The sequence below is a fragment of the Macaca mulatta genome, chromosome 2 (genome assembly GCF_049350105.2).
Source record: "Macaca mulatta isolate MMU2019108-1 chromosome 2, T2T-MMU8v2.0, whole genome shotgun sequence".
NCBI lineage: Eukaryota > Metazoa > Chordata > Mammalia > Primates > Cercopithecidae > Macaca > Macaca mulatta.
Genome location: NC_133407.1, coordinates 102630058 through 102694736, shown reverse-complemented (window position 1 = coordinate 102694736; position 64679 = coordinate 102630058). Strand labels below are relative to the sequence as shown.

Here is a 64679-nt window from a genome sequence, read left to right as displayed (position 1 = left end):
GCAGGAGAATCGCTTGAACCTGGGAGTCAGAGGTTGCAGTGAGCTGAGACTGCGCCATTGTACTGCAGCCTGGCAACAGGGTGAGACTCTGTTTCAAAAAAAACTATATATATATATATATATATGTGTGTATATATATATATGTGTGTGTATATATATATATATACATTTAAAATTATCACATGTAGATAGCATTTGAAGTCATGGGACTGACTATAGTTAGAAACAAGAGAACGCAAGGAAAGTTTTTATATTTATATTTATATATAATTATATAAAATTAATATACATAATTATAATATGTAAATATATAGGCTGAGCACAGTGGCTTATACCTGTAATCCCAGCAATTTGGGAGGCCGAGGTGGGCAGATCACCTGAGGTCAGAAGTTCGAGACTAGCCTGACCAACATGGAGAAACCCCATCTCTACTAAAGATACAAAAATTAGCTAGGCATGGTGGTGCGTGCCTGTAATCCCAGGTACTCAGGAGACTGAGGCAGGAAAATCACTTGAACCCGGGAGATGGAGGTTGTGGTGAGCCCAGATTGTGTCATTGCACTCCAGCCTGGGCGGCAAGGGTTAAACTCCATCTCAAAATAAATAAATAAATAAATAAATAAAACAAGAAATATATATTTATATCTAAATATATAATTATAATACATAAATGTGTATATACATACATTTATTATAAATTTATTAATATATGAAATACATTTATTTCTGAGACAGGGTCTGGCTCTGTCACCCAGGCTGGAGTGCAGTGACACTATCATAGCTCATTGGAGCCTTGAACAGATGGCTCAAGCGATCCTCCCATCTCAGCCTCCTGAGTGGCTAGGATTGCATGCATACACCACCATGCCTAGCGAATTTTAAAATTTTTTGTAGAGACAGGGTCTTCCTTTTTTGCCTAAGCTGGTCTTGAACTCCTGGGCTCAAGTGATCTTCCTGCCTCAGGCTTCCAATGTGTTAGACGTGGGCCACTGCATCTGGTCTAATGCATTTTTTAATTTGCAAGTTTATATTATTTAATATTTTGAAGTACCGAATGTGTTGAACAACCAACTTGCAGAATTCCCGAACAATGGACGGTCAGCTGTCATGTCCTGGTTCAAATCGTCCTAGCACACCAAGGCTAGAAACCTTTCGGCCAACTTCCACTTATTTCTCCCGGGGCAGGACAATGTCACTTGGCCAATTCCCACTAAGAGGGACTCTGGAAAGGCAAGAAACTATTCTGTTCTCTATAATGGAACATGACCAGAGAGAAGGCAGCTGGGGGGGCCAGCTGGGCCCTCCAACCAGCAGCGTCCACCATCGACCAACTGCCCTAGAGCTACACGGTGCTGGGCATTTGGGGGCACTGTTATCAGCAAGAGTTTCCATTTTTCTTCTCATGGGACCTTCATGCTAGTGGCAAGAGACAATTTTTTTTTTTTTTTTTTTTTTTTTTTTTTGAGACAGAGTTTTGTTCTTGTCACTCAGTCTGGAGGGCAATGGTGTAATCTCGGCTCACTGCAACTTCTGCCTCCTGGATTTAAGCAATTCTCCTGCCTCAGCCTTCCGAGTAGCTGGGATTACAGGATTGCACCACCACATCTAGCTAATTTTTGTATTTTTAGTAGAGATGGGGTTTCACCATGTTGGCCAGGCTGGTCTGGAACTCCTGAGCCACTGCACCCAGTCAAGAGGGAGATTTTAAATCAATAAGTATAATTGTGATGAATGCCAGAAAGCAGAATGTGTGTGATGGGTAGGGGACCTAAGTTATTGTCTCATATTTTAACACTTTCATAGGCAATAACTAAACACTTAGAAGCTTAAAACAACACACACCTTTAAGCCAATTTTGGCAAGCTAGGAGTTGAGCACATTTTAGTGGGTCCTGTGCTGGGGATCTCACGCTAAGCAGCTGGGCTGCATCCTCATCTGAGGCTCCACCAGGGCAGAATCCATTTCCAGGTCTGCCGAGGTTACTGGCAGAATTCATTTCCTCGGACCCGCTTAGCAAGGGCCCAGCTTTTTGCTTCCTTGCCTACGGGGCCCCTCCAAAGGTCCTTTCTCAGCACAGCATCTCCCTCCTGTAGCGCCTGCAGACGGAACCTTTCTCTCTAGTGTGGGAAGGTGATGCACTGTGACAATGACATCCCATTGCTTTTGCCAGGCTCTATGGGTTAGAAGCCAGTCACCGGTTTTGCTCGTACCCAAGGTCAGGAAGACTATGCAAGGGCATAGGTCATTGGGGGGTCAGTCACTTTAGGGTGTGGCTGTCACCACTGAACTTGGTGAGACTTTAAGGGTTGGTAGGAGCTGGCCAAGTACAGGGGTGAGGGTGTGTCAGGCAGGGGTGAGGGCATGGAGGGGGATGCAGAGGCCTGCACCCTGGAATGTCCTTTCACCCCCTGAGGTTTTGTTCTCCTGATCCCTGAGTACATCCCAGAACACGGTGGGGCCCTAGCAGGGGAGAGGTAGGGAAGCATGTGTTGTTCATCCGGGGACCTTGTTAGGCAAATCAGATTAGGGGCCAGGTTTTCAGTGGTGGGTGCGAGCGTGGGAGTGATGAGTGTGCAGGTGTGTGTGGGAAGAGCGATGGGGATGGGGTCAGGCCCAACCACCATGAAGACCTGAACTGTGCATCCACCCATCCCAGCAGCCTCCCTGAGTGAGTGCCTTCAGGGTGCAGGTCCTGTTTTACACATGGAAGTGAATCAGAGTGGGACACTGCCTTGCCTTAGAGAGGTCACACTTCTTCTCTTTCTTCTTTTTTTTTTTTTTTTTTTTTTTTAATTTGTGACAGAGTCTCACTCTGTTGCCCAGGCTGGAGCACAGTGGTGTCACCTTGGCTCACTGCAACCTCTGCCTCCCAGGTTTGAGCAATTTTCCTGCCTCAGCCTCCTGGGTAGGGTAGCTGGGATGATAGGCACGCATTACCATGCCTGGCTAATTGTTGTATTTTAGTTTCACCGTATTGGCCAGGCTGGTCCCAGTCTCCTGGCCTCAAGCGATCTGCCCGCCTCAGCCTCCCAAAGTGCTGTGACTACGGGCATAAGCCACCACACCGGGCGAAAGGTCACACTTCATGCCACGTGGGTGGCAGCCACTCAGACAGCACCCCAGCTGGCGCTGGGAGTGAGGGGTGCTCAGCGTCCTAGGAAGGCAGAGGGCTGCATGAGAGGTTCGGGGAGGAAGGACTGGAGGAGGATTTGAGATTTTCACCTGAGCAGCTGGGTGGATGGAGGGGCTGTTTACAGAGAATCAGAAGAATGTGGATGAGCAGGTTAGGACACTAATAAAGCACTCTGTTTTGGCCCGCAGAAAATTTGAGATGCTTCCCTGTGTCCAGCTGGGGCTTTGGGAAAGGTCAGGGCTGGGCATCTGACTGGGATAGATGTCTCTGGCAGGCAGCAGAGCATGTGGATGGTTTGTGAAGCCCAGAAGGGCATGAGATTTCCTGTGGCAGTGCCCACTGCAAATGGAAGGGCATTTGGCCTGAGCCCAGACATATACAAGTTGGGCAGAGAAGGGGGTGGGTCCCCGGGACCCACCGAGGAGCAGCTATGGAAGTACAGGGAAACCAAGTGTGTGGGGGCACATGAAGCAGGAAGCTCAAATAAGATGAGGAAAGACGTTTTTAAAGACGATCAGGGCTGGGGACAGTGGTTCATGCCTGTAATCCCAACACTTTGGGAGGCTGAGACGAGAGGGTAGCTTGAGGCCAGGAGTTTGAGACCAGCCTGAGCAACATAGGGAGACCCCATTTCTATAAATAAATAAATACCATTGGAACTTGGCATTTCAGGCGGGGAACAGCAAACACATGAAAGCTTTGAGGCAGGAAAGGGAAGTGATTAGCGCTCGCTCCTGGTTCCTTTATCAGACCTTAAAGAGATGCAGAGACATTTCAGGTACTCCTTGGCCAAGCTCCTTCAGGGAAGCCCTAAGTTCGCTTCTACTTCCCATCTATTAATTTTTTTTTTTTCTTTGGAGACAGAGTCTCATTCTGTCGCCCAGGCAGGAGCGCATGCAGTGGCACCATCTCAGTTCACTACAACCTCCACCTCCCGGGTTCAAACGATTCTCCTGCCTCAGCCTTCCCAGTAGCTGGAACCACAGGTACGCGCCACCACGATCGGCTAAGTTTTTGTATTTTTAGCAGAGATTGGGTTTCATCTTGTTGGCCAGGCTGGTTTCGAACTCCTGGCCTCAAGTGATCCACCTGCCTGGGCCCCACAAAGTGCTGGGATTACAGGTGCTGAGCCACCGCGCCCGGCCCTACTTCACTCCTAACGCCCACCATACGTGCTTCCAAATGTTTGCTGAATGACAAGGTGAACGAGTGAATGGGACTACGTGACTTCGGGCAGCAGGCCATCCTATTCCTTGGACCTCAGTTTCCCTTTTTGTAAAGCAAGCCTGTCTCTCGCTCTCTGCCCTAAAAGCCTGAGTTCTGGGCTTGAGATGAGCGCGTCCTGTAGAGCAGACTCCAGGTGGACGTTGAGCTGGGTCTTCTAGGAGGCCAGGATCCGGCCAGCTCTTGCGTCCGGTCCTCCCCTAGGACCCCGCACGCCCAGTCCCAGCGCCGCCCCGCCCAACCTCCCTTTGTTCCCCCCAGGCCCCGCCCTCTCCGCGCAGCTCGCTCCCCATTGGTCGGGGGGCGGGCCCTGGGCGACCGGCACCGCTGGGGGCGGGGCGGCGGGCGGGACGGTGTGCACCTGCGCGGTGTGTTTCCCGGCCGGGGCCCCGCGCCAGGTGCAGCTCCTTGATCCGAGCCGGATCCTGAGCGGGGAACACGGGCTGAAGCGGCGGCGGCGGCCCCGCCCCGGGGCTCCATTGTTGAGGCTGCGGCGGCTCTGTCGGCTGCTCAGCTGCGCTCCAGTCGGCCCAGGCGCCGCGGCGAGGAGCTAGCGCTGCGAGGCGGCGGCTTGAGGTGAGACGGCGGGACGGGCGACGGGGTCTCCGGACCGGGCGGGGGTCTCTGCCCCGGGCGTGGCGGCTCCAAGCTGGGCTCCGCAGGGTCCGAGGTCGGGATCCGGGGTCCTTGCGCCTGGGCTTTGTCTCGGGCTCGGGTGGCACCGGGGGCTTCGCGCCTGCTGCGATACCGGGTGGGCCCGCGCGGGGGTCCTGGTCGCCCTGCGGGTGGGGGCCGGTCCCTACTGCTCCTCGGCTCCCCGCGTCTGTCGCGGAGGGGGCTGCATGGACCCGGGCGCTGGCTTCTGCCCGGTCCCCCGCGGCGTGGCTGGTCCCCGCGTACGGCAGAGGGGGCCCTGCGAGGTCCCACTCGTGGGGCGGGGCCGGGTCACCGCGAGTGGGAGACTCCGCCGCCCTCCCTGCCCTCCCTGGCAGCGAGACTGCTTCGCCAGACTCACCGAGGGGACTGCGCGAACCTTCGGACGAGGGAGTCCGTGACTCAGGGTGGGGGCTCTTTCCCGGCCCCGCATGACGGCTTCCTGAGTGTTTTGTCACCTATATAGGTGGCTGCGTGGACCCGCGCGCGTGGGTCCTGGCCGCCCTGCTAGTGGGGCTGCGCGCCGCTCCGTGGCTCGTCTGGGTCGACCCCGCCTGGGACGCGCGTGTAGTGGGGGTCCGTGCGCGGGGGGCGCGGTTGGTGGGGGCGCACTGCCCCCGCCCCATGGTTTATCCTCTCACTTGCCTGGCGGGAGGAAGCGAGAGGCGCGGGCCCAGAGCTGTCGCGCAGCGGCCACACAGACCGCACTGACCTCTGCCCTGGCTGGCGGGTCCCGGGGGGCGAGGGGCTGTCACCGCGCGTCCCACCGCCGCGCTTCCTGCTCTGGCCCCGGGCTAGGCTCTGATTGGAGGGAGCAGGGCCCTTCTGCCCCGCGCTTCTTGATTTCTTCCGTTAGTAATGGTAAGGAAAAAAAATCTGGAAAGCCAGATTGAACTTTGTAGCTCTCAGCGCTTGGAGAGTGGAAGAAACTCTCCCAAGAATTTGGCGGGCTGGAAAATGCGTTTCAAGCAGGAGCATCCACACCCACGGAATGAGGCCAAGGCAGTTACAGTTAGAGGTCAGATTTATGAGGGGAGAGCCAGGGTGAGGTCCGTGGGTGGGGAGACCTGATGCTGCCCCTCAGACGTGTATTTCTCAGACACCAAAGAAAGTGGAATCACTCCTTAGTGAATGCTTTCATCAAACTTTTGAAAAACCTGTAATGTCCCAGGAAGGAAAATCGAACTGGACAGTTTTCCCCTTTTAAGAGTGTTAAACGTCCCGGAGACAAACAGCAGAAGGCTCAAGGAGTCCAAATACTCAACCTGAAGTTCTTTCTGAACAAAAGATGGTGTATAAGTAACAGGCATAGGAGACAAAACTGAACTAATGACCGCAGCTGTGGCTCCTAGCCCTGTAGCATGTCATGCAGGCCCTTTTGCCTTCTCTGCCCTCCGCTGTCCCAGACCCCAAGGCTACCGCGCACCTCCAGTCATCAGCTCCTGCCGACCCATTGCTATGAACTCTGTTTCTGTGGCTCCCTTCTCTCTGAAGTTTTGCTTGTTCTCCTGAAGTCCTGGTCTTTAAGAGCTTATGATCTGCAGGGACAGATTGGCTTTGGGTAGTACAAGTTAACTGTAGCACAGCTTGAAAAATGCTCTGATAGAGGTGCGCAGGCAGTTTGTGCATGCTGGTAAATGCGAGGTCCTTTTTCAATACCATGAATCCAACTATTCATGCTCTTTTAAATCTGCAATTCTTTGACTCTCCAGAGGGTTTTTAGATTAATTTTTTTTCTATTACTTCCTAGTGTTTGTTGCATAGTTCAGAGTACTTGATTAAAACTTACCAGGTCGGCCGGGTGCGGTGGCTCACGCCTGTAATCCGAGGACTTTGGGAGGTCTAGGCAGGCGGATCACTTGAGGTCAGGAGTTCGAGACCAACCTGGCCAACATGGTGAAACCCTGTCTCTACTAAAAATACAAAAATTAGTTGGGCGTGGTGGTGGGCGCCTGTAATCGCAGCTCCTCAGGAGGCTGAGGCAGGAGAATAGCTTGAACCCAGGAGGCGGAGGTTGCAGTGAGTGAAATGGCTCCACTGCACTCCAGCCTGGGCCATAGAGTGAGACTTCCTCTCAAAACAAAAACAAAAACAATGTACTGGGTCTACCTCCGGCTCTGGAATTCTCCTGGAAGGCCTTCTCTTCTGGGCTTCATTTTTCTCACTTTTGAGGATCATAAACTACATAATTTCCAAGAATTTTTGCCCCACACCTTTAATTCTTTCAAGCAAATATAGCAGAGAAAAATTCTCTTCCCCGCAATGGTGTAAATAATGGAGGCCTTTGAAAATGCGGATTCTAAAGTGGAAGTTCTTTTTCTTCTTCCCCTTTGTTTCCTTTTAAACGAGTTTAGTTACATGAGTATATACTTTATCTCAGAGTTGAGGACAAGTATCTATGATGAAAGCTTAAGCAGCTTTTTGGCAATATCTTGCATATTCTTCACAATTGTGTTTTATGTGTAGCATCTTCCCTATATCCAGTTGGTTTGTTTTTTTTCTCATTAATGGAGTTGTTGAGCTCAGACCTTTTCAGGAGCAGTTTGTTGATCTTTTAAGTGTCATGTGAAATACGTTCCAATTTAACTTTTTTTTTTTTTGGTGAGTAAAATGGGAGTAAATGGAAATTTGAGAGTGCCTTGAGTAGATGTACTTGGCTTTGTGTAATGGTTTGAAGCATAGTTTAAAATTACCACTTGTGGCCGGGTGTGGTAGCTCACACCTGTAATCCCAACACTTTGGGAGGGCAAGGCAGGCAGATCACGAGGTTAGAAGATGGAGACCATCCTGGCTAACACGGTGAAACCCCGTCTCCACTAAAATAACAAAAAATTAGCTGAATGTGGTGGCACACACCTGTAGTCTCAGCTACTCGGGAGGCTGAGGCAGGAGAATCACTTGAACCCGGGAGGTGGAGCTTGCAGTGAGCCGAGGTTGCACCACTGCACTCCAGCCTGGGTGACAGAGTGAGACTCCATCTCAAAAAAAAAAAAAAAAAAAAAAAAAAAAAAAAAAAAAAAAAACCACTTATAAAAAATTGCATCACATGTTGAATGACCTATAAAGGAGTTACAATTCTAAGGAATATGGTAATTAATTCTTTAAAATAGTCAGGCCGGGTGCTGTGGTTTATACCTGTAATGCCAGCGCTTTAGGAGGCTAAGGTGCGAGGATCACTTGAGCCCAAGATTAGAAGCTGCAGTGAGCTGTAATCATACCACTGCACTCCTGTCTGTGTGACGGAGTGAAACCCTTTGTCTAAAAGATAAAAAGGTAAATAAATAATTTAAAAATAAAATACTAAGCTCCTTTCCAATTTATCTGTTTGGTAAGGTGGGAATTTGATGTGCTTGAGTTTCTTAAAACCATGTGTCTTTGTAGAAAGGAGACACAATTTTCTCTGCTATTCCTAGGTATTTGGATGATTATAGGGATTAAAAATAGCCATTTGGTCAAGTCTTGAGCTACTGAATTACAATTATTGCTTCACTCAGTAGGATTTTGCCTTTATTTTGATTTGCATTCTTATCTTAGTTTAGGAAAAGATCTTTGCTATATGCCCCATGCACTTTGTTCTTTTGGGGAATCTGATCTTAGGAGAGGGCTTCAAAACACGACCAGATTTTCTTTATGGTTTTCTAGATTTTATTAATGTCTTAATAAAACTTAACTAGTTAATGCTGCTTCTGTGTCAAAGTATTTTTCATTTAGAGTAGGCTTGATTTTTATATGCATTAAATGAAAGGAAGTCTCTCACGGAAGGGGACACAAGGGTATGGAGAAGACAGAGGGTGTGTGTGTGTATATATATATATATATATATATTTTTTTTTTTTTTTTTTTTGGAGACGGAGTTTTGCTCTGTTGCCCAGGCTGGAGTGCAGTGGCAGGATCTCGGCTCACTGTAAGCTCCGCCACCTGGGTTCACTCCATTCTCCTACCGCAGCCTGCCACCATGCCCGGCTAATTTTTTGTATTTTTAGTAGAAACAGGATTTCACTGTGCTAGGCAGGATGGTCTCCAACTCCTGACTTCGTGATCTGCCCGCCTCGGCCTTCCAGAGTGCTGGGGATTACAGGTGTGAGCCACTGCGCCTGGCCGACAGAGGATGTATTTTTGAGCTCTACATTTCAGAGTTCTTTTCTCTAGCCCTGGCCTGGGTCCCAAACAGGGAACTTAATTCACTCTATCACTGAAGTATACTCTTGCTTTGATGCCATTGGTATGTTGTCCTAGAGATTTGCTGTGGCTGCTAGGAGTGTTTCAGAGTTAAGAACTGATGCAACCTCTCTTTTGTCAGTTTGAGTCTATAAACCATCTTGTTTCCTTTAGCGTTATCTCCCTGGAACTGGAAGGTCAGAGATGAAGTTTTCTTAGATTATAAGTCTCAGTCTTTGCTATCTACCTTCGTCTGTCTCCCATGTCACCTGCTGTTTTTTTTTCCCCCTGTTTTTCATTTTAATGTTTTTATTGGATAGGTGTCTATTATTGCAGCCTACTTCAAAACATCTTTGGATATTGACAGGATATAAGTATGAATAATATGTAAAAGATAACTTATTCTAGTTCTTTTGAGCAGAGGATTTGGTTTCGATATGTGGCCCTATTAAAGCTTTTGTTAAGTCCAAGTACTTTCTGAACTTCAGTTCCCTTACCTGTAAAATGGAGTTAGTTGTTAGTAATACCTGTTCTGCCTAACTCAGGAGATTGTTTTGAGGATCAAACGAAATTATGAATGTAATGGAATTTTGTAAATTTTAAATGAAATATTGTATTACCTAAGTTTTTTTTTTTAAACGACGTATTAAGAATGGAATGAATCTGGGTTTTCCTTTGAAATCCCAAATGTTTAATGTACAGAGAAGTTTTAATGTGTCTGTTGGGGAGCTTCATTAGGATTGTTTTCTATCTTTAATTGGCCAGTATTGTTTTATATGTTAGCATTTTTGGGGAACATCAAAATTTGTGTTTCAGTTATCATTAATATTTTACAAAGTTATTGAATGTGCATGATTTAGCCTTTAACAATCTCTTCAATTATTTACATTCCCATGTAAAAAATGCAGTAATGAACGTCCATGTACATAACATTCCCATGGTTCAATGAAGCATAATTTCTTGACATCTCAGTTTCTAAGTGCCCTGTGTTGAGGTTGGGAAAGCTAAAGGGCAGTCAGAGGTCAAGGTCAGCAAAGCGTCACCTTTGACGTTTGAAATCCAGCAGCAGGTATCACAGTGAACCCCATTCCAGCATCCAGGAAGTTTCTCTGCCCTGCCTCTCCTCCAGCCACCTCAGAATCTGTGTCTGCGGTGTTGGTCCTGCTTTCCTGTCTCTCCTCTGCCTTTTCTTTCTCTTCACCAACTTCTACCGAGTGCCTCTGATGTCTCAGACAGTGGCAGTAGGAGTACAAAGGCTAATAAACCCGGCCCTGGTCCTCAAAGAATTTATGTTTTCTGTGCAGATATTAAGTGACACTGCCATATATAGTGTTGACAAACATTGATACAGATTTCCTGTGAAGTGCAGAAGCACCATCCTAGAAGCAGAGATGCAGAGGCAACACTGGTGACTCACATGGAGAGCTGGAGTTCTTGGTCTAGTGGGATAAACTGACCTGGACATCATTTCAGTGCAGCGGAGTGAGTGCTGGGATGGGCTCCCTTGGGGCATCTGGGGCTGGGTTTGTCTGGTGTTTAGTCTCCTGCCTGGTACTTAGAGTTTATCAGTAAGATGAGCGTTGGGAGGCTTCTAAGTGAAAAGAAAGGCAATCACTTACCTGAAACCTAAAATTTGTAGGTATTCTGGGCCATTTATAATTCACTGAATCTGTTTTGTCAGAACAAGTCTATCATTTATTGTTTTGGATGGAGTGTGGCCAGCCCTGCCTTGCGATGTAAGGAAATCAGGAAACGCTTGTCAGGTGTCAACACTGTGCCAGACACTCTTCTAGGGGTTTCCACGTGAATCACTGTATTCATTTCTGTTGCTGCTTTACCACATTTCCACAAATTTAGTGACTTAAAACAATTGAAATTGTATCATCTCACAGTTCTGTGGGGCAGAAGGCTGACGTGGATGTGACTGGGCAAAAATCACCATGTGGGCTGGGCTGCATTCCTCACTGGAGAATTGTTTCCAAGTGCTTTTGGCCAAATATAGTTCCCTGTGGTTGCAGGACTGAGGTGTCTGTTCCCTTGCTCTCCATCTGTTGGGAGCTGCCCTCAGCTCCTGAGGCCTCTATCTGGTCTTTGCACGTAATCCCATCAGCTCAAGACTAGGTAGGCCAGGGACCTGGTCAGGCTCTCCAGTTCCCCTGTGTGCATTTCTCTTCTTGCACTCGGAGAAAGTTCTATTCCCTATTTTAAAATATTTTTTTGAGATGGAATCTCGCACTGTTGCCCAGGCTGGAGTGCAGTAGCGTGATCTCAGCTCACTGCAACCTCTACCTCCTGAGTTCAAGTGATTCTCCTGCTTCAGCCTCCTGAGTAGCTGGGACTACAGTTGCCCGCGACGACACCCGACTAATTTTTGTATTTTTAGTAGAGATGGGTTTCACCATTTTAGCCAGGATGGTCTCCATCTCTTGATCTCGTGATCCGCCTGCCTTAGCCTTCCAAAGTGTGGAGATTACAGGTGTGAGCCACTGCGCCTGGCCAGTTCTATGCTCTTAGAGGCTCATGGGATTAGATTGGACCTCCCTGGATAGCCCAGGATACTCTTCCTAAGGCCTGTGGCAAAGCCCTTTTGCTGCACGACATAGTCACAGGTCTCGGGGGCTGGAATCTCCCACCACAGTTACTGATCCACTTACTACAGCAGCCTGGGAGGTGCTTTTTGTTGCCTCTGGTTAACAGATATCTTTTGTTTGTTTGTTTGTTTTGCAAATTGGCAGGAACATGAAGATCCTTTTTTTTTTTTTGAGACGGAGTCTCATTCTCTTGCCCGGGCTGAAGTGCAGTGGTGCAGTCTTGGCTCACCACAACTTCCACCTCCCAGGTTCAAGCAGTTCTCCTGCCTCAGCCTCCTGAGTAGCTGGAACCACAGGCATGTACCACCAAGCCTGGCTAATTTTTGTATTTTTAGTACAGACGGGGTTTCAGTATGTTGGCCAGGCTGGTCACAAACTCCTGACCTCGTGATCCGCCCGCCTTGGCCTCCCAAAGTGCTGGGATTACAGGCGTGAGCGACCACACCCAGCCATGAAGATCCTTCTTAAATGAAAAAACCGTTCCTCTGACGTGATGTGAGGTTGTTGGTGAGACTGATAGCAGTGGAGACAGGTCCATCAGAAATGAAGCTAAACTTTGTTTTCTGGAGTATTTTGATGGCCTGCCCTGATCATGTAAGTTTTGCTAAGAAGTCATTAGAGTAATTCCTCTACTGGAAGAAACACCATATGGGGAATTTGGGACCTTCCCTTTTCAAGTTTTACACAAAGGACTCTTCATGGGCGAAAAGTACATGATTCCAGGTCCATTTCTAGAATGGAAACAGCTGCATCAACCCAACAGCGATTCACATTCCTGAGTTTGAGAGAATCTGATTGTTTCAAGGCTGAAGCCAAAAGCCCAATAAACAATGTTTGTACCTTTATTCGTAGTTAGGAATTAGGTGCATCCTGTGGTCAAGCAAACAACTGATGGTGGTCACCAAGTAGTTTAAAACCAAGTAGGACCTCATTTTATCATGTGGGTGTTTTTGATTTTCTTAACTAAGTTTTTATTTTCCTGTGCAATAAATTACAAACTCTGACTTGAAATGCATTTCCTTTAATAAACCAGAATCTAGGGCCGGGCGCGGTGGCTCACGCCTGTAATCCCAGACTTTGGGAGACCAAGGAGGGTGGATCACGAGGTCAGGAGATTGAGACCATCCTGGCTATGGTGAAACCCTGCCTCTACTAAAAATACAAAAAATTAGCCAGGCATGGTGGCGGGCACCTGTAGTCCCAGGTACTCGGGAGGCTGAGGCAGGAGAATGGCGTGAACCTGGGACGCAGACCTTGCAGTGAGCGGAGATCACGCCACTGCACTCCAGCCTGAATGACAAAGCAAGACTGTCTCAAAAAAAAAAAAAAAAAAAAAAAAAAGAAAAGAAAAAAAAAAAAGAAACCAGAATGTATAATCCTAAGGTTTTTAACCTTGCTTTCAGGACTTTGTGAAGTCCCCAAAATCCTGTGCAACAATTTTGTGTATCTGCATCCATGTGTGTTTATGGGGAGATGATTTATAGTTCTCCATACTTTTTCAAAGTGGTTGGATTCCAAAAAATTTTAGAATACACCACTTTGGCCTAGTGTAGTGGCTCACACCTGTAATCCCAGAACTTAGGGAGGCTGAGGCAGTAGGATCCACTGAGGTCAGCAATTTAAGACCAGCAACATAGCGAGACCTCCACCTCTACCAAAAAAAAAAAAAAGAGAGAAAGAATGCTGGGCATGGTGGTGCACACCTGTGGTTCTAGCTGCTCGAGAGGTTGATCACCTGATCCCAATAATTTGAGGCTGTAGTAAGTTAGAATTATACCACCGCACTCCAGCCCGGGCAACAGAGCAAGACCCTCTCTCAAACAAAAACAAAAACAAAAAACCATATCTCTTAATATACTATTGTTGTTGGTCAAGTATCAGATTTTGTTTAAAAACTAAATACTCTTTTTTTTTTTTTGAGATGGAGTCTCGCTCTGTCGCCCAGGCTGGAGTGCAGTGGCATAGTCTCAGCTCACTGCAAGCTCCGCCTCCTGGGTTCACACCATTCTCCTGCCTCAACCTCCTGAGTAGCTGGGACTACAGGCGCCTGCCACCACGCCTGGCTAGTATTTTGTATTTTTAGTAGAGACGGGGTTTCACCGTGTTAGCCAGGATGGTCTCGATCTCCTGACCTCGTGATCCGCCCACCTTGGCTTCCCAAAGTGCTGGGATTACAGGTAAATACTCATTTTTAGCAAAGTTGTACAGGCCTACAGCTCTAAGAGTCAGAAATTAACAAGGCTTAGGACAAAACCCAGCAATCCCCCACCTTACCCTTCTCCACTCTGATCCCTGCTCCTTGGAGGTTACTGTGTTTATGTTTTAGCTCGTTCTTCTAGATTGTGTGAAAGACAGGGAGGTGTCCTACTATGGAAGACAAGGATTCAGGCTGCTTACCTTCCCCGCTCCTCCTGTTGCCCACGTTTTTCTCCCCCATCCTCTCAGTATAATTATTGTGATAGTGAGGCCAGGCACGGTGGCTCGTGACTTATCCCAGATTTTTGGGAGGCCGAGGTGGGCAGATCACTTGAGGCCAGGAGTTGAAGGCCAGCCTGGCCAACACAGTGAAACTCCGTCTCTACTAAAAAATACAAAAATTAGTCAGTTGTAGTGTTGCACACCTGTAGTTCCAGCTACTCAGGAGGATGAGGCACAAGAATTGCTTGAACCTGAGAGGTGGAGGTTGCAGTGAGCTGAGATCGCACCATAAGCTGAGATTGCACCACTGCACTCCAACCTGGGCAACAGAGGTAGATTCTGTCTCAAAAAAATTATTTTGATAGTGGGATACATAGTATAATAGTGTATATATTTAGTATTCTTCCTGGTTTTTGGCCCACAGCTTCTAAAACCCTTGTAATTTCCTGAGTGATAGGAACATCATTGGTTATAATATTTGGTCTTAGGTTTCAATCCCTGACACAAGAGCTTCTAAGACTTTGGGAATCTCTGGGGTGATAGGAGTGTCTTTTGTATGATAATGAGATGACAGGGGGCTTCGGCCCCTAGACAGGTTCAGGATCAGGGCTGGTTGCCAGAAAGATGAGTCATGATTATAGAGTTGGACATGTCAGCCCCACACCTACCTCTGGGAGGGGAGACGAGACAGGCTGGAGATTGAGCTAGTCATGGGTAGCCAGTGACTTAATCATGTTGATGTTATTAAAACTCCATAAAACCCTCTAAATACTGGGTTTGGGGAGCTTCTGGTTTGGTGAACTCATTTGGTGCTGGGGAGGTGGCACTTCCAGGGACGGCATGGGAGCCCCGACCTCTCTGCCCCGTGGTGTGCCCTGTGCCTCTCTTGCATTTGGCTGTTCCCGTGTTCTCTTCTTTGTAATAAACCAATAAGAGTAAGTAAGTGCCAAGCACTTTGCGTCTGTCACCTCTCTTACTTTTTCAGCAACACTGTGTGGCAGATAATGTCCTCATTTTGCCGGTGACAAAATGAGACTGATGCATTGAGTAACTTGCTCAAGGTCACATAATAAGCGGAATTCAAGCTCTGACTCCAAAGCCTGTGCTTTTTTTTTTTTTTTTTTTTTTTTGAGACAGAGTCTCGCTCTGTCGCCCAGGCTGGAGTGCAGTGGCTGGATCTCAGCTCACTGCAAGCTCCACCTCCCGGGTTTACACCATTCTCCTGCCTCAGCCTCCCAAGTAGCTGGGACTACAGGCATCCGCCACCTCGCCCGGCTAGATTTTTGTATTTTTTAGTAGAGACGGGGTTTCACCGTGTTAGCCAGGATGATCTCGATCTCCTGACCTCGTGATCCCGCCGTCTCGGCCTCCCAAAGTGCTGGGATTACAGGCTTGAGCCACCGCGCCCGGCCCGAAGCCTGTGCTTTTAGCGAGCATGCTGCATACGTGGCCTCTTTATTTGTTAGGAGTTTCGGTGTCTCTAGGGCCTGACACCAAGTTGACCATTGTGGCCTAGAGCTGTTATAAGGGAGCTTTTAGCAGCCCTGCTGAGAACAGAGCCAGCACCTCCGGATTGGCAGGGCAGGGGCTGTTCCTGCTGGGAGCTGCAGGTCACTCCCTGTAGCCCTTGGCTGATCTTGCTCATCCACTCCCTCCCTCATTCAGTAGTTCCTGAGTGCCGCCTGTGTGGAGGAGAAGAAGGCAGCCTTGCAGCCCAGGTGGGGCCTGCAGGTACACAAAGGGAGAGGCAGCTGTGCACTGAGCTGGCTGTAGGCTGGGACAGCGTGGCTCCAGAGGTGGTGATAGAATGCTCTGGGACTGCAGAGGGAACACATGCTTGTGAAAGGGAGGAAGGGGCAGTCAAGTACTGCCTCCGCAGAGGAGGTGTACTTGAGTTGGACTTTGAGGGAGGAGTTGGATTTCCACAGTGGAACCGAGCAGCTGAGGCTTTCTCAGCAGCTGAAGATTACAGCCAGCCAGCCTCAAATGTTCAGTTTTTCCTGAATTCCCTTTTTTTAAGAGAGTGCAGTAAGTTTTCAACAGAGATAAAGCAGTCACCTCCATGTCATTCATGTTCTGCAAATCCTACGTGTAGTTTTTGATGCTTAGCAGATGGGGGCAGCCTGGGCCATAAGAGAAGAGCCTGTGTGTCCACTTGTTTGGACATCAGTCAGGTGTGGCACAGGGCAGTGATCACTGCCTTTCCCTGAGGAACTCAGTTGTACTTTTATGTGGAGAGGACAAAGAAAGCTGTTGTACAGGGGGCAGGAGACATTTCACCTGCAAAGCAAGGCACAAAATACATAGTCTGTGCCCTGTATGAGAAACCTAGCAGAACTGTGTGCTGATTCCCACCCCTGCCTCCCCTTCTGAGAGCGAACCGTCCATTGTACCATGGTGGAAGGCATTTCTGAAGCCTCTGCAATCGGAGTGATCTGTTACTTGCCCATTGAGCCTTAGGGGCAGCAACCAGATGGTGTGGCTGAAACACAGGCCTTGGCCAGACGTGGTTGGTCATGTTGGTTCTGCCACTGATTGTGAATTACAAAACCTTGGAGAAGTCATTGTCTTTGTCTGTGCCTCTCATGTAAGATGGGGAACACTGTGGCCATTGCAGAAAAGCAGATAGGTGGAGCGAGTATGGAGTGCTTTGTGTGTGTCATACGGTGAATGAAATGGCACTGATTGACATTATTGATAGTAATAACAGGTTTAATTCAGGAATAAAATTGGTAAAGTAGGCCAGGTGCGGTGATTTACGCCTGTATTCCCAGCACTTTGGGAGGCCAAGGCGGGCGGATCATGAGGTCAGGAGTTTGAGACCAGCCTGGCCAATGTGATGAAACCCCATCTTTACTAAAAATACAAAAATTAGCTGGGTGTGGTGGTAGTCCTGGGTGTGCCTGTAGTCCCAGCTACTTGAGAGGCTGAAGCAGGAGAATCGTTTGAACCCGGGAGGTGGAGGTTACAGTGAGCCGAGATGGTGTCACTGCACTCCAGCCTGGGCTAGAGAGTGAAACTCCATCTCAAAAAAAAAAAAAAAAGCCTGGTAAAGTATTTTACCCAGCCTAGGTACATGTGGTAGAGCTGAATGAAAGCTTAGAAAAAGATGACTTGAGAACTAGCCCAGCAGAGGAATCAGGTGGGATGTGTTGTTACTGAGTAAGTGAAATTTGCACCTGCTTTCTCCCAGGCCTCGCTGAGTTGTGTACAACAGAGAGCTCAGGTGTTGGGGGCAGTTGACCGGTTGAAGAATGCATTGCTATTATGTGAGGAACATTGGGCTTTGAAAAAGCAGAACTGGATCCACGTTCTTGCCTGGTAACTCTAACTATCATCTAGTTTGTAAAGGGGTATACAGTTCACTGAAAAATTCTTATGACAGTGGAGAAAGGATTGGGGCATCTGCATTGGTGTGTGTAATATAGGTCATATGAAAGAGCATTTAGGCTGGAGGGAGACTTTTCATCTCTATAACTTTACTTTCACAGGACAATTCCATCATGATTTGAAGATTTTTGAGTCAAAACTACATTGTTCTGCTATGTGTTTGGGGGCAAATTTATACATACAATTTGCTTAAATATTTCAGATGATACAAGAATATATGTGTAGCATAAAAAGCTGAAACTTGCATTTCCCCTTCTCTAGAAGTAACCATTGTGAATAGTTAAGTCTGTATTCCGCTATTTTGTGTATTATAAATACACTGTGAATATATGAGTCTATATATACATATATGTTACAGAAACACATTTGTAGAGATGGAATATTGCTGTGTTGCCCATGCTAGTCTCAAACTCCTGGGCTCAAGTGATCCTCTCGCCTCAGCCTCCCAAAGTTTTGGAATTACAGGCGTGAGCCACCGCGCCTGGCCTGGATGAGTATATTTACTAATTGCTAAGTTACTCTGTTCATTACGTGTCTATTGAACTCCCCCATGTGCCAAGCATTGTTCTGAATACCTTATATGCACCAATTCACTTAATTTTTAGAGCAGCTCTATTATTGTGGCCCTTTTAGAGTGAGGAAACTGAACCACAGAGAGGCTGGGGACGTTGTCTAACATCACACAGCCAGTGCTGTTGGAATTGAGGTTGGAACCCAGACAGCTGGCTTCAGATCTCTTAGCTGTTATCATAGATGGCACACCCAAACCTTAGGGCCGCCTCCCAAGGCTTGCCTGAGCTCTGCCTGAGCTCTGCGAGAGCCGTGTATGTGAGGTTTCTTTCCTCTTTAAGAACACAAGTCTTGGAATTGTCCCAGACCGTGGTAGGACCTCTTGAGGACCAAAACACAGGGATTCTTCAAGCCTGCCCCAAGGCCAGATCTCTGATTTAGCTACTTGGAAGGCAGACGTGGAAGAGAGTAATTTTGCCAGAACAAAAAGTCAGGATGGCTGGGCTGACTCGGCCAGATGTGGTGGCTCATGCCTGTAATCCCAGCACTTTGGGAGGCCGAGGCAGGTGGATCACCTGAGGTCGGGAGTTCGAGAGCAGCCTGGCCAACAAGTTGAAACTCCATCTCTACTAAAAATATAAAAATTAGCTGGGCGTGGTGCTGGGCGCCTGTAACCCCAGCTACCAGGGAGGCTGAGGCAGGAGAATTGTTTGAACCCGGGAGGCAGAGGTGGCAGTGAGCTAAGATTGCACCACTGCAGTGCAGATTGGGTGACAGAGTGAGACTCCATCTCAAAAAAAAAAAGAGGGAAGGGGAATGGCTGGGCTGTCTCATCCTGGGGAAGAGGCCCTACAGCAGCCGTAGGACCTTGGCCACTTGGTTGGAAAAGAAGGAAGGAAAAGCTTCACCCATGGCGGTGACCTGGACTGCAGAAACCACACTAAACAGTCCACGTACTGGAGCCTGGCCACCCCATTTGCTTCTCTTCTCCTTGGGTAGAGGGTGTGGGGAGCTTTCTACCCTGGAGGCTGAGCAGTGCAGCTTCTAACCAGGGTAGGCATTTGTCTGTCCCTGGGAATACAGACAGCATTCTCGTAAGCAGCCCAAATACTCCTGAACAGCTTTTTGTAGGGTGGGACGGAGGGGGGCAGAGGGTCATTTTGACTCATAGGTACCTTTTCCACTTTCACGGCTGATAACTGTGTTACAGATTAAAGTTTCGTTTTTGATACTGAAGAGGGCTTAAGAGAGTGAGCTATTATGGCACATCTAAGTCTGCTAAAATAGAACCGCGGGGTAGTGTAGGAAAATCTCTTCTAAATTATGGATCATATATGGTGAACGTTAGAAGCCACGTGTACCTAAGTTGACAAATCAAAACATGGCTTGTCTTTGGGTGACCCAGGTAAGTCTGGATGCCACTGCGCCTTGTGTGAACACAGGATGCTGAGGTGTAGGGATCAACAGGCTTTTTCTGGACATCTTGCGCTTCTCCCTTGGGGTAAAGTGGGGCGGCAGTAGGAGCGCACAGCTGTTGGGCCCCTAATATTTGTCAGCTGTTTTACATGTGGGATTCCATTTAATGCAATCTTAGAGGTAAAATTATTTTATTGAAGATGAAGATAGAGGCTTAGAGAAGTTAAGAAAATTGTTAAAGTTCACGTCATTTTTTTTTTTTTTTTGAGACAGAGTTTTGCTCTTCTTGTCTAGGCTGGAATGCAATGGCATGATCTTGGCTCACCACAACCTCTGCTTCCCAAGTTCCAGTGATTCTCCTGCCTCAGCCTCCCGAGTAGCTGGGATGACAGGCATGAGCCACCACACCAGGCTGATTTCATATTTTTAGTAGGGACGGGATTTTTCCATGTTGGTTAGGCTGGTCTTGAACTCTCAACCTTGGGTGATCCGCCCAACTCGGCCTCCCAAAGTGCTGGGATTACAGGTGTGAGCCACCACGCCTGGCCAAGGCCATGTAATTTGTTAAGTGGAAAGATGAAGTACTTGATGAACTCAGAAGTTTGACTTCAAGACCCTTGATCTTTCCATAACACGTGGTTCCTTCCCTGGTTGGTGGGGAGTGACTGAAGAACTCAAGGAAGCTGTGTTTTGTGGAAAGAAGACCTGAGGGGTGTATGGTCTTTCCAGGCTTGGAATTGCCATGCTGGGCTTCTGAATTGTGTAGCTGGGCCATATAGAGAGAAGCCCCTCATTTAAGACTGATTATTTGGGGAAAATAAAGGAAGGCCGCCCACATGAGACAGGCAGAGATGACTTTCTCAGAGCTGCTGTGGCAAGGGAGTCGGCACCATCACTTGCGTGTGACAGAGACTGACATGCAAGTGAGTGGCAGATGAGGAGTGGGGAAGCTTCAGGATGGAAAAGAACGGCTCTCAGTGGAGGCTGTTGTGGGGGCTGGAGGCGGCTGTGCAGAAGTGGGGTGTCCTATGTGATTCGTTAGGGGCGTATTTGGCTTTCTTTGAATTATCCTAAATGGAAATAGGGGCCAAAATTAGGGTGGATGTCAGTTTTGAGTCAAGTCCTGGCCACGTGGGTCAGAATCATGGTTTAGTTTCTGGGTTGTGGAGAGAGAGCAGTTCGGCTTCCTGTCTGATGTGCTAGCCTGGCTGGCCTCCTGGCTGTTTACTGTAGATAGGGGATTGGTTTCCTGGGTGGGCAGCTACAGGTTGTGGTCTGAGTTCTGTCTTTATACATATGATCAGGCATGTTCTGTTTGTATATTCAGTCCCTCATTTTTCTTGTCAGTAAAAATATCAAATGACAAATTGGATACATTGGGAACTTTTTAGATGTCTGTGTCCCCTGGAGGAAGTTTTCACGTTCACATTTAATCAGAATGAATATAAACAATTGGGCCATTTATCTTGAAGTTGTAAAATAGGAAATCTTCAACAATACTACCTCAGCGCCATTGCCTGTCTGTCCATCGTTAGGGAATGTGTTTTTATCCCCCGCCGGCTCATCGTCCACCAGTTTGTGGTTGATCCACTTCTCTATACGTCTTGTCTTGTGTGCATCTCATTGTTTGCTAGTGTTAGCTTTCCCCTTGGTCAGTGTAGTTTATTTGTGTAGCCTCTGTTGGTAGGAAGCTATTTGTGGAATTTGTGAATGGAAGGGACCTTGGAGGTCTGCTAGGTCAGCCCAGTGATTTTCAAGATAAACGGAAATACAGGGAAATGTTCCAGCTTCTTTGGTGGCAAAACCAAGAATAGAAAGCAGTGTTCTTTGTGCCACAATGTCATTGGAAGACAACTCAAGGTGGCCCTAAAATGCAGAGTAACTTAACTTTCATTTATCTCTGCTTCTGACTCTTGTTATCAGACATTTTAAATTGACCTTAATGTGTTCGCAGAAATATGAAAAGTTCTGACTTGTTTACATATAAGGTACTTTGTCGCCTACTCATTTGGTTGTTTTTTTCAACAGGATTGAAAAGACATTGTTATAAACCGAATGTTTATGTCCCCTCCAGATTCTTGTACTGGAGCCCTAACTGCCAGTGTGATGGTATTAGGGGATAGGACCTTTGAGAGGTGATTAGGGTTAGATGAGGTCATGAGCGTGGGCCCTGGTCTGACAGGATTAGTGCCCTTAGAAGTAGAGAAACCAGGCCGGGTGTGGTGGCTCACACCTGTAATCTCAGCACTTTGGGAGGCCGAGGTGGGCAGATCACGACATCAGGAGATTGAGACCATCCTGAAACCGTTTCTACTAAAAATACAAAAATTAGTTGGGTGTGGTGGCACGTGCCTGTAATCCCAGCTACTCGGGAGGCTGAGTCAGGAGAGTTGCTTGAACCAGGGTGTCGGAAGTTGCAGTGAGCTGAGATTGTGTCACTGCACTCCAGCCTGGTGACAGAGTGAGACTCTGTCTCAAAAAAAAAAGAGAAAGCAGAGAGCTCCCACTGCCCTGGTGTGAGGAAACAAGAAGAAAGGTGGCTATCTGCAAGCCAGGAAGAGGTCCCTTTCCCAGAACTGAGTTGGCCGACACCTTGATCTTGAACTTCCAGCCTCCAGAGCTGGGAGAAATAAACTAATGTTTAAACCACACAGTTTTTACATTTTTTTATGGTATTTGCCTATAGTATTTTTATGGTGTTTTTTATGGTATTTGCCTATAGTATTATGGCCATCTGATTTGACTGATACAGAGATGGTTCCAGAATACTGTAGCCTGTATCTAAGTTGGTGATGCCATGAAAATAAATGTGGTAGTTTATTCCTTTATATAAAGATAGCGCTGTGAGCCAAGGGCCTTTGCTCATGTCTTAGTTGAGTCTTGTCTTCTTATAATAGCTTCCTAATTTCTCTTTTCCCCCTCTAATTTATATTATATATCTGGATTAAATCATATATGGTATGATTTTATACTTTATGTCTATACAAACTTTTAGTGATTTTATTTCATTTTATTTTTGAGACATGCCCTTGCTCTGTTGCTCAGGCTGGAATGCAGCAACAGAATCACAGCTCACGGTAACCCTAAATTCCTGGGCTCAAGTGATCCTCCCGCCTCAGCCTCCTGAGTAGCTGGGATTACAGGTGTGCTATCCTGCCTAGCTAATGTTTAAATTTTTTGTAAGGACAGAGTCTTGCTGTGTTGTCGAGAGTGGTTTCAAACTCCTGTCCTCAAGCAGTCTTCTCACCTCAGCCTCTCAAAGCACTGGATTACAGGCATGAGCCTCCACACCCACCCCAGTGATTTTTTGTTGTTAAGATCAAGGATGGGTTCCCTGGCTTGGCATTCAAGGCTCATGATCTGGGCGTGATATGCAAGTTGGGTTTCAGTGTTTCCGTTCCCGCCATCAGCCTTGCATTCCAACTTGTTGCCTAAGCCCTGTTCTGAAGCCCAGCCTGAGAGCTGCATTTAGAATTTATACCTTCTCATCTCTTCATCTTCTTTGCCTATGTTCTTATCTCCATCTGGGACATCGTCTTCACCTGTGTTCTTATTTCCGTCTGGGACATCGTCTTTACCTGTGTTCTTATTTCCGTCTGGGACATCGTCTTTACCTGTGTTCTTATTTCCGTCTGGGACATCGTCTTTACCTGTGTTCTTATTTCCGTCTGGGACATCGTCTTTGCCTGTGTTCTTATTTCCGTCTGGGACATCGTCTTTGCCTGTGTTCTTATCTCCACCTGGGACATCGTCTTCGCCTATGTTCTTATCTCCATCTGGGACATCATCTCCACACTTCTGCCTCTTTAAATCTTCTCCATCCTTCAAGACTTGAAATACTCACTTCCTTTACATGATCCCCGCTCTGACATCCAAGCTAGAATTAATCTTTCTTCCTTTGAACTCTGATAGTGATTAATGTTTTTCATCCTTTATGCAGCAGTCCTGTGTGTTAGATATTATTTCCCCAGTTTTTCATAGTTACTCTGAAAATATTTACTGTAGTCATATATTTTGAGTATGTAATATGAGCGACATTCAAAAGGTCCTGGAGAGTGAAAGGCAGTCCTACTCCCATCACTGCTCTGTGACCACTGTTGCCAGTTTTGTTTGTTTGCTTGTTTGTTTTTCCAAGATGGAGTCTTGCTCTGTCACCAGGCTGGCGTGATCTCAGCTCACTGCAACCTCCACCTCCTGGGTTCAAGCGATTCTCCTGCCTCAACCTCCTGAGTAGCTGGGATATGGGCGCGCGCCACCATGCCCAGATTATTTTTGTATTTTTAGTAGAGACAGGGTTTCACCGTGTTGGCCAGGATGGTCTGGATATCTTGGCCTCTTGATCCACCTGCCTCAGCCTCTCAAGGTGCTGGGATTACATGTGTGAGCGACTGCACCCAGCCTATGTATCTTCTTTTTAAAACACAGGTGTTGGCATAAGATAAACAGTGTTCTCCACCAGTTCCCCACTGGTAAATATTTAGGTTATTCCCAACCGTTTGGATTAATCAATGCTGAGTTGTACATAATTCTTGCATATTTGCATCAATATATTCATAGGATGCATTGCTAGGAATGGAATTGTGGGATCCAGGGTTCTGCACATTTTAAATGTTGATGGGTGTTGCTCAATTCCCTTCTGTTAGGGCCATACTGTTATCTCACTGTCAATGTGTAAGGGCGCCTATTTCTATTTCCTTGCCAACAGTTTCTTCTGACATCACACACACACATAAAAATAGTCCTTTGTTCCAAAAACATGGACATTTTACCTTTCTACTTAAAGTGTGCGCACACTGACTGAAGCTCTGTGTTGCAGTGATATGTGCTGCTAGGATTGTGGCTCTGTTTTGAATTTGCTAGCCAGGCTACGGCTTTCCAGTCAGGTATTTTTTGTTTTGTTCACGTTGTTGCTGCCGTTGGGCCGGGGTAACCTGTGTGAATTTCCCTCTACTGCCCAGCCAGATTTCCTTTCCAGTGGACGGGCTTAGTGTCTCATCCGGCAGTCCTGTTTCCTGGTGATCTGGGCCAAGTGTCTCATCCGGCTGTCCTGTTTCCTGGTGATCTGGGCTTAGTGTCTCATCCGGCAGTCCTGTTTCCTGGTGATCTGGGCTTAGTGTCTTATCCGGCAGCCCTGTTTCCTGGTGATCTGGGCTGAGTGGCTCCATGAGAAGTTGCACCCATCTTCTCCAGTAGTGCGTCTTTTCACAGCAAGCAAAACATTTTCACCATGTTTCTAGCAGGACAGGCACTAGCTCTTTTCTGGACATCAGGAGACCTGGCTTTGTTCTGGTTCAAGCAACAGCTGGTGAGTTACCAAAGACAAGTCGCATCTGGCCCCTGGTCCTTTGCTTTATAAGTAGAATCACAGTCCGAGTGGGCATCACTGCCCTGGTCTCTATGCGGTGCTGAGTGTTGTGGGGATGATGGCTAAGTGTCAGGATGCATTTCCACCACTAGGGGATTATAGGCCAGCCAAAGACACAGGAGGAAAGCTAACAGCCCTGGGCAGGTACACAGAACCAGAGGAGTTTGAAAGGGTGGTTCCAAGCTCCTTGGTGTGATTGATGTGATCACAATAAACATTTTATCTCTAAGTCTTGGGTCATTGGACCAACAGAAGAGAGAGCTGGTGTTGAGTTGTAGTGAGAGGTGCGTGGTTTGTGAGCCTGCTGAGCCTGGCTGGGACTCAATTCCATTGAGTCCCATTCCATTTTACCTTCTGTTTCCACCTTTTTCGTGCTCCTGCTTGTTTCTCCAGAAAAAAAATGCAATAAATTCCTTTCAAAAACTTTACAAAAGCCATAGATGCTTATTGAAAATAGTTCAAATGATTTGGAAGACAGAAAGATAGTGAGTGTTTTTCTCCTGTGTGTTTGGATGAATGTGTCTTTGGGGTAGTCACTATTAACACTGGGTGTATTTCCTTCCAGATCTTTTCCAGTGTACCTACAAATATACATGTACACATAGTAAAAAACAAAATAGTACCTGATAGACATTGAGTTCCCCTACTCCCACTCCGCAGTCTACATGGACATCCTTTCAGGGTGATACGATGAGACCTGATCGACTCCTTTTGTTCGCTGGAGTGGCAGGTAATAATAGCTACAGATAACTCACCTTCAGTGGGCATTTACCATGTGGCAGGGTCTGTGCTCCAGGCAGGCTACATGAAGTGGGTCTTAAGGCTTTTTACAACAATGCTATGGGTGAACACAGTAATTGTTAACATTTTGCAAATGATAGAATTGCAGTAGAGAGAAGCAAAGCTGCTTGCTCAAACTCATGGCACGATTCTTGAGAGAGAGAGAACACTTTTAAAACAATTGTTGTTATAGTCAGGTGATTTATGATCATTTCAAGAAATAGTGCATTCAGCGAATACATTTCAGGGTCTGGTACAGTCTGGGAGCTGGTCCTGAAAATGCACTGGGCTAGAGGTAAGGGAGCGGTCCGTTGGCCCTGGACCGCTAGTGCAAGGAGGGAGGTCCCGGGGAGAAGGGGGTATGGAGAGGAGGTCTCTGAACAAACCTTGCAACATCCATTTCTGCTGAGTCTGGTCCGAGGTCTGGTTCTTGACATGTACACTTTTCAGAGATACTTGGTTTGATTTTTATCATGGCTCACCTGAACAGCCATGGTTTCAAACTGCCTGGAGATGTGGTCTGGAAGGCCAGTGCTATGCCCATCCTTCCCGCTCCTGCAGGAGAGGAGTCATCCTGGGACTAGAGGGCTTCGCCTGTAATCAGCTATCTCATAATACGTGGATTTGATGCTGGTTTCACTGTGTCAGGAAATTTCCCATTTGGAAGGAAAACTGATACTTGTTTTTGGGTTTTGCTGAGGAGTCACAGGGTTTAGAGCAGGGACTGGAGGTTTGTTGAGACACACGTGAGTGCACTCAAACATCTTCCATGAAACGTAGAAATAAAGACAGTGTTCCAGAGAGGTCCCTGGCTTTGGAATATAAATATTTCTGTAACAGAATGGCACTGGATGTCTGCTGTATTTTTTTCTCTGCTATTTTGGCAAATTTTATTTGGGTGTTTGTCTCCTGTACAGAAGGTATGACATCAGTTTTTGCCACCAAGTATTTACAGCCATTGGTCCCTCCTATGTGGGTCACTTTTGTGCCGTGGTTTCTTTGGGGAAATTGTAGGTCTCCTACCCAAAGCATATTGCCCATTTCAAGGTGCTCCTGGTTTCTGAACACCTGTGTCAGTGCCTTCCCTATAGGTGAAGCCAGCGGAGAAAGTACTCCTCCCCAGGAGGTGGGGACTGGTGATTGCCTGAGTGAGGAGGCCGGGGATGAGCCCTGGACTAGAACTTGTGACTGGCTGCTTTTCCTTCCCCTCCTCTCCCTCCTATTTTGCCACCACCCCCACTTTTTAAAAATTTCTTATTAAAAATTAAGCAATTATTTTGGTTTCCTTTATTCGCTATTCCTTTCTAATCGCATGCAGAGTGAGCCTAGGACAGTGGAAAGGAAAGTTGTACTTAGCTTCAGATGATCCTACCAGTCTCGCATTGAAGGGCTTCCGCCAGGCAGCATGGTCAAGTGGCGTTGAGGTTCTCCTTTCAGTCCTCAGCATTAACCAGCAGAGGCAGGTGGTACTTATTCCTGGTTAATGTTGAGGAAGTTGAGCTCAAAGTGGCTAAGGGAACTTCCCAAAGTCACATAGGAAGTAGCAGAGTAGAACCAAACACAGATTGTCTCTGTTTTGTTTTGTTTTGTTTTTTTTGAGACGGAGTCTCGCTCTGTCGCCCAGGCCGGATCTCAGCTCACTGCAAGCTCCACCTCCCGGGTTTACGCCATTCTCCTGCCTCAGCCTCCCGAGTAGCTGGGACTACAAGCGCCCGCCACCTTGCCCGGCTAGTTTTTTTGTATTTTTTAGTAGAGACGGGGTTTCACCGGGTTAGCCAGGATGGTCTCGATCTGCTGACCTCGTGATCCGCCCGTCTCGGCCTCTCAAAATGCTGGGATTACAGGCTTGAGCCACCGCGCCCGGCCCACAGATTGTCTCTGAATCAGGCAGGTCGTCCGATTCCAAAATGGGCTCTTAATTTTTGGAGGTCAAAAAGCTGAACAGACACAGATATTTCTTTTTTTTTTTCTTTTTGAGCTAGGGTTTTGCTATGCTGCCTAGGCTGGTCTAGGCTCAAGCTGTCCTCCTGCCTTAGCGTTCTGAGTGCTGGGCTTACAGGTTTGTGTCACCACACCCAACCGAACAGACATTTCTTGAAAGAAGACATACAAATGGCCAAAAAATATGTGAAAAAAATGTTCAGTATCACTTATAATCAGAGAAATGCAAATCAAAACCGCAGTGAGGTATCATCTCACCGATTAGGATGGGTATTATCAAAAAGACAAAAAATAACAAGTGCTGACAAGGATATGGAGACAAGGGAGCTCTTACAGGGTGTAGGGGGGTGTAAACTAGAGCAGCTGGCTGGGCACGGGGTGCACGCGGACATCCCAGCACTTTGGGAGGCCGAGACGGGCAGATCACCTGATGTCAGGAGTTTGAAACCAGCTTGGCCAACATGGTGAAACCCCGTCTCTACTAAAAACACAAAAATTATCTGGGCATGGTGGATCACACCTGTAATCCCAGCACTGTTGGGCGACTGAGGTGGGCGGATCACTTGAGGCCAGGAGTTCAAGACCAGCCTGGCCAACGTGGTGAAACCGCATCTCTACTAAAAAATACAAAAATTTGCCAGGTGTGGTAGCAGGCGCCCGTAATCCCCGATACTCAGGAGGCCGAGGCATGAGAACCACTGGAACCCGGGAGGCGGATGCTACAGTGAGCAAGCCGAGATTGCACCACTGTACTCCAGCTTGGACAACAGTGAGACTCTGTCTCAAAGAGAAAAATGAAAAAGAGTAAGAGTAAGCTAGGGCACCCACTATGGTAAACAGTATGGAAGTCCCTCAGAAAACTGTAAATGAAATTACAGTGTGATCCAGCAGTCCTACTACAGTGTAGATACCCAAAGAAAAGGAAATCAGTGTTGGAGGGGCATCCACGCCTCTGTGTTTCCTGCAGCACTGTTCACCATAGCCAAAGTATGGAATCAGCCTCGGTGTCCAACAGCAGATGATGGATAGAGAAAATGTAGTCTTTATACACAGTGGAGTACTATTCAGCCATAACACAGGATGAAGTCCTGTTATTCTCAACAATGTGGATAGAACTGGAAGATATTATGTGAAATAAGCCAGGGACAGAAAGTTACACAGCATATGTTCTCTTATGTGGAAGGCAAAAGGAGTAGATCTCATGGAAGTTGAAAGTAGACAGAGGATCCTAGAGTGTTGGAAGGGTGGGGGAAGAGGGAGATAGGGAGAAATTTGTTAAAGGATGCAAAATTATAGCTAGATAGGAGTAAGTTCTAGTGTTTTATAACATAGGACGACTATAGTTAACAAGTATATATAGTTTCAGGCTGGGCACCATGGCTCATGCATGTAATCCTAGCACTTTGGGAGGCTGAGGTGGGTGGATCACCTGAAGTCAGGAGTTTGAGAGCAGCCTGGCCAATGTGGGGAAACCCCATCTCTACTAAAAATACAAAAATTAGCCGGGCATAGTGGTGGGTGCCTGTAACCCCAGCTACCAGGGAGGCGGAGGCAGGAGAATAGCTTGAACCTGGGAAGCAGATGTTGCAGTAAGCTGAGATCACACCACTGCACTCCAGCCTGGGCAACAGAGCAAGACTTTGTCTCAAAAAAAAAAAAAAAAAAAAAAAAAAAAAAAAAAATATATATATATATATATATATATGTGTATATATATATATTTCCAGATAATTGGAGGAAGGGTATTGAACGTTACCAACACAAAGAAATGATAAATGTTTGAGATGGTGGATATGCTAATTACGCTGATCACATACATTACATGTATTATAACATCACTATGTGTACTCCATACATATGTAGAGTGCACAATTATGTGTCAATTTAAAAAGAAAAAGCTGAACTTAGATTGCAATGGCTAAGTAGCTAGCTTTTTCATATTTTTGATATAGACCCTGGACATTTATTTTAAGTAAACTACCCTTGGCTTCAGGAAATGTTTAGTATTTGAATTTTAGCCTTGCATTTTAGTATACAGAGAAGTAAAACTGTAGGCTTGCTTTAGATACAGTCACAGGGGTTTGCCGTGATGACTTTTTGTGTAATGAGGGGGAAATATACCTTAATTAATAGGCATACATGCTCATTTTTCTCCCTCGTACACATTTTTAGTTGTTGTCCAGGCATTGTGATACTTATGTAAACAGTATGCGATATCTTAGGTAGGAATCAGAATTTTAAGGTAAGAATACTTAGAGTTATATATTTTTCAAGCTTTCAAAGTGGACATTTTACATGTCTATTATATAACTGTAATTAAATTTTCAAAAAGACAATACCTGTCTCATATGGGTGATGCTCTAGCATTTTTTGTTTGTTTGTTTGTTTGTTTGTTTGTTTGTTTTTTGGAGACAGCGTCTCACTTTCTCCCAGGCTGGAATGTAGTGGTGCAATCATGGCTCACTACAGCCTCAGCCTCATAGGCTCGAGAGATCCTCCCACCTCAGCCTCCCAAGTAGCTGGGACCACAGGTGTACAACACCATGCCCAGCTAATGTTTAAAATTTTTTGCAGAGACAGGGCCTCCCTCTGTTGCTCAGGCTGATCTGGAATACCTGGGTTTAAGTGATTCTCCTGCTTCATCCTCCCAAAGTGTTGTGATTACAGTCATGTGCCACTGCCTGGCCCCATATAAGTGGGATGATGACTTTAGCCTAGGAGTTCCACACCAGCCTGGGTAACATGGCTCAAGACCCTGTCTCTACAAGAACTAAAAAATTTACTGGTCTTGGTAGCACCTGCCTGTGGTCCCAGCTACTCCAGGAGGCTGAGGCAGGAGGATAACTTGAGCCCAGGAGTCAAAGCTGCAGTGAGCTCTGTTCTTGTCATTGCATTCCAGCCTGGGTGACAGAGTGAGACCTTGTCTCTTAAAAAAAGTTACTGGCTACCTGATTATTCATAGGAAAAAAACCTGAACTCTGATCTAAACCTCATACCTCGTACAAAAATTAACTCAGAATGGATCATGGACTAAAATGTACAGTGCAAAATAAAGATGAAAAGAGGAGTTAGAGACTGGGATAAACTATTTGCAAACCACATGTCTGATAAAGGACTCATATCTATAATACATAAAGAACTATCAAAATTCAACAGTGAAACCAAATCATCTACTTTGAAAATGAATAAAAGACCTGAAGAGACATTTCAGATAACATATAAGCACAGGAAAAGATGTTCAACATCATGAGCCATCAGAAAAATGCACACTAAAGCCACATCACTATACACCTATCAGAATGCCTAAAATAAAAAGTAGTAACAAGACCAGTGCTGGTGAGGATGCAAGGAAATGGGATCACTCACACTTGGCTGGTGGGAATGGAAGATGGTACAGCCATTCTGGAAAACAGCTGACAGTTTCTGAAAAAACTAAATGTGCAATTGCCATAGGATGTAGCACTCACATTCATGGGCAGTTATCCCAGAGAAATGAAGACTTATGTTCACACAAAAGCCTTTATGTATCTGTTCATAGCAGCATTATTTATAAAGGCTAGAACCTGGAAACAGCCTGGAGACTGTTCAGCAGGTGAATGGTTAAACAAACTGGTGCACCCAGGCCCCAGATACCACTCTGCAGTAGTTAATGACATCGTTGTTCATCAGTCTTTCAAACTAGAAACCACTATCATGCTTAATCCCCTTTTTTCCATCCTGGGTCTGAGTGGACTTCATTTTGCATTTCTTTCCAATGCGTTTTCCCTCTGTCCTTTCTGGTTGCGCCTCATGCCTCATTTGAACTATTGTAAGAGCCACCAAACTGTTACTCTGCCTCATCATGGAATCCTTTCTACAATTCATGCCCCGCATTGTCATTGGAACAATCTTTCCAAAACATGAACAAACTAACTTAAAAGAAATATCCCAGGTAGCCTTCCAAATAAGTATAAACTTCCTGTTAGAAGTTTTAGTTCTTGTCTATAGGGAACCCCAGGACTCTAGAGAGACGGATTTGCTGTCTGCATTTTAAGATCAGGCAGAAATCCCTGGAGGGGCCCATGTGGAATAGTGGCACAAATACTGGTTGTAGAATCAGAAGCCCTCATATCCTGGTTCTAACACTAGCTGGATGTTCTTGGGAAAGTTTTGGTTTCATAACCTCAGAAACTCCATTTCTTAAGAAATGGAGATGAGGAAGCATACTGAAGGGATCACACAAGGCTGCTGGGAGGAGCGGATGAGGGGCATGGTGAAAATGCTGTGTAATCCGTGAAGCACGTCGTATGTGTGAGAAGTGGAGCTGTGTGAATAGCGGTTCTGGAATCATTGTATGAAAATGATGGAAAGCACATTCATAGTTCTGCCTGATGATACCACTGGGTGCCTGTGTTGTACATGCCTGCAACATGGGTGAGGCCCGGGTCAGTACGGCTCACAGTTTGGTTTTCATGCAGTTAGAAAGGCCCGAGAGGACCCTTCCCCCCTCCAGCTGTAGGAAGGTGGTGGCTGTCTCCTGCCTATATTTGGTGGGATTGTCTGTGGCTCCTTAGGGACAGGAATGCAGGGAGTGGGGGAAGAAAGCCGGCCTGACTGCTCGCTAATCAGCCTTCCCCCAGGGAGGAGTGGAGGGGTCATTTCGTGGTAACTTGCCAAGTGTTTCTTAACCCATCTGCTCTTAGAAATGACCAGCATGACAAGTAAAAGACCCGTTAGAGACAGATGGGCTGTGTGTCCCCTGCGTTTATGGCTTTGTGGCCTCAGAGCTTCCAGAACTCGATAGCTTTCTGGGGAATGCTGGGTCAGCCAAGGGGCTGAAAATAGTGAGAGGAAGAAAATTCCCCCTTGCTGCTCTGGTCTGGGAGTGATTACTGAGGAGAGCAGCATGGAGAGCCCAGCCGTGGGGTCCCTCTCAAGCACACCCTCACCGCAGTGGGAATGCGGGTCTCAACCTCCCTAGGCCTCTGTGATTTTCGTCTGTCACATACTCACCTCCAGCAGGGATGTCTATGGTGATGAGATGAGGGAGCATCAGAGCAGATGTGGCACTTAGTAGGCTTGCGGTGAGTGGACGCTGGCGTCAGTGGAACAGGAGACTGGGCGCTGCGTGTGGACGCACTCACGTGCTGGTGGCATGGGTGGACAGAGGAGAGAGGGACACTCTGCCATTCTCCTTTTGGTCTGTCACCCCCGCTGTTTTGAACAGAATCCGTGAGTGTATTCTGTTGCCCCAGTCAACTTGGTAGGCTGATTGCTCAATTTTCTGCTTCCACATTTGATTTCTTATGAATGGGAAAAGGAATACTTCAGTTACTTTTCTGGTTGATGGCATATATTCCTTGATATCACCTTAATGCTTTTTAATTTCTATGTATTTTGGATGCTGGAGCTTGCCTGACATCTGTGTTTTTATGCCTCACCCTCTCGCGTAACTGTTGGCCACACCAGGACCAGAGAGAAGTGACCAGACTGATTGGTAGCAGGGCTAGGACTGGAATTCCCCAGCCTTTTGGCACCCAGCAGGCTCTGTTTTCTGTATTGCACTGCTCTTCCCTATTTCGACCCCTGTTAGGACAGTGGATGTGAAATGTAGCTGGGCGCTTTTGGGGGTGTGCTAGGAGTGTGGCAGATGCCTCAGACTGGCATTTTCCCCTGATTCTGAATTCTCATGGCTCAGAGTCAGTCTCTAGGCTACGGACCGGGAAGATACAGGAAGTTGTTTTGTGTGGCAAACTTTGCCTGGGCATTTTTTTCACCCGGCAATTTATTTGGTTTGGACTGGAATAAATTTCTGATATTGGTTTCTTTGCCAATATTATTAGGGAGTCAAGCCTGACTTGTTAACTTAGCCCAATTCATAGTGCTTAGAATCTCAGTGAGTGTGTGTTGAACTGAGCGGAAGTGTGAGAGCATCTTGGACAGTGGTTTGCAAACCTAGCTGCATCTGGGGGACTGAAAAAAGCATGCGTGCTTACTCCAGACCAGTTGAAATAGAATCTGCAGGAATGGAGCCTGGGCAGCTATAGTGCTGTTAAAAACTGATATACCATAAAAGTTGAGATCCACTGATCCACAGTGAATTGGAGTCCTGGATCATAGACATGCCTTATGCTTTCACCAGCTTAGAATGGTTCTTGTGCTTTAGAACTGTGAAAAAAAGTCTTATGCAAACAAATGTAGAAATAGCGTAAATGCCACCTCCTGTTACTACCTGCCATGAAGTATATTTACCAGTTATTCACTCTATTCTGATCTCTACCCTTTCCACCTTTTCTTCATGGAACAATGATTTGACAGTTGGTTACACAGAACCAGAGTAAGTGTAGTTTGATTGGTGGGAAACAATTTTGGGTATGAAGTACTCTTTAGGCATTTATTAAACTCTTGTTTGTACCACCGCTGTGCTGGACAGTTTATAAATATTACTTCTTTAAGCAAGGCCTATGGAGTCAGGCTGCCTGGGTCTTGCTAACTAGCTGTGTCATCTGGGGCAAGTTTTTAAGCTTATATAAACCTGACTTTCAGCTATGAAATGGGATGACAAGGAGTCATTATCATCTCACAGGATTGTGCAAATGTGTGTGTAAAGTGCTTAGTTTGGTGCCTAACACATAGTAACTAAGTAAAGTTATTATTACACCATCATCATCATATTTAAATGTAAATATTAAGAGCTAATAAATTTGTAAAGGTAGCATATACCCTTACCCCTTGAACCAAAGACTAGTTTAGTTTTAAGTGGTTGGGTTAATTTATCACTTAAATATTAGCCTCTTGAATACCTTGAATTTCAATTGAACGTAGCCAGAGGATTTCATAATTGGACTGTTGCCTCTGGAAGTTGGAGCTTTGTTTGGTTGGTTGGTTTCACTTCCTACACTAAGCATGTGGCTGTGTGCACCTTTATGGTGACTTCCGGTACTGGGGAGTCAAAGCTTCATTCGCTTCTTTGGAGGAGATGATCTTATGCCATATGAAGCACTCAGACTTCGTTAACTATGTACCATCCAGACAAGACCAGGTGCTTCCCATGGCAGCCTGTCCTTTTCTTAGCTCTCTCATCAATCTAGCCTGTTCCTTCTATTCCTCTTTATATTAGAACTCCTCTTTGAACAAGGAATGTTGTTTTGTCACTGCTAGGTCCCCAGCAATTAGTAATGCCTAGCACATACTAGGTGCCTCCTGAATGTTAATAGGTGATAATCTAGCAGAACACAAGATAAATCCGCAGGTTGAGATTTAAGCTGTGTGGTATGAACGCTGCATTGGCAAACGTATTGAATCAATTTTGTTAATACAAGTTAAACATGTCTTAGTAACTGACTTAGTTCAGTAATCATTTACTGAGTGTCTTCTAGGCCAGACATTGGGGACAGAAAGGTAATAATATATGATCCCTGCCTCATGCACAGGAAGTCTAGTGTGATGGACAGACATGTGCCAATGGCTGCCATGGAATATGGTGAGTATTGATAAAGGGGCACCCTGTGTGCCCTTGGAGCATAGAGCAGGGCTTGTGTTCTGGGAACATGGGCTCGATGTGAAAACACAATTTAAATTAATTTTCTTTTTTCTTTTTTTTTTTTTTGAGACAGAGTCTTGCTTTGTCATCCAGGCTAGAGTACAGTGGTGTGATCTCGGCTCACTGCAACGTGCTCCCCCCAGGTTCAAGCGATTCTCCTGCTTCAGCCCCCCGAGTAGCTGGGATAACAGGTGTGCGCCACCATGCCTGGCTAATTTTTGCATTTTTAGTAGAGATGGAGTTTCACCATGCTAGCTGTGCTGGTTTTGAACTCCTGACATCAGGTGATCCTCCCGTCTCGGCCTTCCAAAGTTCTGGGATTATAGGCATGTATGTGTTCATCCTTTTAAATATCTGCGGGTAGCACTTAACTTTAAATGGGTACTAATTAAACTATTGAATGACTTTAGTATGGATTGAATGACTTTGCTCGGTCCTCATTTTTAATTTCCTTCATTAGAGGAAAAAAAAAAATGCAGGTTGAATATCCCTCATCCAAACTGCTTGGAACCAGAAGTGTCTCAGATTTTTTTGCATTTTTGGATTTTTGAATATTTGTATTATACTTGCTGGTTGAGCATCCTGAATTCAAAAATCCAGAATCTGAGCTGCTCCAATGAACATTTCTTTGAGCGTCACGTCGGCACTCAAAATCCACACTTGTGGATTTCGGTGTTTCTGGTTAGGGAGACTCATCCTATATGGGTGCTGGATTGTCGCAGGAGTTCTGGACCAGAGGTTAAGTGACTAGGCTTTGGTATCCGCTTTGTTCCTAACCAGGCTGTTTTCTTCCATAAGCTCAGCTTTAGATCCCCTGGTTGTCAAAGAAGGGGATGGGCCATCTGATGTTTAAGGCCTCTGTTAGTTCTGACTTGGAGACACCTGGCTTCAGTTCATCTTCCTTAGGAGTGGACAAAGAATATGGGAATTTTGAAATTGTTAGTCAACATCTACAGGGTCGTTGCAGCCTGGTTTTAGGTAAAGGTCATCTTTAGTGAGCCCAGGGAGAAGCACTGGTTTAGCTGTCAGCTGAGAGGGGTAAGCGGTCCTATTAATTTTTCTCTGTGTTAGTGAAAGCATTGTTAAGGGTCACAGCATTAGTGGAGCTGGCTGGAAAGAGGAGGGGAACTCACTGTTACAGGTTATATTGAATGTCTTTTCAGTCACTAAATGCTTTTTATGATATGTTTTTCAGGATTTCAGTGTTGTATGATTTCTCTGTATTAAGCACAGGAAATTTAACATCAGCAAAAAAGAATGCTCTTTATTTTTTCTTCTTTGAGGTGGAGTTTCGCTCTTGTCCCTCAGGCTGGAGTGCAGTGGCGTGATCTCAGCTCACTGCAACCTCGGCCTCCTGAGTTCAAGCGATTTTCCTGCCTCAGCCTCCCGAGTAGCTGGGATTACAGGTGCTCGCCAGCATGCCCCGGCTAATTTTTGTAGTTTTAGTACAGACGGGGCTTCACCATATTGGCCAGGCTGTTCTTGAACTTCTGACCTCAGGTGATCCTCCTGCCTCGGCTTCCCAAATTGCTGGGATTACAGGCATGAGCCACCACGCCTGGCCTTGAATGTTCTTTCTATGGGAATCTACAAAAGCCAGCTTTTGAGCCTAGTAGCAGAAAACCTCTTCTTCATTGTTTAGCTGTGCTGTGAGCTTGGAGGGCTTCAAGCCCAGCTGAAAAAGCTGTAGTATTTTATGTCAGTGGCTGTCTTGGAGAACTTAATGAGCACTGGGCTGGAGTGATACTGTCAGAGTTCCTGAGCTGTTTGAGGCTCTCAAGGCCTAGATACTGGGGTTGCCCAAATACATCAGCTGGACTCACTATTTCTCTCGGGAGTCGGGGGGTGGAAAATGCTGTGGTCTTAACTCTGCTCTTAATTTTACAGTGCTGTTATTAATGGTAAGAATGATTTCATACGTTTGTATTTTGCTTCGTAATTCACAGAGAATTTAAAAATCCATTATCTGATTTTATTCCCTCAGCAGTTCTGTGAAAAAGGCAGAGCAGTTTTCCTATCTTCTGTTTTCCCGTGATTCTCTTGTGGCTCACAGAAGCTAAGAGCCTTCACCAAGGTCATAGGGTGAATGAGTTGCAGAGCTGGGAGTAGAGGCTCAGGCTTCTAGTGACCCTGTTTCTTCCTCGATAGCTCGCTCTGGTGGCGCTATGCTCAGGTAACTGCGCATGCTCGGTTTGATCTTTTGTAAATCCCTGCCCCATTTTGGGGGAGGTTCTTGGGAGGCTTCTATTCATTTTGGAGCATTTAAGTATCTTGTCCTCTCTCCCTCCTCCCAGATGCATGGGCATTTCTGCAGGCCCCCAGGCTGGCCCTTGTGCGTGGGAGTGTCTCCTGCCTCCACGTTGCTTGCATGCCCCCTTCTGAAGGTGCTCTTCCCCGCATGGAGCCCCCTCGTGCCTGCCTCCACACTGCAGGCTGTTCGGTAAATGTTACTGACTCAGCATCGTTGTTTTCTAGAAATGGGACGGGGTATGGAGGCCAAGTTCTTTTCTGTTTGAAGGCTGCGATGGTATCGTCTTGCCTTCCCCGTGTGTGCTCCTTGAGGGTGTCGCTGTGCTGCCGTCATCTGTGTTCCCTAGGGTGCCTCCCTTGGAGTCCCGGCCGTAGCAGACATGCAGTCAGTGCTCATGGCCTAAATAAGAGGAAGGCCAACGGAGCCATTAAATCTGGAAAATGACAAGTGAGGGAAAGGAATTATTATTGAAGGCATGTGAAAAAGAAATCTTTTTAGAAAAGTTGACCTGTTTCTTAGCTGGAGCTGAATTTCAGCTCAGAAAAGCAGCTGTGTGCCCAGAGGGCTTTGGGATTTCAGTTTGGACAGATGAATTTAATTTGTTGTTATATTATCCTTTTGTGGTTTTATTAGACCTTTCTCGATTTTTCTATAAAAGTCTCACTTCCTTTTTGAGAAGTGTAACACTAATTGTATGGGATGGTCTCCCAAAAGATTACCTGCCAGGAACCAAACACACTGCCTCAGACTCACGGCCCCTGGTTTCTGCCTGTGCAGCTGCAGGGGAGAGACGCACGCTCGAACTGAAATCAAGACGCATGTCTGCATCTTCTCTTTCTTTACTGCTGTTTCGTCTCTGAGCTGGCCTGCCTTCAACGTCTAGGAGCTTGGTGGGTGTAGACACATTACGGTATGGAGGAGGGATATGGTGTTGCAACATCCAGGAGACTCACTGAAGTCTCTGTTCTCTTCCTGCTCACTGCTCTGACTTTGTACAAGTCGCATTTGTAGGGCTGTGCACAGTGGTTTACACCTGTAATCCCAGCACTTTGGGAGGCCGACCTGGGAGGATCTCTTGAGCCCAGAGTTCGGAACCAGTCTGGGCAACATGGTGAAGCCCCATCCCTGCAAAAAATAAAAATTAAAAAATTAGCCAGGTGTGGTGGCTCATGCCTGTAATCCCAGCTACTGGAGAGGCTGAGGTGCGAGAATCACTTGAGTCCGGGAAGTTGAGGCTGCAGTGAAACATCATCACGCCACTGCACTCGTCTGGTCAGAGCAAGACCCTGTCTCAAAAAAAAAAGAAAAACAAACAAACAGAAACCCATTTGTAATAGTGGCAGTAGTTAACTTTTGAAAGTTTGGAGAAAAGTTCCTAAATAACCTGTGACCATGGACAACTTACTTAGCCTTTCTGTGACTCAGTTTCCTCATCTATGAAAAATGAGAGAATATGGTACTGATCTTACCGGATTTCAATGAGAACTAAACGAGATCAAACTCAGAGCCTGGCACCTCGTGAGTGCACACTCAATGTTATTATTTCAACATTTTAGAGGAAAAAGAATGCTAATGGGTCATTATGGCTAAACATAGTCTATCACTGGCGTTACTCATGGTATTGGAAGGAACTTGAATTCCATATAGATAGTGTGATGGAGAAAGTATTTTGGGCATTGGCAGCATTTATTCAAAGAACAAAGGACGTGTCTGTCCTGTGTGGAGAGCTGTTTCCGCTTGTTTCTTTAAATGCTATGGGAAAAGCAGTCGGCCCTGTGCTCTCTGCCGGACAGCTTCAGTCTCCATGTATTGATTTGGCCAATTGTCGCTCGCTGTCATCATGGCAGCAGCAGTTGAAGGGACAGCTTGTCTTGATTTGCATTTTTGTGTGTTTGTGCCATTTATAGACAATTAAGACATGGAAGCCTGTTTATGGCAAGCTGGCAAATTCAGCAAAACATGGAAAAACCTGTTAGCACAGCTTGCACGTGTGCAGGCACAGAGCAGCCAAATAAACACACACGTTTTCCTGTACTTTAAAAACCCTCTGAAAAAAAAAAAAGACATTAAACCATTGCCCAGATGGCTTATAGAGCTAGAGCTTTCTCCTTGAAGTACATGAGTATGTTATGCCCAGACCATTTATTCCCCGAAGAAGACCACCAGAGTCCAGAGTCAAAGCTAAGCAGCAAGGATCTTTATTACAGGTTCGAACCTGGAACTCTCCCTCGCTCGTGAAACGAGACGGGCAGGAAAGCTCCCCCACTCAGCTCCGAACAATGTTATATAGTCTAAGAAAAGTGGGCATAGAGTTATTATACAAATCAGATATATGATTGGCTAGTGTTTGAACAAGGCGATTTGGCTAACTATGATTGGTTCCTGCCATTTCTGATATTTTGGTTCAAACTTTGAGGCGGGAGAGCAGGTTTATGGCAGCAAGAGTTTATCTTACTTAAACACGTCTTGTGACCTTGCCTCAGAACTTACAAAATCTCTGGTATGTGCAAAACAAAATCTCTGGTACGTGCAGAAAACCAGGTACTCACAGAACTTACGAAATCTCTGGTATGTGCAAAGATTAGAGAGCAGAACAAGGGTGTAGCGGATGGGGGGCGGGTACACATCTATCTTTGTGTCCTTTCAAGTATGGCTGTCAGACATCTGAAACCCAAAGCCATCTTAAAACATCACCATCATTTTGATGCTACCCCTACCCACCGTTTTTTTCCATTTGTAAGGTACAAGGATCCAGGAAGGAAAGTATCAGCTTACAAAGGCTTTTGTTACAATTAATCGTTCACATTCTTTCTTTTGGTATCTTATTCTCTGTTTACATTTTATTTTTATTTTTACTGTTTTTGAGACAGAGTCTTGCTCTGTCACCCAGGCTGGAGTGCAGTGGCGCGACCTCGGCTCACTCCAACCTCTGCCTCCCAGGTTCAAGTGATTCTTGTGCCTCAGCTTCCTGAGTAACTGGGATTACAGGTGTGTGCCACCACCTCCAGCTAATTTTTATGTTTTTAGTAGAGACAGAGTTTTGCCGTATTGGTCAGGCTGATCTTGAACTCCTGAACTCAGATGATCTGCCTGCGTCAGTCTCCCAAAGAGCTGAGATTACAGGTGTGAGCCACCGTGCCAGGCCGCTGTTTCCATTTTGTAACGCTGGCATCACCCCAGTGTAGGGTGGCTAGGGGTATTCTTCTTTCCTGTTTCCTGGTGTATTTTCCTCTACCGCATTGATCACTCTTTAACATACTTTTTGGTTGTCTGTCTCTACCTACAAAAATATATATGTTCCTTGTTATATCACCAGTGCCTGGCACGTAGTCAGTCAATATTTGTTGAATGAATGAATGAATGAATGAATGGGCTAAAAGAACCTTCTTCTTCTTTCTTCTGTCACTTCACACCAAATGCTTTTGGAAAATGCTATGTGAACAGGGATCATAAGCAGGAGAGGTTACACACATTGCTGTGGGATAGCCCATCATCCTCAGATACTTGTCTGGAAGGAGGTGGAGTACTTGAGTAGAAATGATACAAGATAACTTCTTCAGGGAATCAGCCAAGTGTCACAGCTTTTCACATAGGCGTGTGATATTTGCGTATGTGTGTATGAAGAGCTGTCGTGGCCTAGAATCACGGGCCTTTAGATCCCTTGTTCAGATAGAAAAGTAAAGGCCGAGGCCCAGGAATGCTGCAGGACACCGAGGTAGAGTCCCTGTCTGCCCTTCTCAGTGCCCAGTCACTTCTCACTGCACTCCCCTCTTTACTGCTAAAGCCACTTTCCCTGACTCTGAATGTGTAACCACGAGGGAGAAAAATGTACTCCAGGCTCACAGTTTGTGGAGAAAAAGCCCAGCAACTGAAAATCATGTTAACGAAGTTTGTACCTAGAAAAAGTGGCCATTTCTATAGTGTCTTTTAATTTCCCTGTTTCTCATACATTTTATAAACAAGACAGTAGAAGGAGATTTGGGAACAGCAACTTTAGAACAAGGGGGAAAAAATCAAACCTAGAACATTCCAGTTTCTGTTTTCTTCTCAGTTTAGGGCTGAGGCACTTTAGCTTCCTGTCTAAGGGACCACTCAAATCTGATTAGAAGCCATTGTGGGCTGGTAATTATCCGTAATTTTAGGAAGACAGATGCAGCACCAACTCTGTTCTCTAATAGCAGGCTTATTAATTTTATATTTGCATGGCAGGAGAAGCAGATGGCAAGGTGGGATAAGCGTCCAGATGCTTGGTCATTGATAGCTTTTTACTTCTACGTATCACATGGGGATTCCTGGGAGGCCTGCTGAGAACTGATGATTATCTGTCCCTTAACCAGCTGGGTTCTTTTTCATCCTGAGCTCAGAAAGATTGCTCCTACTGCAGCCAGGGAAGACAGGTGGTTGACTGGTTAGAAATCATGGCAGGTTATTTTCTCCACCTGCAGTTCCCAGTTGGCAAGCAGAGCTATCAAAAAGTTGTCTTCTTTATTGTATTTCAAATCTGGGTGTTTAAAAAATTGTGTAAGCAAATTAAGCATTTATTTAATGGTAGTTGTGTGTGTTCTTGATGCGAATGAGAGGTGCGTTCCCTTGTAAAATCCCTGGGACACTGTAGGAGGACGTGAGCCTTAGAACTGAAGTTGGTTTTCTAGATAATCATGTAGACCTGATGCTGAGCACCAGACAAAGATGTTGATTGAAGCGATTTAAAAAAATTTTCTGAATTCAGATTTTACACCAATATTTAGAAAATCAGCAAAGGAACTTGGAGGAATGTTCTCAGGCATCCAGTTCAGCCCCCTACCCACATTGTCATAAAATCCGAGTGTGTGTACAGGGAGGCGCATTCCTTTCTGTTCTCATCACAGATCCTTCCCTGGCTCTGCACCTGCCTGTCATGTATGTCCGTGTGAAGAGACCACCAAACAGGCTTTGTGTGAGCAATAAAGCTTTTTAATCACCTGGGTGCAGGCGGGCTGAGTCCTAAAGGAGAGTCAGTGGAGGGAGATAAGGGTGGGGCCGTTTTATAGGATTTGGGTAGGTAAAGGAAAATTACAGTCAAAGGGGGGTTGTTCTCTGGTGGGCAGGAGTGGGGGTCACAAGGTGCTCAGTGTGGGAGCTTTTTGAGCCAGGATGAGCCAGGAAAAGGAATTTCACAAGATAATATCATCACTTAAGGCAAGAACCGGCCATTTTCACTTCTTTTGTGGTGGAATGTCATCAGTTAAGGCGGGACAGGGCATTTGCACTTCTTTTGTGATTCTTCAGTTACTTCAGGCCATCTGGGCATATATGTGCAAGTCACAGGGGATGCGATGGCTTGGCTTGGGCTCAGAAGCCTGACATTGCCCTCTTCCCTACCTTCCCTACCTTTTCCCTCCTGTGCGGTTCTCTCACAAAGTGAATGGCCTCAGCCACAGCTTCTCTGCAGCTGCATCAGACTGTGGCGACAGGAGTGATGGCTGCTGCAGGGCCTGCTGTCCCCACGGAGCCCAGTCTTGCTTGCCGCTACAACCTGGTCACCATTTTGCCCCGAAAGTATGTAATTCTACAGAATGTGAGCCCACATGCTGGGGATGGAGGTGTGTTTATCACGGTGCTCTGCATATTTTAATCTTGGGTGGAAAGTATGGAAAAGTATGTGATACCTGTGGTTTGATGTCAGAAGGACGTTGTGAACTTGATGTGGACTGAGGATGTTAAGGTGCAACAGGCACCCCGGCTTCATTAAATGAGACTTCCCCATCTCCCTGCCAGGCACGCACAGGTGTATGGCCACGCCTTATGTGTTATCCTTATCTAGAATGTGTCTTGTTGTCATGCTTAAAATTATATGATGATATTCTGCCTCATAGAGTAGGTCCCAAACCGCATTCAACACAGAAATGTACTCTTGCTATTATACATAGAAAGTGCTTTCATATACCAAGTGGGAGAGCAGTCCTAAAATCTGGGCTGGAATCGCAGAAGGAAGGCATTGGAAAGCAACAGATTCCCTAATCCGAAGCTGATTTTTGATGAACCTAGAAACAGGACCAAGAGAAGTGAATTTGCCTAAGGCCCTGACAGTGTCTCACGGTAGCATCTGAACCTAGCAGTTTCTTGACCTATTTCTTTAAATGATTAGTCATGCTTCCTCTGATTCCTATATAAACATTCATTTATATAATGTTCATTCTTCATTCATTCTTTTATATTCATTTATATAATGTTCCTCATTCATTCTTTTGTTTCAGTGAATTATTGCAGTGCTACCACGAAACAGTATTTGAGTCAAAATGTGGCAGTGTTGATCCCTTTCCAAGGATTTTAGTTGCACAGTTTTTCAAAGTTGTGCTAGCAGTTTCTTGTTGGTTGCAAGGTGTCCTTTCAGAAGCCAATTGTGTGGTGTATTTATGTTGATTGTTGGAGGTAGTTTGGTTAGAACCTACTTCGAGTGGCTGGCGTGGGCCTGGGGGACAGTGACAGCTGCCTGCTTCATGGGCAGAGATGAAGTAATTGCTTCCTGGGAAGTACCATCCTCCTGGCCACACTCTCCAGCCCATTTTGTTTGTGTTGGTTTCCTTGGCATCTGCACATTTCTGGCTTCATGTGAGTCTCATTTATTTTAGCGTATGACTTCAGGCTGTGGGGAAGAATGGCCATTTTAGCACAGAGATGCACACAAAGGAACAACTGGCTAAATGTGAGTGAAGACATTCTTAGGGGGGGTTTCATTTCTTTTATTCTGTAACAGGCAGTCTGGGAAGCAGTCTGGACACGTGGCCTGCGCTGTCACAGTTCCTCCTCGCAGGATCGCAGATGTTTGGAGATTGTAGTGATAACTGTTATCATTGAGAATGTCATTCTCGCAGGCTCTAATAAGTCAGGATTTATTCAGTGTTAATTTGTTAAAGACAACTGTATTTCTAGCCAAATCCATGTTAGACATTTCTCCTGGCATTGTTGCTGGGGGTATTCCCGTGGCTTAGTCTTAGGGAAGCACACGCCTTTGAATACTGCTGAAGCTGTGAGTACCCAAAGCGCACCGGAGTACTTTTGCCATATGGGGTGTTAGTCACTGATACACATCTCAGTCAGACCTGATGGATTCTTGACCCCTTCCTTTTTTAATTTTTTAATTTTTAATTTTAATTTTTGTTTTTTAAGAGCACAACCCCTCAGGTGGCCACCATGAATCTCTGGTGTTTTCAGTTGGCTGCAGCCTATTTGCCATCTCTGGTTCAAACATATTCAAAGCCTGATGATGCTTCCCTCTGTTGTTCTTCTGCTGTGTGACCCCCGCACCCACAGGGTTCAAGACTGTCAGAGCTGGGAGCCACCTTCACAACTACCAGGGTTTCCGGAACCTCCTTCTTCTAGCCCTGGGGATGGAAGAGATGTCATCAGAGGTGAAGGCTTATTAGGTTTCCATGCCATTGATAACGAATGAGGAGGTTTTCTTTTATATAAGGGGAGCTTCTTATAACGTGCTTTAGTAGGGTAAAGAAGCTTTTGAGGTTTGCTCTCTCTGGAAAGATAATTTGTGATCCTGCCCTTGCTTTCAACAAAAATATAATTTGCATACCAGTGCATTTTGTATTACTGAGCACTGGCTGACAAATGGTTCTTAACTCGTCATTCACTCAGCCACTGTTTCTTGAATGGCATATGTGTGCCAGCTGTAGTAGGAACTTGCTAGGCTCTAGGACTAACCCTTATGAAACGGGGGTCCTGGGGGAAACAAATGCATATAAATATAAACGTTTGAGGGGATATCAGAGGGGGTGCCTATAGGTGCAAAACTTCGTTCATTCTTTGCCCCATCTAGGAGGTTTTGTGTCTTAGCAGCATGTTCCATAGCAACACATCCCTCTATCAAAATGTTCATCATATTATTTTGAAATTCTCTGCTTAGGTATGTGTTTTTCCGACTAAGTTTAGAACTGGTTAAGGACAGGCTATGGGGTATGTATTATATATATCTACACACACACATATATTTATATGTATACACATTACCATTGTAAATTTACAATATATTTATATATATATACACATATATATTTCTCCCTTTCTGTATATACACACACACCACACACATATATGTACACACACACATATATATGAAATTCTACTGCCAAGCACAGAAAGTCAAAACTAGTCAAGGGTTCTTTTAGTGTTCATGAAAAAATAGATGTGCTTAGTTGAGAGTGTCCTTCAGTTGCCAGGGGAAAGACAGGATGGATTCACAAAGGGAGATAGTGTTTTGTTTTTGTTTTGGTTTTTGTTTTTTCTTTGTTTAACTCTTGAATTCAAAATAATCTAGACTTATGGAAAAGTTGCAAAAATAGTACAGAGAATTCCCATATACTCTTCCCTCAGATTCCCCAAACATTTTACCCCATTTGCACTTTCTCTTTCTCTCTCTGTGGATATAATTTTTTTTTTTTTTCTGAAATGTTTGAGAGTGGAAGGTAGAATGCAGGGCAGGGTGAAAGGTGGAAGGAGAGAGGTAGGTTGGGAGGCTTTTTTTTTTTTTTTTTTAAACCTTCTGAGATGGAGTTTTGCTCTTGTCACCCAGGCTGGAGTGCAATGGCACGATCTCGGCTCACTGTAACCTCTGCCTTCTGTGTTCAAGTGATTCTCCTGCTTCAGCCTCCCGAATAGCTGGGATTACAGGCACCCACCACCATGCTTGGCTAATTTTTTGTATTTTTAGTAGAGGGGTTTCACCATGTTGGCCAGGCTGGTCTTGAACTCCTGACCTCTGATGATCCACCTGCCTTGGTCTACCAAAGTACTGGGATTACAAGCATGAGCCACTGTGCCTGGCGATTGGGAGGCTTTTGCAGTAACCCAGAGCGCTCTGATGAGGGCTGGACCTGGTTGGAAATGATGAGAAAGGTGAGAAGTGGTTAGGTCTGGCATATAGTTTGAAAGGAGAGTTTAAATGGGTTAGATGACAAGAGAGAGACGTGGCTCTGAAGGCATAGTAGCCCTTGCCCTGCTGGGCCAGATGAGACAGGCAGCCTAGGGCTACTACCGTACCCTGCGGGTGGCTCAGGACCTGGGCCAGCGGAGGAACCAGGCAGTGGTGCTGGCCAACTTCGGGACCCTATGTCTGCACGCGGGTGCCAGCAGGCTGGCCCAGCACCACCTCCTGGAGGCCGTGAGGCTGTTCTCGAGGCTGCCCTGCAGGGAGTGTGGCCGGGACTTCACCCACGTGCTCCTGCAGCTGGGCCACCTCTGCACCCACCAGGGTCCGGCCCAGCAGGGCAAGGGCTACTATGAGTGGGCCCTTCTGGTCGCTGTGGAGATGGGCCTTGTGGAGAGTGAGTGCCCCGGTTCCTCCTGTGCGCCTTCCGGGGCCACTCGCGTCAGGGCACACCTGGGGTTTGTGATTCAGAAACAAGTGGTGGTTTTTCTACCATCGAAAGTGCTGAGTCATGGCCAGCAGCAGATGTTGGCAAGCGCCCTGGAGACAGGCGGTTCCCACGCAGGGCCAGGCCCTCTGCCCTACTGGGGCAGCCAGCTCTTCCCACTTTGCCCAGGGACCATGCTGCCTTGAGCACGGAAAGTCCTGCATGCTGGGAATCCCTAGCCATAACCCTGGGATCAAGACAGGCTCTGCTGAGCTGGGACTTGGGGCCCCTCCATGAGCCAGGCCCTGAACGCCGGTTCTTGTGCCCGTGTTATCTGCTTGGTGTGTTGGCAGCCTGCGCACCTGTCATCCCACTTCACAGAGGACATGGGGCGGGTGATTGCCCAAAGCCGCAGAGCAGTTCATGCAAAAGCAGCTCGTTGTGCAGTGTGTGCCAGGCCCCACCCATAAATGGGGCTTGTGGGGTCCTCGGGTGGCAGGGACTGAGCGTGAGAATGTGAGCTTTAGGCCAGAGAAGCCACAAAAGGGTGAGTGGCGTGATGGCGGGGCAGCACTTGGCCCCGGGTTAGGGAAGACTCTTAGTCTGGGACCAGAGGGTTGAGAGGATTTAGTCAAGTAATAGGTGGTGGGGGAGGGGCTGGTGGTGTAGCCTGTGTGAAGGACCAGGGATAAGCTAGTGGGGGTGAGTGGTGGTGAGTGAGTGGGGGTGAGTGAGCGGGGATGAGTGAGTGGGGGTGAGTGAGTGGAGGTGTGATGGGGGTGAGAGAGTGGGAGTGTGAGCGGGAATGAGTGGGGTGTGAGCAGGGGTGAGCGAGTGGGGGTGAGTGAGCGGGGATGAAGGGGGTGTGAGCGGCGGTGAGTGAGTGGGGGTGATTGAGTGGGGGTGAGTGAGTGGGGGTGAGTGAGTGGGGGTGAGCGAACGGGAGTGTGAGCGGGGATGAGTGAGTGGTGGTGAGTGAGCGGAGGTGTGATGGGGGTGAGTGAGCAGGGATGAGTGAGTGGGGGTGAGTGAGCAGAGGTGTGATGGGAGTGAGTGAGCAGGAGTGTGAGCTGGGATGAGTGGGGTGCGGTGGTGAGTGAGTGGGGATGAGTGAGCGGGAGTGTGAGTGGAGATGAGTGAGTGGGGGTGAGTGAGTGGAGGTGTGATGGGGGTGAGTGAGCAGGAGTGTGAGCGGGGATGACTGAGTGGGGGTGAGTGAGCGGAGGTGTGATGGGGGTGAGTGAGCGGGAGTGTGAGTGGAGATGAGTGGGGGTGAGTGAGCGGAGGTGTGATGGGGTGAGTGAGCGGGAGTGTGAGTGGAGATGAGTGAGTGGGGGTGAGTGAGCGGAGGTGTGATTGGGGTGAGTGAGCAGAAGTGTGAGCGGGGATAAGTGGGGTGTGAGCGGGGGTGAGTGAGCAGGGCTTATGCAGGGAGGTGCAGAGTTAGGAGTGCGTGGGTTGGGTGCTGGATGGTGAGAAGCTCTTCTGGAGAGCTAAGCAGGGCCTGGGGCCTCAGGCTGTGGCTTGGCCTTTTCCCCAAGAGCACTGGGGAGCCATGGAGTGCTATCCAATAGTCACTGCAGACTGAGCAGTGAATGGACAGTAGGTGGGCAGGGCTGTCCGAAATCTAGGCCGCAGAGGATAGATGAGGAAGTTGAGTCCAGGGAAATGGCCGAGACAAGGGATACTGTTGTGGGTCCCCTCTGCCTTGCAGCGCTTTGTCATGGCATCGTGAGACCACTCAGAGCTGCCTCCTGTGGCCTGGACCAGAGCCCCAGGGGCTGTGGCCAAATCTGCCCATTTCCCAGCACAGGCCTGGCACCCACTCCTGGCCCTAGGAGGGATGAGATTTTGGGAAGGACCGTGTGAAGGGGCCCCGGTCCCACACATCTGCCCAAGGAGGGTTGGGAGGTTCAGACCCAGGCTTCTTCCCCAGGGGCATTCTTTGACTGGAAGGAGACCCTCCAGGAATCCAGCGCCCCAACCCCCACTGCAGCCTCCCGTGGCTCCTGGCACAATAGCCTGTGGCACCTCCTCCTACGAGGCCCTCCCCAGGGTGCTGGGGGATTCAGACTTGGAAATGCAGGCCAGGGAACGGGGATCATGCTTCCCTATCTCCCCACCCTGCGCTGAACGGTCGAGGAGACCGAGGGCGGGGCTGATACCCCACATGCTTACTTGGGGTCATTTTTGAGTCATTTTTGGTAGTTTGTGTCATTTTAGGAGTTTGGCTGTTGTGTCTAGATGGTCTGATTTGTTGGTGTAGAGTTGTTCGTAGTGTTTTCATGGAATCCTTTTATTTCTGTCAGGTTGGCAATAATGTTTCCTCTTTCATTTCTCATTTTAGAAACTTGGGTTTTTAATTTTTTATTTATTTCTTTTTATTAGAGATGGGGTCTCATCATGTTCCCCCAGGCTGGTCTTGAATGCTGGCCTCAGTGATCCTTCCACCTCGGCCTCACAAAGCGCTGGGATGACAGGCGTGAGCCATGGTGCTCAGTCTCTGATTTCAGTCATTTGTGTCCCTCTTTCTTTTCTTGGTCAGTCTGGTGAAAGATTTGTCAATTTTGTTATTATTTTCAAAAAACCCACTTTTGGTTCTGTTGATTATCTCTTTTGTTTTTCCATTCTCTGTATTTTTACTTCCCATTTCCACTCTCATGTTTATTATTTTCTTCCTTTTATTTGCTTTGGGTTTAGTTCATTCTTTTTCTAGTTTCTCAAGGTGGAAGGTTAGGTTTTTGATTTGAGATTTTTCTTCTTTCTTTGAATGTAGACATTTACAGTTATAAATTTCCCTTTCAGCACTGCCTTAGCTGCATCTTGGAATTTTTGGTACACTGTGCTATTTTTTTTTTTTTAAAGACAGAGTTTTGCTCTATTGCCCAGGGTGGGGTGCAGTGGTGCAATCTTGGCTCACTGCAACTTCTACCCAGGTTCAAGCCATTCTCATGCCTCAGCCTCCCGAGTAGCTGGGATTACAGACGTGCACCACCCTACCCGGCTAATTTTTATATTTTATTTTTTTATAGAGACGGGATTTCACCATGTTTCCCAGGCTGTTCTCAAACTCCTGGACTCAAGCGATCCTCCCGCCTCGGCCTCCCACAGTGCTGGGATGACAGGCGTGAGCCACCGCGCTGGCCCGGGCTGTGCATTTGTTTGCATTCTTCTCAAATTAGTTTTCAGTTTCCCTGATGGTCTCTTTGACTCACTGGTTGTTTAGGAGTGTGTAATTTCCACATATTTTTGAATTTGTCACATTTCCTTCACTGTTGATTTCCAGTTTCATGCCAGTACAGCTGAAGAACACCTCTGCTTTGGTCTCAGACCTTCTCCATTCACTGAGGCTCATTTTGTGGCCTGGCACATGGTCTGTCATGGGGAATGTCCCATGGGTGCTCGAGAGGACTGTGTATTCAGCTGTTGTTGGGTGGTGTGTGTAACAGATGTCCATTCGGCGTACCTGGTTTCTTGTGTTAATCTCCGGAATGTTTCTGGCACTAGAAAATCAGAAGCTTTCCACCGCCAGGGCCCAGCTTTGAACCCCGTTCCCCCAACATGATGCCGTATGTGGCAGACATGACGCTTGGCTTTGCTCTCTCAGGGTTCCATCTGCGACAGGGGCTACTTGTGCCCCTGGCCTCATCAGCTCAGGCTGAAGGCGGCCGTGGTCCTGGCCAGAGAGGCTTTGTGAAGCAGAAATAGATGGCCTGGTGCAGGGGCCGAGCCTGGCCAGGACCTCGGCCCTGGGAGTTGTAAAGAAGGCCGGCCTCTACCATGAGCATCTGCACCAAGGTGTGCCCATGTGACTGTGTGTTCGGAATCTGTCCTGAAATGGGTGCATGGCCTGTCTGTGCTCAGTCTCCCCACCTATGGGGCCCAGGCTCACAGAGGTGTGAAAGAGGCAAGCATGGCGCAGGGGCCTCCGAGCCCAGCCAGCCTCGCTTCGACGCTGGGAGACTAACATCTTCCATTTTGTCTTCTGCCCAGGCCAGCTGTGGGCCGTCCAGCGGCTGTGCTACTTCTACGGCACCGTCATGCCCAGCGAGGCCCAGTGTGTCATCTACCATGAGCTCCAGCTCTCCCTGGCCCGCAAGGTGGCCGACAAGGTGCTGGAGGGGCAGCCCCTGGAGACCATCAGTCAGCTCTACCTGTCCCTGGGTACCGAGCGGTAAGGGCTGGCTTTGCGGTGGTGGAGGTGGGGACGGGCAGGGCAGGGAGGGGGGCACAAGAAAGCTGGCCCAGGACCCTAGCAGCCCCTCTCCTTTTGATCATTTGGTTCCTTGGCATCAGATGCTTTGAGCTGGTGGGCCTGGGGTCGTTCCAGGGCTGCTGCTGGCCCGTGAGTCCCAGCTTGAGCCTCCCTTGTTGGGTCAAAGGTCATCTCCACCCCAGCAGAGGCAGTACGTGCACTCTGGGCTGTTCTTCCTACTATGGTGGCTTTTGTCATCTGACCTCTGCCTGCCCTGAATCTTCACTCCTGGCCTTCATCTGTCCCCTTAAATGTGACCACAGCAGCCACCTGTGGCTTCTCTCCCACAGAAGACAGAGCCAGTTGTGTCACCTGCTTCCCTGGGGCAGGGTTTCAAGGTCTCACATCCCATATGTGGCCTACTCGGCTTCCCCCAAGCATCCTGACCTGGTGGGGTAACCATGGCCCTGGCCACCCCACCCACAGGGCCCAGTGACATTGCTGCAGTCACACCCCCTCGAGTGTCGGACTTACTGAGAGAGCAGGGAAGGAGCCAGATTCCATGGGGACCTGGGAGACTGGCTCCAGTCTTGGTCTCAGGTTCACAGAAGGAAAATGGGCCAGTGTGCTAGAGCCATGCTTCTCAAAGTGTAGTCCCTGGACCAGCAGAGCAGCATCTATGTCACCTAGGAGCCTGTGGCAAGTGGGAGTTCTAGGGCCTGCCCCAGGCCTGTGGAGCCGGAAGCTCTGTGGGCAGGGCCAGCAAGCTATAGGGACAGGCCTCCGGGTGACTGTGATACCTGCACACCTTGAGAACCATCGGCCCAGATAGCCTCTGAACACTAACGGCTCCTGGTGCGTGTGGAGAAGACACAGGCCATGTCTGGGAGGCAGGGGAGATGGACTAGCACACTCCTCCTGCTACAGGGCAGCATGATGCTCAATTCCCTCAGAAGGATGTCCTTCATCTTTTCCATGCTGTGTGTGTTCACCCTGGCCCTCCTAGCAGCTTGGGAAGGGCAGAACACTGCACACACAAGAGGGCCGTTCCCAGTCCGCACATTCCAGATTCATCTGTCACCAGACCCACAGGAGGAGGCAGACTGGTTCCAGGAGGATGAAAGCCCTTGTTCTGACACCTGTGTCTGATTCCAGGGCCTACAAATCCACTCTGGACTACACTAAATGAAGTCTGGGGATTTTCATTGATCTTCAGAAGAAAGAGAAGGAGGCGCGTGCCTGGCTGCAAGCAGGGAAGATCTATTACAGCCTGCAGCAGAGCGAGCTGGTGGACCTGTACATCCAGGTGAGTGGCAAGGGATGCAGGAGGACCCCTGTGCTGTTCACTCTCTGTCCATCCACCCATCCATTCATCCTTCCATCATCTATTTACCTGTTCATCCATCCATCCATCCATCTGTCCATCCATCCATCCATCCATCCATCCATCCATCATTCATCCATCCTTTTCTCATCCATCTATTCACCCGTCTATCCATCCATTCACCTGTCCATCCACCCATCCATTCATCCTTCCATCATCTATCTGTTTACCTGCTCATCCTTCCATCCATCCATCCATCATCCATCCATTCTTCCATCATCTTCCCATATACCTGTGGGTCCTTCCATCTATCCATCTATCATCCATCCATCCATCCTTCCATCCTTCCATCATCCATCCATTCACCTATTTGTCTTTCCACGCATCCATCCATCAATCCATCATCCATCCCTCCGTCCATCCATCCATCCCTCCGTCCATCCATCCATCTATCATCCATCCATCCTTTTATCATCCATCCATTCACCTGTCCATCCATCCATTCACCTGTTCGTCCATCCATCCATCCTTCCATCTATCTTTCCATCATCCATCCAACTGTTCATCCTTCTATCCATCCATCCATCCATCATGCTTCTGTTCACCTCTTCGTCCATCCATTCACCTGTTCGTCCATCCTTCCATCCATCCTTCCATCCGTCTTTCCATTATCCATCCAACCATCTTCCATCCATCCATGATGCTTTCATTCAGCTGTCCATCCATCCATCCATTCATTCATCATCCATCCTTTTATCATCCATCCATCCATTCACCTGTTCATCCATCTCTCCGTCCATTCTTCCATCATTCCGTCATCCATTCACCTGTTCATTCTTCCATCTATCCATCATCCATCCATCCTTCCATCATTCATCCACTCACCTGCTCATCCTTCCATCCATCCATCCATCCTTCTATCATACATCCATTCACCTGTTCATCCTTCCATTCACCTGTTCATCCTTCCATTCATCCATCTATCGTCCATCCATCCATCCATCCATTCGTCCATCCATCATTCATCCATTCTTTTATCATCCATTCATTCAGCCACCATCCATCCACCTGTTCGTCCATTCATCCATCCATCCTTCCATCATCCATCCATTCACCTGTTCATCCTTCCATCCATCCATCATTCATCCATCCATCCATCCATTTATCCATTCATCCATATATCCATCCATCCATCTATCATCCATCTATCCTTCCATCATCCATCCACTCACCTCCTGTTCATCCTTCCATCCATCCATTTATCCATTCATCCATCCATCCATCCTTCCATCATCCACCCATCTTTCCATCATCTATCCTTCCATCATCCATCTATTCATCTGTTCATCCTTCCATCTATCCATCATCCATCCATCCATCCATTTATCCACCCATCCATCATCCATCCAGCCATCATCCATCCATCTGTCCATTCATCCATCCATCCTTTTATCATCCATCCTTTTATCATCCATCCATTTATCATCCATCCATTCACCTGTCTATCCATCCATTCACCTGTTCATCCATCCATCCGTCCATTCATCCTTCCATCAACCATCCATTCACCTGTTCCTCCTTCCATCCATCCACCTGTTCATCCTTCCATCCATCTACCATTCATCCATCCACCATTCATCCATCATTCATCCATTCATCCATTTATCCATTCATCCATTTATCCATTCATCCATTTATCCATTCATCCATATATCCATCTGTCATCCATCCATCCTTCCATCAACCATCCACTCACCTCTTGTTCATCCATCCATCATTCATCCATCTATCCATTTATCCATTCATCCATCCATCCTTCCATCATCCATCCATTCATCTGTTCATCCATCCATCATCCATCCATCCATCCATCCATCCATCCATCATCCATCCATCTGTCCATTCATCCATCCATCTGTCCATCCATCTGTCCATTCATCCATCCATCATTCACCCATCCTTTTATCCATCCATTCACCCGTCTATCCATCCATTCACCTGTTGTTCCATCCATCTGTCTGTTCATCCTTCCATCATCCATCCATTCACCTGTTTATCCTTCCATCCATCCATCATCCATCCACATATCCTTTTATCCATTCATCCATCCATCCATCATCCATCCATGCTTCCATCATCCATCCATGCTTCCATCATCCATCCATCCACCTGTTCATCCTTCCATCCATCCATCATCCATTCATCCATCCATCCATCCTTCCATCATCCATCCTTTCTCCCATCCATCCATTCACTGTTCGTCCATCCATCCATCATTCATCCATCCACCCACCAATCTACCTATTAATCCATCCCTCCATTCATCTATCTGTCAGTTTGTTTATCCATACATTCATCTATCCACCATCTATCCATCCATATGCACATACATCATCTACCCTCCACCCATCCATACATTATCTACCCACCCATACATACATACAGACATACACACATCATTCCACCCATCCATCCATCCATCCATCCATCCATCCATCCATCCATCCATCCACCCATCCACCCATCCATCCACCCACCCGTCCGTCCGTCCATCCATCCATCCATCCATCCATCCATCCATCCATCCATCCATCCCAGCATTAATCTATCTACACACTCATCCATCCATCCATGTGTCTACATCTCCTCATCCATTCATCCATCCATCCACTCATTCCTAAGCCACTGCTGAGCACCTGTTGTGTGCCTTTTTCCTCCCTCCAACTGGTTCCCTCATATCCTCCCCCAGTGGCCAGCATCTTCTCCCTGAGGGCAGAGGCGCGGCCCCTCACAGTGCCCAGCACCTGCTCAAATACAGCACATGCTCAAATAATGTGACCACTCAGTTAACACACAGAAGAACTTGCTCCAAGCACCAGGTGGCACATTTCCTTACAAAATGAATCTATCATAGTGGCTGTTTTCAGAGGCTTTCCCAAACACAGTGTGATCTGGAACAAATTGTGAAGCCCACAAGCCTGGTGAAGCTTTCATTACTGAGCACCTGCTGTATACCTCCTTGAGCTGAGGAGAGGGATCAAGAGCTCATGGCCAAGAGGGGACCAGGCCCACCCACAAACACTGTTGATGTGGCAGGGATGTGGCAACGCAGAAAGGAGCCAGGGGATGGGCTCCCAGCAATCTGGGGGCCACGGAGACTGGTTTGAGTGCAGGGGGAGTGGGCTACGGCTAGCCCTGGTGGTAGGATTCACAGGTGTCGGGCTCCTGGGCTGCAGCTGCTCAGTCATCTCCTGGCACTCAGGTGCATCAGTTCATTGTCCTCATGCCAGTGGTGGGGGCAGCCCTAATGCACAGGGTCTGAAAAATGCTCAGGTGTACCTGTAGTGTGTGAGAGGAAGGAGGCTGGAAAAGGTGGGCGTGGCTACCTCACCAGGTGTGGGTCTTGAGGGAACTTCTGTCTCCTTTCAGGTGGCACAGAATGTGTTCCTGTACACAGGCGACCCCAACCTGGGGCTGGAGCTGTTTGAGGCAGCTGGAGACATCTTCGTCAGTGGGGCCTGGGAGCGGGAGAAAGCTGTGTCCTTCTACCGGGTGAGCTGGCCTGTGGGCTGATGTGGGTGAGCTGGCCTGTGGGCTGATGTGGGTGGGCCTCAGGGGGGCACCTGGAGGGCTGAGGCACAGGTGTGGCAGGGCAGAGGCCTCCCACCTGGAGGCAGGGCCACCCATGCACATGCTAGTTTCCAAGTGGTCTCACCGGGCATGATATTGACCGTGCCCCTGCCCGGGAAAAACGCTCGGGGCCTGGATGTGACAATGGCTCTACCCTTGTACCTGATGATCTCAAGCAACCATGAGCGGAAAGTTCTGTCCCCATCTTTCAGATGAGGAAACTGAGGCTCAGAGAGGCACAGGGACATGTCAGAGGACACACAGCATGTCAGTGGGAGGCCCAGGTCTGCATGCACCCGGAAGTGGGATGGCTTCTCCCTTCCTCTGAGCTCACGGTGTGGCTCAGCCCTGGGCACAGATAAATGTGGTGTTTTTAGAGCAGAGAGGAGTGCTGGCTCCCCTGAGTCAGACCCCCGGTGCCCAGGTGGGAGAGACGGGTCTGAGGCTGCCGGGTGTAGCTGGATGGGCCTCAGGTGATTCTTCAGCCCCCAACTTGGGTGTCTGAACTGTGTGTTATCCCAGAGCACAGAGCTGTGTGGAGGTGCAGGGGTAGCTGGGGTGTGGGAAGCTCCAAGCACATGTTTGAGCTCTGAGGAGGGCGCTGGGCAAGGTGGGTGCTACGGGAAACCTGAGCCACCTGCCTGTGTGGTAGGACCGGGTCCTGGCCCTGGCAATGACTACGGGCAACCGCAAGGCGGCGCTGCAGCTACAGCTGTGCAACAAGCTGGTGGCACTGCTGGCCACACTGGAAAATCCCCAGGAGTGCTTGGAGTTTGCCTACGTGGCCCTAGCACTCAGCATCACTCTGGGTAAGTCCCCTGAGCCCCCACCCTGCCAGGACCCACACTTTGCCAGAGCCCAGCCTCCAGGTCTGCAGGGCAGGAGCTGAAACAGCTGCTGGATTTTCCTGGTCTCCTGTCCAGGCAGGCAGATCTACCCAACTGGCTTCCCCGTCCGGCTGTGGGGCACTGCCCGAGGTCTCTCACGCAGTGCAGAGCTCCCTGCCTGACTGAGCTCTGTTTCCTCTGCCTGTTCCCGCTGCTGACCACAAGGGCCGCCCAGTGTGCCCTCTGCCTTCCAGACATGCCAGGCATCTCGTTGGTCCCTGTATGTGCCAGGCCGAGTGGCATATTCCCTTTCTCTTGTACCCTTCCCACCCTCATCAACCACACAGCTCTCTGGCTGATAAAATCCCAGTTCCCCTTCCAACAGTCTGCCCCTTAAGGCCGGGCATCCCCTGGTGCTGTGCCAGGGTCATCTGTCCCCCTCCAGAGACAGGGAACCCTAGGCAGGCCACATGCCCCAGCGCCTTGTGCCCTGTGGCCCAGTACACAGTAGGTGTGCAGCTGACTCCCCAAAGTAGGGGGCTCTGATTGTGACACACCCAGGAGGAGTCGGATGTTATGTCTGTGGGTTGCCTGGAGCTGGGGTGCCTGGGAGCACCTGGACTGCATGGCTTTTGGGCTCCCCTGGTTAAAACCAGTGAGCATAGGCAGGTGGCTATGTGTAGGCACAGAGCTGGGCCATCCAAGTCCGACTTTGCCAAAGCCTCACAGTAGACAGGGGCAGGCCTTATTAATTCTGCTTTGCAGATGGGAAAGTGAGTCTGGGAACCCAGAAGGGACTGGCCAGAGCTGCCCAGGTGACCGCAGGTGCCTGGAGGCAAGCCAGGTGTGCTGCCTGGGGTCTGCATACCTGCTCCTGAGGGGCCTGTGCCCTCCCTGCCCCAGGGAGCCACGTCCTCACACCTGCCCCTTTGGCCTGCACCCCAGGGGACCAGCTGAACGAGCGCATGGCCTACCACCGGCTGGCCGCCCTGCACCATCAGCTGGGTCATGGCAAGCTGGCAAAGCACTTCTACCTCAAGGTCCTGTAGCTCTGCAACTCGCCGCTAGAGTTCGACGAGGAGACCCTCTACTACGTGAAGGTGTACCTGGTGCTCGGTGACATCATCTTCTACGACCTGAAGGTGGGTGGGGAGGGGCAGGGCTTGGGGTGTTCCTGGCCCCCTTGGAGTGGGATCTCCACCCAGACCCCAGAGGCCTGGGTTCCAGCCTTCCTTAGGAATGGCCCAGTGGCCTCCCTGGAGCTCTGCACGTGGCTGGAGGAGCCGGCAAGGTCAGCAGATACAACCCAGCTCCCAAGCTGGCCAGGCCCCACCCTCAAGAACTGTCTCAGCCCGGGAGGCTGACACATGAGTGGGCAATGGTGTCCTCTGGGTAAAGAAGGAGGATTGTAGTCGGGGGGCCCTCCTGGAGGAGATGACACCAAAGCTGATTCTTGACAGTCAAGTGTCAAGTTGCATTTAACAAAGAAAACAGGGTCGGGAGAAGGACATTTCGGAGGACGGCATCATCCTCACATTGAATCAACGTTGCAAGATCCAACCCAAATCCTGGCGCCTCGTCTAGGAAGCCTGCCCAGGGTGCCAGCCTGCACTGAGCAACTCCCTCCTGGAGCCCCGAGACACCTTGAATCTTCACATCACCCAGGAAGGGTGGGGTGGGACCAGTGTCTTACCATTGGGTTCACAGACAGGGAAACCCCAGCTCGGGGCAGGTGCGGTGGGGCCTGAGCCAGCCAGGCTGAGGCCTTGCTGGGTCGGGTCTGTCTCGAGGGGAGGTGCTGTGCTCCCTCTGCCCCCAGCCCTGCAGGGGTGGAGAGCTGGGACTGTCAGACTCAGACCTGGGGTGTCTCCACCCCTCTGCCCAGCAGGCACCGCCCCTCCTCAGCATCGCACCGGCACCGCGTCAGTGCTCCTTATGGGCTGAGGGGCCAGGGCACTCCAGTCCTGGGGCCGAGATCTTGGGGGCCTTAGAACAACATGAGGAGCTGGGGCAGCCCTAAGACCCCACCCCGTATCCCCCACCGCAGGCCTGGGGCTGCCCGGGAGGCCCCCGCCCAGTGCTGGCGACACTTGGTGGTCAGAAGTGGTCCCTGTGGCCTCCCAAGTCCCAGCCAGACAGGGAGGTGCCAAGTGTCAGACCCAGAGGGACGCTGCTCACCGCTCAGGGGCTCGCCTGGGACCCAGGGGGACGGGCCTCCCAGAAGAGGCCTTTATCTCTTTTGGTCAAGCCTGCCACCCACTCCGCTTGCCCAGGAGGAAGGAAAGGGCCAAGTAGTACCTGAGAGGCCAAAGTCCACGGTTGGGGTTGAGGGGCAGAGGCCTCCTTCACCTCCTTCCCATGCACAGCCCTCCTTCACCTCCTTCCCATGCACAGCCCTCTGGGCCTCATCGTGACTATGCTGTCAGCGCAGGCCAGCTTCCCACAGGGAGGCCCACTTGGAATTCCCCAAGGGCGGCTGTCTTTCCAAGACTACACCCTCCTCCTTGTATAGTAGGCTCTGGACCCAGGGCCCAGAGGAGTAGGAGAAAAAGCCGGGCTGCATGGGGCCTGGAAGGCTGGCAGAGAGGCAGGGGTAAATGGGCATCTTTGCCAATTGCCTCTAAAAAGGGGTCCCCTTTAGTCTACACGTGAGAGCGAGCCCTGGAATAGGGAGGATTAGGTGTGTCCTGGCTCAGCCTGCCACTCACTAGCTGCTGCACACACTACAGGCACATGGAAATGCACACGCAAATGCACACGGGCACAGGCACACGCACACACAGGCGCGCACACACACACAGGCATGCACACAGGCACACACACGGACACGCACACACAGGCACACAAACACGCACAGACACACAGGCACCCACATATGCACAGACACATGCACAGGCACACGCAGAGACATATGCATTGGCTGGCTCCTTCCTGTTTAGTTGGGATGTCCCCACCCCTTCAGGAAGCCTTTGCCTTCCACCCCTGGCTGAGTCTGGGGCCTCCTGGGCCCCCCACAGGCTCCTGGGCTTCCCTCTGCCACAGCCCGGGCCACCCTGTGTGGTCAGTGTTCACTCCCAGGTCCCTCAGACTGGGAGCAAGGACGTTAGGCTCAGCCACGCACCCAGCACAGAGCCCAGTGTTCGGCTGGGCCGAGGGGCATTGGATGAGCAGTGGCGGTGACTCGGGGCCTTCTCACGCCCCTGCGCCGTGTGTGGGGCGGGGCAGTGGGGGAATGGACTGCTGCATCTTGGACTTTGTCCTTGGCCCTGGGAGTCATCTTGAGATGGTAGAGGGACAGGCTAGGCATGGGTCTTAGAGAGGTCCCTTGGGTGACCCCATGTGGAGGAGGCGCCTGGGGAGAAGCCGGGTGGGGGATGGGAGGGTCAAGGAGGAGGTCTGGGAGACGGCATCCCAACCCAGGGATGGTGAGTTTGAGCCAAAGATGCATTGAAAATGGGAGTGGATGTCTGGGGAGTCACACTCCGTCAATATTTCAGGGAACATTGCCAGATAGAACACCTGTGAGATGGTTTTGTACCTGGCCTGTCCCGTGGAGGGCCTGGAAATGGTCAGCATGGACAGGGGCCAGAGGGGAGCCTGGGTCACTCAACGCTGTGCCCCTGCTGTGGCTTGGAGCCACGGGCCCTGCATGGAACTCTCAGAGCAGGCAGGATCTGCCCTGACCTCAGCCCATGGGGAAAGCAGCCACTGCCTGCAGAGAGGGTGGCACTGGGGCAGGACACTTGGGGTGAGTGGGGCGTAGGGGCAGTCAGGAAGGCTTCCGGGGTGTCAGTGTCGTCCCCACCTCCTGCAGCTGAGACCACAGCAGTGTCACAGGCTTCGGGGTTCATGGGGTGAGCCAGCATTGGCTGGACATGTGGAATGACCTGGAGACAGGAACGGCCTCTGGGAAGACGGGCTCCAAGTCCCCCTCTTGCTGAGCATGACCTGTCCCCTTCAGGACCTGTTTGATGCAGCCGGGTACTACCAGCTGGCACTGGCAGCCGCCGTGGACCTGGGCAACAAGAAGGCACAGCTGAAGATCTACACGCGGCCGGCCGCCATCTCCCACAACTTCCTCCTGGACCGTGAGAAGTCGCTCTTCTTCTACCAGAAGGCCAGGACCTTCGCCACAGAGCTCAACGTCCACAGGGTCAACCTGCCTCCTCTGCCACTCTGCGGGTGGGCCCCCTGGTTGGCCCCCAGCCACCCTCGCTGAGGACAGCATCCGAGGGAGTGGGTTTTGTGCAAGGAGGATGGTCTCCTCCCTCTCCTGGTGTCTCCCGTGGCTCATTTTCTGGGAAATGGAGGCATGAAAGCAGGGTTCAAATAGCAATAAATGGTTTTTTTTTTGCAATAACATACCGAAGTCCCCAGGGCATCCTTCCCTGTGTGCTTCCTGGGCTGTGTCTGGGGGCCATCTCCTTCCCTGGTGGCAGCCCTCTGATCTTGGGGATGAGAACAACTGTGAGTCCAACAGACCTGGGCCAGGTCATCATGAGCCTCGGTTTCCTCGGCGGCCAGGGGGGAGATGGTGGTGGAACTCTGGGCAGCTCCTTGCTCTCCCTGCTCAGAGTTCTTGCTGTAGGTCTCGTGCCACCCTTGCCTTTAACCTTCAGGCCACTGTGCCTGGATGTGGGGGCTGCTAGTGTCCCTGTTCGCCATTGAAGAAATAGAGGCACAGAGAGGTTAGGTGTCTGGCCCACCGTCACACAGCAGGTAGGGGCGGAGACACAGAGCCCAGTACACTGACCACCACACCACCCTGCCAGCCTGCAGCCAGGAAGATGTCCCCCATTAGGACCCAAGGTCAGCTCCTGGACCTCTCTTGTGGTGTCAGGAGAGCCACAGGCCAGTGAGGGTGGCCCCAGGGATCCCTCACTCAGTGTCCTCTGCTCCCAGACTTGGTTGGGCCAGGCCTGGCCAGTCCCACCTCTGGCCACTGGTCAGCCCTGCGGGAAGTGAGATGCGGGGATCTTCGCCTGTGTAGATGCTGGTACCCAGTATTGAAAGCCTTATCTGGGCTGCCCCCCAGCCGTCCCCACATACCCCTCCCCTTCCGGCCTCCAGCCCTCATCCCAGTCCCTGGAAACCCAGGTTTTCCTTCTTAGAATCTCTGGGCCCCAGGAACACAGCTCACACGGTCTCTGCCAGTTTATGGCAAGGAAACCGAGGTTAGAGACTGTGGGTGTCCCACGCGATTCTCGCATACACTGCACTCTCCCAGGCCCCTCTTTTAAACACTTTAAATGAGGTGACGTTCACATCGCATGCAATTAACTATTTCAACGCAAATAATGTGGCATTTGTGCATTCACAGTCCTGTGCAACCACTCACGCCATCAAGTTTCATAAATGTATTCGTCTCCCCAGAAGAAACCTCCCATCCTCACTAAGCTGTTACCTCTCCTTTGTATCCCCCAAGCCCCTTGTTTAATGGAAGAGGAAACTGAGGCCCGGAGAGGGACTTGTCAGTGGGCGGAGCTCTGATAATAAGGAATCAGGCACCCATCTGCTGCTTCAGTCCTGGGTTGGTGTTCCACCCAGCAGAGGTGACAGAGCCAGGAGGTTCTGGGACCCCATGCTTGCAACCAGAGCCCTGCCCCGAGCCTCCCCACCAGGGGACAGCAGAGAGCTTTCCAGAACGGGCCGCGGGGCTGGCGGGAAGCAGCGGGTCAGAGCTGCTGACAAACCTCACGTTGACCCCAGATCGCTGTCTCTGTGGGTTGGGCTTGGGAATTGGAGAGGAGGCCGCATGACTGGAAACGTGAAGACGGCACGGCCTTGGCTGGCTGGAGGAGCGGGAAGCGCCGTCACGTTGACTGAGGACACAGACCTCCTGCCCGCTGGGCCGGACCTGCAGCCATTCTTCTCGGGGTGGGGTCCGCAGGTCCGGGTTGCTCTCGGCCCCCGACCTGCCTCAGAATCCGGGGGGCTTTGGAACTGTGCCTCCTCATCTCCACCCACCCTGGCTGGTGCCATGAGGGGCCTGGATCCTGGGATCCTGTTTCTCCTGGGCAGCAGAGACTGGGGGACCAGAGGAGACGATGGGTCTTCAAGCCCCACATTCATAACCCCAGCCCACCACTGACAGTCTGGGGGTTCGAGATGAGGGAGTTGATGTCTCTGAGCCCCAGTTTTGTCACCACTAAAATGAGGCCGACATACTTGGGCAGAGTGCCAGCCCCAGGGCTAACAGAGGCCTGTTTCCTACTGACAATACCTGTTACTGCTAGGAACAGCTCCAACAACCACACACTAGGGAACACTCAACCCAGGCCAACTTGTCAGAGGCACGTGAACCAGAGCAACTCCATCTTGAATGGGGGCTGGGAAAAGGGAGGCTGAGACCTGCTGGGCCGCATTCCCAGGAGGCTAGGCATTCTTCGTCACAGGATGAGATAGGAGGTCCCCATAAGATACAGGTCATAAAGACCTTGCTGATAAAGCAGGTTGCAGTAAAGAAGTTGGCCAAAGCCCCAAACCCAAGATGGCAACGAGAGTGACCTCTGATTGCCCTCACAGCTCATTATGTGCTAATTATAATGCCTTAACTACTACAAGACACTCCCACCAGCGCCACAACAGTTTACAGATGCCATGGCAACATCTGGAGGTTGCCCTACATGGTCTCGGAAGGGAGGGCAGAAACTCTCAGTTCTGGGAATTGCCCACCCCTTTCCTGGAACACTCATGAATAGTCCAAACCTTGTTTAGCGTATGATCAAGAAATAACCATGAAAATGGGCAACCAGCAGCTTTTGGGGCCACTCTGCCTATGGAGCAGCCATTCTTTTTTTTCTTTTTTTTTCTTTTTTTTTCTTTTTTGAGATGGAGTCTTGCTCTGTTGGCCGAACTAGAATGCAATGGCATGATCTTGGCTCACTACAACCTCCGCCTCCTGGGTTAAGCGATTCTCCTGCCTCAGCCTTCCTAGTAGCTGGGATTACAGGCACCTGCCACCACACCGTTAATGTTTTGTATTTTAGTGGAGACAGGGTTTTGCCATGTTGGACCAGGCTGGTCTCGAACTTCTCACCTCAGGTGATCCACCTGCCTCGGCATCCCAAAGTTCTAGGATTACAGGAGTGAGCCGCTGCACCCGGCCAGAGTAGCCATTCTTTTATTCCTTTTCTTTCCTAATAAAGTTGCTTTCACTTGATGGACTCGCCCCGAATTCTTTCTTCTGTGAGATCCAAGAAACCTCTCTTGGGGTCTGGATCGGGACCGTTTTCCAGTAACAAACTTGCTTAACCTGTCAGACCCCTCGTCTCTTCATCTGTAACCAGAGATAAAGCCTCCCCCGAGGTTCCAACAGTGAGGAGAGAACGCATGGAAAAGAGGGGCACAGAGTTGGTGTGCAGAACCAATATCACAGACTGGGTGTCAAGCCACTGTCATATTGGAAGTAATATCACACTCTCCCCTACAAGTTATGAGGAACAATATCACAGGGGGGTGTGTACCTTCTCCGGTAGTGGGAGTAGTATCATCATCTCTTCCTTTAGATGACAGGAACAATATCACAGGGTGGGTGTACACCCCGTGTGTTTTTGGAAGCAATGTCATTCTCTCTTCTTCTAGGTTTTAGGATTCATATCACAGGCGGGGTGTACACATCATCCACTCACCCCCTGGATATCAGGAACCATATCACAGAAGAGTTGTCCACCCCCTTCGATATTGTCAGCAATGTCATCTTCTTCCCGCCTGGATATTAGGAACGATACCCCGGGGTTGGGGGCGGTGTACACCCAGTGCGATATCGAAAGTAAAATCAGCCTCTTTCCCGCTGGATATTAGAAACTATATCACAGGTGTGTGTGCACCTTCTGGGATATTGGGAGTACTGTCAGCCTCCACCCCTCTGCATATTAGGGACAATATACAGGGGACAGGGTGGATACACAACCTGCGATATTGAGAGTAATATTCTTCTCTTTCCCCTGTACATTAGGAACCACATCACAGGGGTCTGTACACCTTCTGCGATATTGGGATTAATG

The 64679-nt window shown here is 48.6% G+C and overlaps 1 protein-coding gene across 2 annotated transcripts; it reads left to right on the top strand.

Moving 5' to 3' along the window:
• Positions 1–4748: 4748 nt before the first annotated feature.
• Positions 4749–61035, top strand: LOC144339525 (SH3 domain and tetratricopeptide repeat-containing protein 1-like). Of its 2 annotated transcripts, XM_077994208.1 has the most exons (7): positions 4749–4933; positions 50691–50871; positions 52048–52198; positions 55646–55768; positions 56499–56655; positions 57619–57815; positions 60635–61035. In XM_077994208.1, exons 5-6 carry the CDS (start codon positions 56520–56522, stop codon positions 57720–57722), a joined length of 240 nt encoding a protein of 79 aa, XP_077850334.1. In that variant the 5' UTR covers positions 4749–4933; positions 50691–50871; positions 52048–52198; positions 55646–55768; positions 56499–56519; the 3' UTR covers positions 57723–57815; positions 60635–61035. The 2 variants fall into 2 exon arrangements, with proteins under 2 accessions (XP_077850334.1, XP_077850333.1); XM_077994207.1 differs by lacking the exon at positions 56499–56655 and having other exon boundaries at positions 50691–50861.
• The last annotated feature ends 3644 nt before the right edge of the window (positions 61036–64679 follow it).

Coding starts and splice junctions, on each gene's coding strand:
- LOC144339525 (XM_077994207.1), top strand. CDS start 50,738: ATGCCCAGCGAGGCCCAGTGTGTCATCTACCATGAGCTCCAGCTCTCC. Junction 50,862..52,047: donor TCAGCTCTACCTGTCCCTGG/GTACCGAGCGGT, acceptor GTCTGATTCCAG/GGCCTACAAATCCACTCTGG. Junction 52,199..55,645: donor TGGTGGACCTGTACATCCAG/GTGAGTGGCAAG, acceptor GTCTCCTTTCAG/GTGGCACAGAATGTGTTCCT.